Below are 72,089 nucleotides of genomic sequence, written 5' to 3' on the forward strand. Positions count from 1 at the left end.
TTCTAATTTTCCACTCATTAACATGCGTGTCCAGTAAGCCACCATAAGCTACCCAAAACCCTTTTGTCCTGTTTCTCCTCTCACTTACACCAGTATAAATTAATGGATTTACACTTGTGTACAAAACAGTGAGAGACTGGAATTAGGATCTTTGACTATGGATAGAGCCAGATATCGCTGGTGTAAGTTAGGAGACACCAATGAAATCAGCATTACATAGTGAAAAACGGCCTGCAACTTTTTCTGATTTGAATAGTCCTTCCTCACACGAACAGTTCCACAGAATTTGATAGCACTGTTCGTGTGAGCGAAGACTTCTCACGTGAAGAAGAAACAGGTCTCAGGCTGGGAATGAAGCTGGTTGAAAAGTTTGACCAAAAGAAGTTTTCTTCAGAAAAGGAGGTTTGTCAAAAGTCAAAATATTTTGGAGGAATGTGTTGATTTTGATTGAAAATTGAATGGGAAAGTCAAGCCATTTCATTTCAACTTTCTCATTCTCATTAATTTTGTTTTGACTTCTGTTTTAATATCATACGATAGCCATATAATATGATGCTATGGAAATATTTAATAGATGATAAAGTTGAAATGAAGTGTTTTGATTGCCCTAAATTGAATTTGTAGTTTGTGGGAATTTCAAAGTGTTGACTTTTAGTTCCAATTTGGAATTATCTTTTCAAGATGCCAGAATTTCACCTGAGGCAGAATTTTCAATTCCTGACCTGCTCTCGCTGAGAATGTTGTGACAAATGGTTGGAGAGACAATGTGGGTGAGGTATATTGGGTCTCTAATATCCTGGAATTGACACAGCTACAACACCGTATGTGACAAATGGTTGGCAGGTTGATTTTCTGGTACTTCCTGCTTCTGATCAGGCCAGATATGTTGCAATAATTCCTGTTATATTTTGTTTCTTCTGTTTCTTTTCCTACCCAGAAGCTGGGAGTGCAGAAGTGCCCAAACATGAACAAACACACAGACTTTTAAACCTATGCTCAGAAAAATTTTCTTCCTGTAGAGTTTGAAGTTAAGTAATAATTTGGGTTAGTTTTAAATCCTATCCAAACCTGTTCACCCAACATAAGCCATGACCCCTCCAACCAGGTCAACCCCCATGGGGAGCGAGGGGAGGGGGGAAATCAATGCTTCTCCCACTCTTTCCACAATAAATAAGAGAAGTAAAATAATCAGATACTGGAATGTATCTTGGCATGAATAACCATACAGGCAACTAGCTTTATTAGCTGTTTCCCTGGAAGAAAACTCTAGAAGCCAAATATCTATTTGCTAATATGGTAGCACTATGGATGACCTCAGATCTGCCAGTCCAGTACAGGGTGGATTTTTTCCCCATTTCATGCTCACCCTTGCCCCTCTGATCCAAGCCTGATTAAATAGTAATAGTGCATGAATCACTCCAACTTAAAAACCAGAAACTGACATTAATAATCAAGGACCAGCTGTGGACTTAGGAAAGTTTCAGGGCAAAAGGTTCATGCTACACCTTTTGGGGATTTCCATTCTTATTACAGTTTTTTTTTTTAAAAAAAGGTCCAGTGTACACTTTGAACCTTTGTTCCTGGATTGCTAAATCCAGACTTTCCAGTGGCGGAAGCTTTAATGTCAGAGATACCAGTGTCAACAGCTCCCTTGCCACATCACAGAGGGGACTGTGATGGTGAATTTAATAGAAGGCAAGTGCAGGAGGAGAGCATTATCAAAATTAGCAGCTCCATTCTCAGCTATTGCCGCACCCAATTTGACTGTGCCCTGGAGCAGCTTGGAGAGAGACTGAGGGCAAGTCTACACTTGAAATGATGCAGCGCTTTAATGAGGATGCTCTACACCGATGGGAGCTCTCCCATCAGCATACTTAATCCACCTGCCCAAGAAGCAGTAGCTATGTCAACAGGAGAAGCTTTCCTGCCAACATAGCACTGTCCATTGTGGCAAATTGCCGGCACTATTTTGATGGGTCTCGCGCTTTCTTTTCTTGGGGAGGGTTCAGGGTACCATTTCTCACCCCTGAACTGGGGTATTAATTGCCCCACTAGTGTCCTAGAGGAGGGGAGTGGAGAGGGAGGGACCCGGGCCCGCCCTCTACTCCGGGTCCCAGCCCAGGGGCCCTAGGGATAAGCGGCAAACCACTAGAACTAGCAGCTCCTCCCCCTGGGCTACTTCCCTCTCCTGCCCTTCAGCTCGTGGGGCTTCCTGCTCTCCCTCTGCACAAACCAGGTGTCCCTTTACCTAGGGTCTTGGTCTTCTTAGCCCACCGCAGCACTTCTCCAAACTTCTCCTCTTTCACACCCCTGAATGATGTTGTTATACCTATATAGGTCTGTAGTGTAGACCTGACCTGTGTCTGCTGGAGGAGGCCTTTGTGAGGAGCAAAATCTGTTCCTTTCTAAATCAGTCAAATCCTGAACAGGGTGAATCTATTCAGATCAGCCACGGTTTTACATCTATCTGACCAGACAGAGCTAAAATATCAAGAGGAAAAAAGCAGCAAAATACAAGAAAGATGTAAATTTGCGTATGGTAGATATAGATAGTGGAATGTAAAGGGGAAGAGATAGGCAGATACAGAGGCTAATAAAATAACTCTATGGGCTAGCAGACAGATCAATACACAGATGGAGTAACAAAAAAATAAAATAAAAAAAGAGAAAGAAGTTCTAGAGACACAGCATGGGATTTTCAGAAGAACTCGGGGTACTCCTGACTCTGCTTCCATCTAACACTAGGTCGACCCTGCAATCTGAGGTCTGACTGCAGCTCAGCTCAGCTCGACCTAGTCCAAGTACAGCAGGGTAGCTGAGGCTGGGTTTCAGAGTGGGCTAGACAAGCACGCCAGGGATCCTGGGGTCCTTGTTATTGTATGAGCTCCTGCCATCGCATTTACACTGCTAGTCTTAGCCAGCCAGCACAGACATCTCCCCGAGCTGCAGTCACATGCCAGCTTGCAATGTAAGACGTACCCTAAGTCGATCCAGTTGACTTCAGTGGGCGCAGTGTTAGGCCAACGTGAAGCACTTTTAGAAATCCCCCTGGTGCTCTGCAGGAATAGGCATGAAGGTGTTCCTGAAACTCCACTCACCTCTGGGACTGTTCTTCACCTGCATTAGAATTTTCTGGGTTCTAGAGCAGCACTATATATCCCAATGGGGATAGTACCACTAATTAATAATTATCCATATTTTCTTTCTTTCAGACCCATTGTCTCTTTTCCGCACTCACTCCCAGCATGCTGGCTGGGCTTGAAGGGGACCCTTGTCCAAAAGGAGACGTGACAATACCAGTGGATTTATATGCCACTGAAGGTCTCTGATGGATGAGACTATGTTGCGGTAGCAGTCATCTTGGGAGCATCCAAACAGCTGACAAGCTTATACAGATGTAAGGAGGCACTGCTTCCTTATAATAAGGGTAAGAGCTAGGTATTATGCAGCACTTTTCATGTGTATCTCTGGAAGTCCTTTCCCAAAGGAGGTCAGTGTCATTATCCCCATTTTACAGATGGGGAAACCGAAGCACAAAGAGGTGAAGTGACTTGCCCAAGGTCACCCAGCAGACCACTGGCAGAGTTGGAAATAGAAGCCAGAGCTCCTGAGTCCCCAGGCAGTGCTCTATCCATTAGATCATGCTGCATCTTATCTTCTTGTAGAGCAGGCAACCCTTGCTACTTCTGGAGTCTGGGTAGGTGTTCCTGGTGCCTGTGAATCCAGTGTGTTGCTTTGCTACAGTCAGTAGGGGACTGGACCAGATTACCTCTCCAGGTCCCTTGGAGTCCTACAATTCTATGATTCCATGCAGCTAAAAGCAAGTTTGAAAGCTTCTCCAAACCTCTTGGGCATGCTGGGGAGACTGTCCCGACAGAAGCGGAGTGGTCTGTGCTCCCTGAAAGAAGAGTCTGCTCTTCAGCAGCATTTTAAGACATACTGAAAAGCTGTCACATTTGGGAAATACAAGGGGTAAGGGTCTAATATCAAGAGATTACCCCAGAGTTATTTCACAGTATAGACATGGTTAGCAATAAGTGTGAGCTCGTGACTAGGGCAATGGACAGTCAGGAGATTTGGCTTCTCCTGACTTTTCTTATTTGTACTGTGCTCGCACCTAAGATACCTAGTCATGGACCAGGATCCTAGGGTGCTAGGTGCTGTACATACACAGAACAAAAAGACAATCCCTGGCCCAAAGAGCTTACGATATAAATGAATCCCAGCTCTGCCACTGATTTGCTGTGTGATCTTGGGCAAGTCACTTCACTGCTGTTTTCCCCTCCAGCTTGGGGTCTATTTAGATTGTAAGCACGTTGGGGCAGGGACTATAAGATGGAAAACCAATGAATTACGAAGCATATTTACCAAGGAATGCTGCTCCTGTGGCTGGCAATCACATGGTCCCCAGATGCTTTGGTGGCGCAATAAGGTCACCAGTGATGGACAAACTGAATATCCAGCCAGACCATCTTAAGGACCTACTTAGAGATGGATCGAGATGGTGCTTGGTCAGCAAGGAGGTTACATTTCTTTGGGATTTGCCATGACAATGCTAGCACAATGAGGCTCAAACCTTGGCTGGAGCCTGAAGGTATACAAGTTTCTCCACCAATAACTCCATTGACTTCAGCAGAAACATTCCCAAATGATATCAGAAGTAAGAAGAGAAGCAGGCCTAGAGTCTATAGGGTGGTCTAAGGTATCCTATTTGAACAACAGAAATCCTGTACAAAGAAGATTTTCACCTAGCTCCAAGCTGATGGGTGCATGCATACACAACACTTGCATAAAGAAAAGCATAAATGGCATCCTGCATTCTCTCCCACACCCCATTCTCCCTTCTTCGCTCTTCATCACTGTTTGTTCAACAGGGTTTTGGCTTGGCTGTGAGGCACACCAAGCCATCTGTCAAAAACATGGAAACAGTTACACACACACACAGGAATGACATGTTGCAGAGCCTATTTAAGGCCAGAATTATAAGCTGTGCTCTGGAAGAGTGATCTAGGCCCCAAAGCTGTATCTGCTTAGGCCCAATTATCCTTTTTAAAAAAACAAACAAAAGCAGCACGTTACTTCAGTAGTAGCTCATCTGGGACATGTAGAAGATGGTGCTGAAGACAAAGCATGTTGGAAAGCAAGAGAAGACCCAACAGAGTCTGTGGTAGCACTTGGAGATGGGCATAAAAGGGGATGACCTGGGAATTTTAGACCCCCAGAAATAAGGTCATTTATTTTACATATATACTAGAGATAGTTAGGAAAAAAAATCCAGGGACATTGCTGGAAATGTTTCCATACACCTGTATCCATTTTCTCTTTGAATTTCAAATTTTGAAATTCTGCTGACATTTTGAAGGTCAACATTTTTTTGAGCAGCTATAATAGATCTATTAAAATAATAGCCTAGAACAATGGTTTGGGTGCCCCCTTGTCTATGAATGTTAGGGGTCTCTAACAGATTTATTTCTACCTCTGGTTCCATTTTGCCTGCAGGAGTGGTTTAAATCCAGAGAGTAGGAGTCAGGAAAGCTGGACAGGACAGGAAAGTTGCTCAATGCATAGCAACTCTAGACAGCCCTGAATTCAATACTCTGGATCTCAGCCCCACAGTTGTTTGAAACAATTTAGATGGAAATTTTTTTCAAGATAATATGGCTTTTTGATGGTTTTCACTGAAATTCTATTAATAAAAAAAATCTGAAACCCTCCTCCAAAATTTGTTTTTTTAAAACCAAAACATTACGTTTTTTGGGTTTTGATGCAATGTCCAAAAATTCCAGGGCGGCAGGGGGGTGGGGAAATCAGCGAAAACTAAAGATTTTTGGTTTCTTTGAAATTTTTCACAAAAAATAAAACACTTTGCCACCAGCTTTACCCAGCACTTCTATATTTAGAAGACATTCTGATCTTGCTTCCAATAAATGTAAGTAAAACAGAACTTTGGACCTAAGCATGAGATGAAAGACTTCACTTGACTCTGCCAGCAGACAAAACAGAAAGGAAGAGTAGGAGAGTGTCAACCACAGTAGGTGGACAATATCACAGTGCTGAAGAAAATTAGTAGCAGGTCTCCTCAGTATGGCTTTAGGGACTTCCATAAGCCAATTGATAATCGTGCAGATGTTAAGTTTATCTCTATTTAAGTTCTAAACAAGTTTTATAAGATTTGTGATAAAAGAATGGGTCTATTTATAAATAAAACCAAACCAAAACATTGTGACTGGCCTCTTTTCCAAACAATGGGTTGACCCAAAACCCAATCCAATCTGAATGCCTTGAAACTTTGTGAAAGCTCTTATATTAATCAGCATTTGAACCCTGATCCAAACTTTATGGCTGGGGCTCATTTTATGTAATTGCATTACTATAATAACACAGTAGGAAAGGCCACAATGAATTTCTATGTGACTAGTATGATCTACACTTGATGAATCTGATAGTGTTGGTGGCTTTGTCCTTTGCTGGTTCTGACTTACTTTCTTCTCCTGCCTGCCTTTGTTTTTGGTTGAGATGATGCTTCAAGACTTCCAAATCTTGGTTTGCTAAATCCATGAATTATTATCCTTTTCATTTATTTTTTCCCTTTCCCCCCAAAGGATGGCAGAATTCATGGGACCCTCATTTGTCATTTTTGTCATTTGTTTTTTCTCTCTGATGGCTGCCCTGTCTATCTAATCAGGGGGATGCTTCCTGTCTTTGTTCAACCATTCATCCTGCAAGAGCGATTATTATCATCAAACAGCATTAAAATAGAACCCTTGGAGCCAGCAGCCAATCAGCATAGGGTAAGGAGGGAACAGCGGAAGATGAACTATGGGAAGTACATATAGCAGGGGTAGGCACCATCTTGTTTGCTATCTATGCATCATTGCCTCATCTGTAAAATTAAATCCAATGTTCCAAAAATAGATGGGCTAGATCTAAAATTAAACCGTGGGTCAACATCCGCTTCCTACATCATCCAATAGGCCTGAAAGATTATGGCAGCTCAGTTCCATCCAGCACTTTGTACTGTATGCTGGCCATGAGTAACAATCAATCCCCCTCCATGTTTCCAACATAACATGCAGCGTTGCTCATGCTTCCTTCGTAGGTCAAATTTCTGATGTCAGAATGGCTCTGGTGGCACAGTCAAATGATCGGCAATTTCTAGATGTGCCAAGGTTACCGCTCACTTGAAGCTGTGGATTGAAACTGAAAAAACCCACTTCTGCCTCGTGCCGGCTAAGGATGTCAAAATCTCTCTGACCTTTCTCCAAAAAAAAAAATTCACTCGGCTTCCTAAACATCAGGAGATTAGCTCACACCACTCATCCAAAGTCCACAGACTCCCATTGACTCCAAATGGGATCTAGGCATTCTTGAAGCAGAGAAGTATCACCCTAGACAGGCTGAAGTTCCCACCCACCCCCCGCCAAAAAAGGTCTTTCTTTGAAGAAGAAATTGTCATGAAAAATTATTAAAATTATTTAAATAAAGTTGTTTGCACTGAAATGACATTTTTAGTTAAAACACTGTAGAAACATTACTGACGTTTCAGAGGCAGCCGTGTTAGTCTGTATCCGCAAAAAGAAAAGGAGGACTTGTGGCACCTTAGAGACTGACAAATTTATTTGAGCATAAGCTTTCGTGAGCTACAGCATCCAATGAAGTGGGCTGTAGCTCACGAAAGCTTAGGCTCAAATAAATTTGTTAGTCTCTAAGGTGCCACAAGTCCTCCCTTTCTTATTACTGACATGGTTATCAACATTTTTGTTTACCAGAAGCCTGGTGTTTTCCAACTGCCAGAAACTGGAACTGGATGACAGTAGATGATCACTCGATAAATTGCCCTGTTCTGTTCATTTCCATTGAAGCATCTAGCACTGGCCACTGTCAGAAGACAGGATACTGGGCAGATGGACCATTGGTCTGACCCAGTACAGCCATTCTTATGTTCACTGCTGTTGATTCACTGTATGTCTTGGGCAAATCAGTAAGTGTCTCTGTGCCTCACTTAACTGATTTGTAAAATGAAGAAAACAACCTACCCTAAGGGGTGGGGGTTAATATGATAACAAGTACTACTTAGTACGACAGAATTAGTATTAATAGTAAATATTTTTACAGAGCTTTGTGCTGGGTATTAAAAAGTATAGTTAGCAAACTAATGTAGCTGGTCTACCTAGAAGCAGTTTTGATACCACATCTTCCCTTGGCATCCAAAGAGTTCTCCATACAGCTTTCTGAGAAGCCTGGGTTTCAGTCTTGCAAACTCAATCCCAAACCCAGATGCAACTATTTTATCTGAGCCACCAAAATTCAGAGATGGGGCAAGCAAAAGAAAAGATCTATTTTGGGCCCATTTTAATGTATTTGTTTCTAAGGCTGTGGCTACACTGGAGCGGGAAGGGTAGCCCAGGTAGACATACTTGTGTTAGCCCTGACTGAGTTAGTGCTCTAAAAATAGCAGCATACTTGGTTCAGGCCCATCTCTCTTCTGCCAGCTGGAGCAATGGAAGATTAAACAACTTTTAAAGAGTAGAACTGTTCTTTTTATTTTATTTTAATCCACTCACCTGCTTTTCAAGAAGGGGAAGACTTATGGACCAGAATGTATGCAGGCTAGCCTAGTGGTCAGAGCAGGCATCCTGCCTGGCGGATAGAGCAGGCATCCAGGTTGGGGAACAAAGCCAAGGATCAGCCCTGGAGTCAACTGCCAATTATGAGAGCTGGGGTCAAACCAGAGTCAGGAATCAAAGCTGAGGGTCAGAGCCAGGGTCAGATACCAAATGCCAAAGTCAAGGGTCAAGCCATAGTCAGAGGCCCAGGTCAGAGCCAGGACTGGGAAATGATGGTTGGAACTGCGGTGCAAGGGCAGGAATTACAGAGTAGGTGCACAGCAGGAACAGGATTGGGTGCAGCCACAAGAAATCACCTCACTACTCAGACAATTTCCTGGCCCTCCTTGTGGCTTAAATAGTGTGGTTGGACCAATCAGTAAAGTCAGGCCATCCTCCAGGCAGAGTTTCCATGCGTGGAGGCCTTGTCTTAGACTCTAGTCCTACTAGCTTCGCAGCATAGTAGGGTTCCCTATATGTAGGGTGGAGGCTGGAATGCAACAGCTACTTAAGCACTCCTAGGCCTGGGTTCAAGACCTCAGACATGCCAAGGACTAATGCAACTAACAGAGCACAAAAGTTTAAACAGAGTGAAATGATAAAGGTCAACAGTGGCCATTGAATTTGGGTGCTTCAGATTTTGACACACCTGGGTCCAGATACTCAGCTGATGTAAATCATTGACTTAAAAGGAGCTTCCCCAATTTACACCCAATGAGAATCTGGCCTCTGGTGTTTCATGACCTCAGGCTTGGTGGCGCACAAAGGCACACTTCTTGCCTAGAAGAGTGTAACATCTAACTGAAGACAAGATTGCAATGAGCTAGAGTAGAAAACAAGAGGGAAGTGTGAAGACAGAATAAGGATATCAGCAATAAGATCAGATGGCTACAAACTCTGGCAATGAAAACGTACCCTTTTAAAAAACCAATGAGGAAACAAAAAGGTTAAATTTAATCCACTGTCCATCTAAAAAAGACACATGGAGCATCATGCTGTGCTAAACCTCAAAAATATCCCCACCCTTCTGCCAAACTTCCTGCCTTACTCTTCAGGACCGCTCCATTCAGGGCTTTCAGTTACACGTGCAAGAAAAATGTAGCCTGGTGCAAGTCTAGAAATTCACATTCAAAGAGCCCATCTACAGACAAAGGGCACCCATCCAAACCAATGAGATGCCACCTGCCAGGCTGAACAGCAGAGAGGGGATAACACCAAAGACCCGAGTACTCCCCTTCCACTGCACTAAATTGCTCAAAACCATGCCAAAGAGCTGTTGTCATAGCTATTCTAAGGAAGCCTAAAGGACCATGCAACTAGCCTGCCCAACCAGCGGCAACAAATTGTAGAAACATCTGTCAGCAAAGCTGCATATGGGGGTAAGCTGTGAATGTAGCAGACCAGGTCCAAGGACTGAGTCTATGATGAGAGTGGACATAATATTGTCACTAAAGCCAATCAATGAATGTTCCCATCTTTCTGCAAAAGAATTGTCAGGGCTTCCCCTTGAAGTGTCTGGCTGCCTGCTGAAACATCTGTGTGCCAGACACAGTCAGCTCTTTATGTATCGTTTGTCTTCCATTGGCATTATGCGTTGATGTCAGTTTCTTTCTATAACTCGAGTATAGGCTTAGAAATTACATCAGAGCAAGAAAGTCCACAACCCAAAGGGCATTATATATGCTGCATTTTGCACGTCCATAGGACCATATGGGTGCAATTTTAGGGCTTGATACAGCCACCCAGAAGGTTACATTGTGTGAGGGTTGATTAGCGTATATGTGAAATAGGAATGCCTGTTTATGGATGTTCCAAAACTACTGTAGGCCAGGATGTTACAAGAGTGCCTATTCATATATCCCTAGGTCCATGTGGACATCACTTCATTGACGTACTTTAATGGGGCCTGATTTTCAGATGGACTGAGTGCCCACAACTCCCATTGATTTCAAGTGACGTTTTGGTGCCCAGAATTTCTGAAAACCAGGCTTTACAGCTGCCACTCTCACAGGGTTCGAAGTGCTATTTAAACCAAACCTGATTCTTTTGGACTAGAAGGATCAAAATCCTGGGTTTCAGTCCAACTTCCAAAGCTTTCTATTGAATCCAGTGATCTCACAGCTGCTAGGTGGCTGTGGTACAGATGGATGTTCCTGGACAATAAGAAGCAGTTACCTGGCGGAGGAGCCAGCCATTTATGTATATTTTTTTATTTATTTGTGTATGATTTACAACCCAATAGACACTTCTGTCATGATGCCAGTTTGCAGCAGCACCGCACCCACCCACCAACCAAGACCCCGGGCTGAACTCAGACAAGAGTCCACACAAGCGTTGGTCAGCGTAACTTCAGCCAGGTCAGAAAGTCAACCGGGGACAGGTGGGAGCAGTGCAAAGTGGCCACAACATCCATCCACCAGTGAAACATAGACAGTGCTGGCAGGGCGGGAGGCATAGCAAAGGCAGCTGGGGGTGGTCTGAATCCTCCCAGAACCTATGAAGGAAGAATTAAAGTGCTTGCTCCCAGTGGATAATCCAACGGAGGGCCTTCAGGTATGTCTGCCAGGGGGTGTGGTAGGTAGGCTGGTGCAACAAAGTATAAATTATACCTTCCTAGGCCTGCAAGAGTAAAGCCATCTCTGCATGATTAGATAGATAGATAGATAGATAGATAGATAGATAGATAGATAGATAGATAGATAGATAGATGGGGCTGCATGGGGAACTGGGAGGGAGAGAGAGAGATAGGTAAGGGGGATAGATAGGTATAGACAGGTTGCTGGGGGAGTGCACATAGGGCTAGCCAGAGAGAGAATTAGATGCAAACATTATGCATGTGGGGAAACCAAAAGATCTGTAACATCTGTATATATGTATTCTCTCTCTCTTTCACACACACACACTCTCTTTCAAGTACGGGAGCAGCAAGAGCTGTGAGAAACATTGCTCCCTCTTCGACTTCAGGCTCCCTATAAATAGTGCTGCATTGTTTTGTATCAGTTTCGGCTTTTCCAGCCCGGCTGTATGTAAGAAACAAAGGAGTCTTCATGCAGGACAATAGGGGCCTGTTCTACCTAATGAGGAACAGTTGAGAGGCATGGAGACAGCACCCTCTCAGGGTGAGACGGCGGGCGGTGACCAAGCAGTGACATACTTCAGCTAATGAAGACCAGTTGAGAGGTGTGGGCAGCACACGAACAGGAACCTTTCATTGTAAAAGGGGGCCGATCTCCAGAGACGCCAGCTTAGCTTCTTTACAAGGGAGAGCGACAGAGACGGGAACATGTTGAGGTTCATCTGTCACCATGATGGCTCCTGACCCGACAACCTCTCAAGCCTTGGTCTTTGCCCTCCAGCTTTGACCTCTCCAATGAGCTGCTGGTGCTCAGCCAGAAGTTCTCTATTGACTACCTGTCAGAGGGCACCTGCTTAAGGGACCCCTGAGAAATTAAGGTCACACAATGGGTCACTGGGGACTCTTTTAGCCGGGAAGCTAGCATTTAGTCCCTGGCTGGTAAACCAATCTCCCTAATTATCTGTCAGAAGAATATCCCTTCTTTGTATTTTCTTTTATTTTCCCCTCCCCTTCCCACCCCCACCCCTCTCTCCTCTTTGACTCATTATCTTAATTTCACTTTAACTGTAGGGAGCAAAAGCACCTTGGGAGAGAGAGGCAGAGACTGAGAAGAGAAAGAGACTTCAGGGCTTCCTTTTGGAGTCTTTGTGGGAGATCACGCAAGCAGAACAGAAATTCTATGAGCCACAAAGTTCAATCTGACCCATTTAGCCCTTTGCTGAAAATCTGGCTTAGCTGTAAACTCCTGACTCAGAGAATGCATGTGCTGTCTTTTGGTGAGACAGAGAGATGTTTTGTGGTGTCACTGCAAGCTGGCTGGCTTGGGTCACATTATTTTATACAGACCAGATTGCCAAGGACCAATCTAGTAAAAACTAACCTGATTAGCATAAATTGTGTCCTGTCCAAAGGAGAATATGTGGCTGTTGTTCATTCCCCCCAACCCCCCTCTGCGGTGTAATTTCATACAGATGCAGCAGGGGCTCACTGCAGTTTCCTGGTGTTTCTTTTCTCTGATCACATCCAAAAGACTGGCAGTGAATCCCTGGGTGGGGCTGTGTCGGAGGACTGAGAAGGAGAACTGGTCCCAGCTGCCCCACTCGATGTAGTACGCTGTATTATGGCTGCAAAGGCAAAGGCATCAGTTCCCTTCTCTAGCCACACTACTGTGAGTGTAGGGCGGTGCCTACCATTTGGCTGAATTCAAATGTGTGCTGTTTTTTAATGAGGGAGGAGAGGGGAGGCTTTTTGATTGACTGCTGCTCTGGATCTTCTCCTCCTCTACCAACTCTCATGGTGATGGGAGAACAGAGGAGCATTCTCTGGCTGCAACCTGCTACATGTGGGTGGGGGAACAGATCGCTCTCCTTTACTTCCCTGGACAGCGTATAGCTGGGGGATAACCAGAAACTAAGCAGTCTTGTTCCCATACCAGGCAGAGGGACCGCTGTAGGCAGAGAAGCTGAGTGCCATGCTTTTCTCCAATACCGCTCCACAGACAGTGACCTGGGCACAATTTTCTCTCCTCTACCCTGGCACTCTGATTGCCTCTGGGACTTCTGGCAGATGTGGGAACACACGAGCAGGGAGCCACTGAGCATCTTCAGCAGCTGGCAAACCCCTGTATGAGCTATGTTAGTTGGAGTTTGGTGCAAAAATTAAACTGGCATATTCAGGAAATATGGTTGGTCTAGTTCCCTTCCCTAAAGTGGACAGAGCACTGGACTGGGACTCAGGAGATCTGGGTTCTATTTCCATCCTTATCACCAGCCTGCTGGGCAAGTCACTTCACTGTGCCTCAGTTTCCCGATCTGTAAAGAATGTGGATCATGACACTCCCCTCCTTTGTAAAGTACTTTGTAATTTACCACTGAAAAGTGTTATATAAGAGCTGGGAATTAGTACTGGAGGTGATCAGTTGCTAAACCATAGATGGCCTGGAGGAATGAGTATAGGATTGGGACTACAATGGTGCTGAATTTCAGTTCTGGCTCTCCCACTGACCTGAGCAAATATTTCTATATTTCTGCCTCACTTTTCATAGCAGCAAAAAATAATGGGGATAACATTTGCCCACCTATCTCATAGGGAAGTAATGTCAATGTCTGTCCAATGGTTTGAACTCATACAGCAATAGGCAACACAAAGGAGACCAGGACTTGCTTTGGGCCTCAGGCTACCACTAATAATCATCATAGACTTTGCTCCAAAAATCTATTAAGTTTCATAGAGAATGAGATCCTGTCTGTAGTATTATTTTTTAAAAGATCCTATAGAATTCAATAGCAGGATATAATTCCTTATTGAATTCTTCAGCTTGTTTATAAGGAGCTATAGAATGGTGATCATTTTCTATTCTGTAGAACTTTGTCAAACAACAATCTAAAAAAAAAAGTACCAAACTGGCTCAAAAGTTGACCCAGTGAATTCAAAATTGGACCCAGGTTGGTTCTCAAACCTGTAAGAAACATGCTCTCAATTTTGGTTTCATAACAAAGCCAGGTGAATTTTGCATGGATTTGGGTTTCAGAGATGTGATTTCAATTTTGTCAGTGTATCTGGTTGAAGCCCATTATTCTGTTAAAAGGATATAGCTCCACAATTGGTCGCACTGGATTCATAAGAACGGCCGTAGTGGGTCAGACCAATGGTCCATCTAGTCCAGTATCCTGTCTTCCAACAATGACCAGTGTCAGATGCTTCAGAACACGGCAATTCTCAAGTGGTCCATCCCCTGTCATCCAGTCCCAGCTTCTGGCAGTCAGAGACCTAGGGACACCCAGAGCACCCTGACCGTCTTGGCTAATAGCCATTGATGGACCTATCATCTATGAATCTATCTAAATCTTTTTGAACCCGGTTATACTTTTGGCCTTCACAACATCCCCTTGCAACGAGTTTCATAGGTTGCCTGTACTGCATGAAGAAGTACTTTCTTAGGCCTGTTTTAAACCTACTGCCTATTAATTTCATTGGATGACCCCTGGTTCTTGTGAAGAGATAAATAACACAGCCCTATTCATTTTATCCGTATTCATGATTTTATAGACCTCTATCATATCCCCCCTTAGTGATCTCTGGCATTCAATGGCATTACTTGTGCAGTCAGGTACTAGGATTCACTGTGACATCAGAATATGGCCCTAAATGTCAGGGATTCATTGATAGAACTCTTAGAAGAGAGGAATCTACAATATGGTCTCAGACCTGTGCACTGGGGCACGCAGTCTGTTGTGATATAGTTAGCAATACTCAAAATAAACAAAGGGGGAGGATGTGTGGGAAGGTATTGGGGGCAAGATGGTCTCTTGTTCTGTAAGTCAATGCTGGGGATTTATGGGCTGTAAGACACCTCTGCACTCCCCTTGGTAGTCTACCCACATCATGAGTTGCAATGTAAGAGGACGGAGTCGCTGCTCTCCCTCCTTCTCAAGTTGGTCGGGAGTCTGTGTGCAGAGAAAAAGTGTAGATGGAGCCTTGACTCTGCCCCCATCATGCACTGGCCAGCAGTTCTGTGCTAGTGTGCAGTGGGAAGCAATCGGATATTGGTATAGACAAGGAGCAGATTACTTCTTCCTGGGAGCAAACGTGGGAAACAGAGAATTCTGACTCTCAGTCACAATTTGCTTCCTGGCCTGCTTCTGGAGCAGCTCTTACTGATGGGCAGGTCTAGTCCAACACCTAGTTGGCTCTGTCCAGCCCAGACACCCACAGACAGCTGCTGGATCACTCACCCTCAGATGAATCCACTAGGCTTTCTTTTTTGAAGTGAAAACCAGGTCTCGTGATCCGATGACACAGAAGTTTGACAAAACATGCTATTCTCAGGGGAATGGTGAGAAAGTCCCGGTGAAGGTGTTAAAAAAATTAACATATTTTCTTTTGCTTTTCAGGAAACTGACAAAATGGGTTTCTGCTGCTAAAAGCGCAATATACTTCATCTGAATCAGAATAGCATAGGCAAAACCCATCCTGCCTACCCAAAGACTACAGCCCTTGCATGCTTAATAGCCCTCAGCCATCAGATGCAACTATAAACAAAATAGAGAAGAAAGCAGATTAATCCCAGCTGTCCTTTGTCAACACCACAATGGTGAGACAGAGATAAGACTTGCTGGAGAGACAAACTACGTGCTGAGATTCAAAGGCCTGTGACTTTATTAGAGGCACTTTCTAGTTTCTCAAATGCGGCCACCATGGCCACATGTGGCCACCAGGGACTTTTCTTGTGGCCACAGCATCCTGGGTGGTGAATGGGCAGGGGGGAATGGGCGGGGGAGGGGTGGAGACAGACACAAAGCAGTGGTTCCTCTCCTTCGGGGCCACCAGCAGTGGTTGGGCCCTGCCCACCTCTGGAGACACAAAAGCTGGAGGAGCACGCAGCCAGTTTGTTCCCCAGCTTCCCAGGGCTGGTGCGGTCAGGCTTCAGCCCTTGGGTGGCGGGTGGCAGGCTCAGCCATGGGGCTTCAGACTCCGTTCCCTGGCTGCACAGTGGCAGGTTCTGGCCCCAAGCTTACGCCCCTGTCCCCCACTGCTTCCATATCTACCTCCCTTAAGTATTTTAGGAAAAATTGTCAGAGTGGCCACCAGCAAGAGCTTCTGAGGCCACCAAAAAAATTGTAGTGAGAACCCCTGTTCTAAGCAATGCTGTAAATGCACTAAAGGGGTGTTAGAAGAGGCTATATGGCGGGTGGTAGGGGAGCGCCACACTGTCCCAGGAAAGGTGGGCACAAAGGAAAAACAACATACCCAAATGCAGCAAGGAAAACTGGTCCGATGCCTGGGAAAGCCAAGCCTGGATTCCTAGGGAATGATTCCGTCATTGCCATGAAATCTAATCAAACAAAAGAGAAAATCTGAGCAGATGTTCTCACTTTCTTCTAGAAATTTACAAGCAATTCAGAACACAAGAGAGAAAAATCACCCTTTGAGCATTGTTTATAGACTCTCCAAAGGCTCTGGAAACAGCAAAGACAATTCATCCTGGAACAACAGACCCCAACTTTTTAATGCCCACATAGCTCCATTTTAGACCCTTGGGTATATCTTTGACCCTCATAAGTGAGAAATAGGATTTTTAATTTTTTCTCCCTCGGGCAAAACTGCTTAGGTATAGAAGGAACATCACTGCAGACAGGCCTGTAGCAATCGGTTCTTGTAGGCCTTCTATCTGCCAAGCAGATCTACTCAAAGAAAAGGCTGGAAATCTACCAAGAATGGAAATCTACCAAGCAGAGAATGGGGTTATACATCCCAGAGAGATGGAGCCTGTTGTGCTTCTTCACAGGGTGAAGGTATCTCTGTTCAAAAATCAGCAGAAAATTATTTTTAAAATTCCCTTTGCCTTAATCAATAGCAGGCTTTTTCCAGGGTCATTTCCAAGATTTTAAACTCTCGGTCTATTCTTGGGTACGAGAGTTGGTCAGAAACTGGAATTTCTGTTCTGGGGGAAATTCTAATATTTTGAAATTAGTTTTCATTCTGAACAGGAATGAAAAAACGGATACCTTTATTTCCTGTGAAATAAACATTTGGAGAAATTTCAATTTGGAAAGAATGTTTAATCGTTTCATTTCGATAATGTGGAAATGTTTTGTTTGGAAACATCATATCCTAACCAAATAGGGACTATAATATAAATGGGATAACATTAAATACAATATAAAAGGTGAACCAAAATGAGAAAGCTGAAATGAAATGTTTTTATCTTACCTAAAATGCAACACTTGGACATTAAAACAGTCAGGATGTCGGCTATTAGTTATGAATTCCTATGTCATATTTACCCCTCTGTAGTCTCCAGTCATCTTACCTGCTAATTCTTGCTAAGCTGGAACAGTGGTAGCATTGGCCCAAGGGCTCATATTGCACCGTAGAAATCAATGGAAGTTTTGTTACTGACATCAATGGGGGCCACAAAGCTCGGATATACTTTGATGTCAACAGACAGTAACACGCCCTGACACTAGCTAGTGTGGGTAGCCCTGCCTGTGATTTTAAAATGAAGTGTCTATCCATTCCTTTTAACTTGTCCCTATCCCATGTCCTAGATGTGAGGCAACAATTGATAGGTTGGGAACTAGGGGGCCATAACTGTCTCTCGTTTGGATAATAATGATACCTGAATGCAAAAACTATGGTTAATATAAAGGTAAGGTTGAGAAATCAAGTATTCAAAGGCCAGGCAGTTCTACAAATAAAGGTTTCTACTGCACTTTTAACTCAGCCAGTTGGCACCTTTTTGGTACAGCTTAAATGTCATAAAGTGGAAAGTGTTAAGGTTTATATGTAACAAGGAAAGCATGTCATTCATGCCATGTGTACAACGTAGCCAAGTTCGTGCTGTCTCAATCTATTCACATTGCCAAACTTCCGGGCGGAGTGCTTGATTTCTCAGCCTAGATGCTATGTTTAAACCACGTGTAAAAAAAAATGTAACGGGCCAGAGACATCCCTGTATCAGTTGCGTAATATGCATCCCTCTGTGCACCTGAGCCCCAGTGGATGTGGGTCTGTAACAGGCTCCAGCCTCAGAGCTTGCCTCGCTCGCTCAAACTGTAGAGGATGTCCACACAGCCTGTGGAAGCGAGCCTTCCAGCCCAGGGTGACGGACTCTGGCCAGAAGGGCTCATGCTGGCACACTAAAGATAGCAGTGTAGCAGTACTTCGGAGTTGCAGCTCCGAGCCCAAGTTACAGCATCAAAGTACGGTCTACACAGCTATCTTTAGAGCTCTAGCCTGAGTCTGTTGACCCGGGCTGGGAGGCTTGCCCACTCAGGCTCCAGAATGCTGCACTGACATAGCTAGGGAGAGAGATGCCTTTAGCTCTGGAGAGTCTCTTGTAAATCCCTGGTGTGAGGGCCAAGATGGCAGTAATCATGGAAATGGGAATTTATCCAGGATTTGAACTGCTTGGGTTGAGCTGCTTCTGTCCAGAAGGTGTGTGTAACTCACGGGTGAGCGTGTTGTGTATCCCGCTGTGTGTCTGATCTGCAGAGGATGTGAGTCTGTTACAGAGCCTGGCTTTTTAGCTCAAGCTGTCAAGACACATGCATTTAGTCCTGTAGGTTCCTGGTTCAATCCTTGGTGTGCTGACCAAAATGGCAGCTCCCACACTGACGTATGTAGGAGACATTCAGGAGCTACATAAACTTACAGCCCTGTTGCAGTGGCCCCAGTGGGGTTCTGCAGATGCACAGAATCATCATCAGGACTTATGTCCACATTGGCCACACACCCTTTCTCTCTTCTGGGCTGCTCTTCTCCACATCTGTGACCCATCCCAGAACGCCACCTTACCTGGGGCTGCTGTCGAAGTGTCACAGAGCTAGTGGACCTGGCTCTGTGCTTAGAAGAACCCCATCCACTGCAGGTTTTCCCCAGATACTTTATGTAAGTGCATCATGGCCAGTTTTGGGCAGCCTAGGTGGTGCAGAGGTGCTCAGGACAATGAGGAAATGGACCCAGGCTATCTGAGTTCTGTTCAAGAAAGAAAAAAGCCTGCTTAATCATTTTGAGGCTGTCTTCTAGTTGCTAAAGCACTTTGGCTCAAATACTGCTGTCCACAAAATTTGGCCCTTGAGATGTTCCTCAGCACCGTTCACTCTTCTCAGAGCATCCTCAGGTATCTAAACAGCAGTATGAACCATTAACATTCAACCACTGAAACAAATTTGAAACTAACTTGCATTTCAAGGAATTCTTCTTCATTTCCTGGCTTATTGCATAGTGCTGGGTGATGTTGCTATGTGCTACTAAACAGCTGCTGTGTTTATCTTGGTAGTAGCTCAGTGGTGGGTAAAGTGTTTCTTATGCAGGCTATGAACCATCAAAGCTCTGATGCACATGCTTAACTTTAAGCATGTGCTTAAATCTCACTGAAATCAGTGGGACTTAAGCAAGTGCTTCATTAAATTGAGGCCACATAGTGCCCCTTCTCTACCTCATAGATGTGCTGTGAAGTTAGGTAATGAATACACATGAAGTGCTATGAGATCCTCATTGGAAAGATGCTGGAGAAGCGTCAAGTTTTCTTATTCATAGAAAGTAAATGGTTAAATGATGCCATTTTGTATTTTTCAGCACAGTGCTGAGCTCTGTAACAAAAAGCGACTAAAAAAAATCACATTTGCAATCAGACTTGTTCCAAACAAACTACAGAGAAGGGCAAACAAACTGAACTGCACAGCATCCCTCCCACACACACTATAAATAGCAGGAAACAATATACCTAGACCACAGAGAGAAAGGGCTAGATTCACAGAGGCATTTAGGTATGACACCTGTGAGCATCACCACACCTGACTTTTAGGTGCCTAGAAAATCACTGAGGCTCTGAGCTCATCTTCACACACAGCACTACAGTGGCATAGTGAAGTGTGCTCCTACGCCAACAGGAGAGCTTCTCCCGTCAGTGTAGTTAATCCACCTCCCTGAAAGGCAGTAGCTCTGTCAGCGGGAGAAGCCCTCCCTTTGACACAGCACTGTCTCCACAGGGGCATTAGGTCAGTATATCTCCATCACTCAGGGGGTGTTGATTTTTCACATCCCTGAATGACGTAGTTATACCGATATAGGTCTGTAGTGGAGACCTGGCTTATATCCACACTTAAAATGCTACAGCGGCAAAGCTTAGTGTAGACGCTCACTACAGTGCTAGGAGAGGTTCTTCCATCTCTGTATTTACTCCACCTCCCAGAGAGGAGGTAGTTAGGTCAATGGACGAATTCTTCCATTGACCGAGCGCTGTCTACACCGGGGGTTAGGTTGGCTTAATTGCAGCTCTCATGGCTGTGGATTTTTCACACTCCTGAGAGATGTAACTATGCTGATGTGAAATTTTAGTGTAGACCAGCCCTGAGATTCACAAAGCCTGAGTTGAGAGCCTAGGTTCCCTATACAATGAATGGGGAGAGACCGGTGCCTCAGAATGGGATGCACCAAAGCCAGCAAGCTAGGCAGGAAACCACTGAAGGTAGGGAGATGCCAAGGAGAGGGGTGTGTCCTAAGACCCACCCTGCTCAGGGGGAGAAGGGAATTGAAGAGGGATCTGCCATCTCTCCAGTGGGTGCTCTAGCCTTTAGGCTATGGGACATTCTGATGGGATGCTCCCTCAGGCTCTCCTGTTGAAGATGTCCCACTGTGGCTAAATCAGTAAAATATTCATTGGAGCAGGGGGACTAGCTCCTGGGTCTTCACCTCCTAGGGGAGTGCTCTAACCTCGAGGCTAGCGTCATTCTCATGCTTGTGCTTTCTCTCTCTGGCCAAGTGACGCTTCCTTATTTATTCTGTGTGGAACAACTTCAACAGGAGAGATCAAGGAAGCCCCATATCAGAATATCACACAGCACAGTGACTAGGCCACCCACCTGTGAGGTGGCAGACGAACTGGAGTGTGGAGGTCGCATATCCTGCATAAGTACTTCATAACTGCTGGGCTGAAAGTTACGAGGAAGGTCATTCTACTCTGAACATACTTCCTGGATCAGGCCCGGCAGTCAAGTTAGGCAGAGGAATGTCTGTCTTTCCCTGCTTTCTGCCTCACTCTGAGGCTTAGGTGTTCAGATGCTCAGAGGCAGAAATAGATGCAGCTAGGAAAATGTACTGCAAAAATTTAGACAACTGAGCAAGTTTAGGCACCTACAGAGTTTGGCGGCAGCTGAGTGGGGGTTTTATGAAGCCCAGTGGGGCCTGACTCTAGGATTTAGGCACCTAAGTCATTTTATGAATCTAACCCCAAGGGAACAGGGAGCATCCTTGTCTTGAACCTCATTCTGAAGGATGCCACAGATCGATTGATCTAATCGATGTCTGTTTCTCTCTCTGTCTACAAGGCAGGTGGCATTAGCCAGATTTTTAGAGATGCCTTTTATCTGTTCACCCTACACAAGTCAATCTTGCCAGCGACTGAGCAGAAGAGACACACGCTGGCTGTACAGAGTCAGGACTCCGGAGTCTTGCGGTGAACATCCCACTCCGTATCTGAGGTGGAGTAGGGTGAAGGAGCAGGCCTGTAAAACTTACCGCCCACTCCTTTCCCCTCCAGACTTGTCTTTATTTGCTACCTGAGGTAACTGTGGGAAATTGGAGTGGGAGTCAGTGTCTCTCCTTGGGGCCCTAATACCACATGCATTGTGGTAGGTCCCAGCCTATGCCCTAGTTTGTGGAGTTTCCATTTTATTCTTTTTCCAGGGGGGAAGAAAAAGCCTAATAAGAAGAATTAGAAGCTGTTGTGCGGTGAGACACCTGGCACAAAATGGCTACCACATGCTACCTCCAAGGCAACAATGCAGCGACAGAGCTGTGGGCTGTTTTCTAAAGTGCTTTGAGATCCTAGGGGGCATGCAGTATTGATTTGCTCATCCTTGCACCCGGCCAGATGAGAGGAATGCCTTGGTGTGCCTGGGGATTGCCAGCCACCAATTCCAGTTTCAGCTTGAACCAGGTAGCTCAGCAGCGAACACAGAGGGTGGTATAATCGATCCCACCCCCACAGCCCTTCCAAACGGTTGCTCTTTTCTGATGACAGTTGCCTACCCACTCTTTCCTGGAAGCTGGTTGTCTTTGAGGCTTTGTTCTGTTCGCTAGGTAGGAGGGAACTGTTAGATCTGTACACAGAGATGGAGAGAGAGAACATGACGTCCACTCTAAAACCCAAACCCTGGGAGTCATCTGCATTGGCCAGGGATCAAAGGATCTGTTCCATTTTTAACTGCTGCCCTGCCCCACCTTACTATAGCAGTGCATCCAAGCATGTTTTCCCATCATTTCATTGTGTTCCAAAGGATAAACAAAAGCCACCCCCTCAGTCTGAGGGAAGGATGCATTCTTGAGAACTGCAAACCATCCCATACAGATAACTGCCTTTCCCACTGAGGGCTGCGACAGCTACTGTAAACCTTGCCTGAGCCAGCTTTCCTGAGCTCACATGACATAACTGCATCCCAAAGGAGATGGATGGCTTTATTTTTGTTAAGAACAAACCTACAGATGTTGGCTTTAACCAAAAAAAAAAAAAAGAAAGAAAGTCGGTGTGTGTGATTGAAAGGAGCGGGGAGAACAGGCCAGAGATTCATACAGAGAAGTAATGTATACAGGCAGCTTAAAATAACGCCAGTGGAAGCTGACATCATCTGCTTACTAAGAGCCAGATTGTGCCTGGCTCTGCATAACTATGGAAAGGCCTGCAGGCTGAAAGGGGTCCTGCCTCATCACCACTTTGGCCCTTGTGTAGGTCTCTGGTACCACACAGGGGTCTGCCCTCCCTAAGAACAAGGACTTGGGTCTACAGTGTTGGCGACAGGGTTAGAAATCCCAATGGGGGACAAAGGCAAGTCCTGGATCTACCCCCCATCCATGAGTGAGGGGAGATCTAAGGGCATAGCATGTTCCAGGCAGCAGTTTAGCCTTCAATGGGGATGAGCAAAGCATTGCTATCAAGGGCAAATGCAAGAACACAATCTTATTATTACCCCAGAATCTTTAATCATAGATACAGTTCCTTTTCCTCTCCCTTCCGCATCCCAGTGCAAATTCTGCCCTGGTGGGGCCACTTCTTAAAGCTTCCATAGCCATCCCATTGCTACAACTGTGTGATGGGGACCAGCCAAAGCAGAACCTGCTCCTGTCAGCTGTTCACCAGTTTCACCAAAATCCCCAGAACACCTTCTCCTCTGGTGGGGGGCTCGCCACTGAAGTTCAGCTTCTGCTGCTTGGAACCCCTTCCCACAATGTGGCCATGTGGACCTTACAGTCCGGGGTGCTGGAGATGCTGCCTGGCATGCACCCTTCACCAGGGAGGGAAACTGTTAAACTGGGATGAAGAGAAGTTTATTTTATTGTGATGTTAGTTTCAGAATGGGGCAGAGCCCCAGGGCACAGCCATCACTGTTTGAGTTTTGGGAGGAGGAGGTGAAGGGCCAGATGTGCACAGTTCTGCACGCATTCCAGAAGGCAAGATGCCTCTTCGCATTGTCAACTCCAGGGAGCACACCCAGTGCAATGTGCTCTCCTCTTCGGGACTGGCCCTGAATCTGCTTGCTACCATCACCACCTATGCAAAGGCAAGGCAAAAATCTAGCTGTGAGCAACCTGGTCAAGGCCAAACAGCAAGTCCAAGGCAGAACCAGAATCAGAACCTCAGTCCCTTGCCTCCCAGTCTTACGTTCTAACCACAAAACCTCCCTGCCACCTAGAGAATTCAAAGCCAAATGAGAGAACCTGCAGCAGCAAGTGGAATTTCTAGTGTTAAATATTCCCAGTTTGACCAATCTTGCTCAGATTCACCAAGGAAGAAATTTGGACAGATGTCCTGAGGAGACAAAGAGTTGATGCCAAAGAGTGATCTGGTCTAATATCGGTCTCAGCAGAAGGATAGGAGCTCGGAGCTCCCGAGTTTTAATCCTGGGACACTGACTCCTTCTGGAGCCTTGGGGAAATCATTTGGGCTTGGATTTAGGAGCCTAAATCTCATTTTCAAAGTGAATTAGGCACTTAGGAGCTTAATTCCCATTAACAGTCAATGGGATTCTGGCTCCTAAGAGCAAATGTGGGGCCAATGCCCCATCATGAGGTGAATGTATAGTTCATGCTCTTAGACCCATCCAGCCCTTGGTCCATCTGCTGCGGCTTCCAATGAGGATAGTGAACATCCAGTTTTTATGATGCGTTTGTTATGCATGGGATGCAGCTCCCCAACTACCAGGAAATGGAGTAAGACCTTCAGCTCCTTATCTATAAGCCATCAGATGGTCACAACTTTCAGCCGCTGGCATTGCCTTGAGCTGGAGTCGAAAGATGAACGGCTCCGTATCTCAGAGCTACCCAGTCCCTCAAGTTTTGGGGAAGTTTTAAGTTTCACCATGAAATGGTCAACAAATGTGCATTTCATTTGGTGCCAGCTGATTACCGTCTGAGCAGTTCTGTAAATCCCCTCCCCGGGAAGCATTTGCAGCAAGGACCTCTCATAACAGGCCCCTGATAGGAAACTGCTGCTCATTGCATTTCCTTCCCACAAAGTGCTGGTGTTATCTCCTGGGTGATTGGTGGGGTGCTGTCCAGACCAGGGTCACACAGAGGTGCTTCTACGAATATTAAGGAATGACACAAAGATCCTCAAAGATATGGAGGTGCCTGATTAATGGGATTCCAGTGCCTAATAACGCTGAGGATCCGGGCCAAAATCTCCCACTATCCACTGAAGAACGTCTTCCTTTTACAGATGGAGACACATAAAGGCCACATTCAGTCCTGCCGTGTGGCCAGTAGAATTGAGTTCACTTACGCCAGGATTGAATTTGGGCTGGAGATGTGTGAGAGGGATTCAGGGCCCTTCATGGTATGTCTCCACTGCAAATAACACCCTCTCAGCTGCAAGTCTGAGCGCTCAGGTCAGCTGACCTAGGCTCATGGGGATCACACTGGAAGGGCTATAGCAGTATAGACATTGGGGCTTGGGCGGAGCCCAGACTCAAACCCAGCAAGAGGTGTGGGTCCCAGAGGCCCCGCTCCAGCCCTAGCCTTAATGTCTACACTGCTATTTTTAGCCCCATAGCTTGATGCCGAGTCAGATGACGTGGGCTCTGAGACTCGCTGCCATGGGTATTTTTTTTGCTATGTAGACACATCCTTATGTATTGGCTTCTATGGGATAGGGTGGAATCACATCAGCCCCACAGAGAACTCCAGGAGGGATTAGACCTCAGGAGACCCATTCCTTCTCTCTGCTCCCCAGTGCACAGAGGGGCAGGGGTTTGGGTTATCTAGTGTAACACCCTCCTCTGGTGACCAGGCAGCTTTGCAGGCAGATTTGGAGGGGATGGAAGGCTATGACTGAGTCTCCTCCCCACCTCTAGGAATGGTCTTTGGGAAATTTGCACCCCGTGGATGTCAGGAGAAGTCTCTGCACTACTGTGCTTGGCCTTTGTAAAGAAAACATAAGAGGAGTGAGAGCTCCTGGTGCCCTCCTGGCCCTATGTGCACTTCCGCTAGGCTGAGGCATAATCTGCTGCTATGTGGTCCAACAAAGCTCCATGAACGTAAAAATTCCCATCCTGAGACCAGAAGAAGAGCGCTGTGTAGCTTGACAGCTTACGTCTTCCACCGATAGCAGGTTGGTCTAATAAAAGATACGACCTCCCTCACCGTGTCTCTCTAGAATGATCAACGTTCACAGGACCAGGATTTGGCCCCAGGTCTGTGGAATCAGATCCTTCCACAAGTCTCTAGACACCCAAGCCCAAGCTTAACCCCAACACCATCCTTCCCTGTCTGTTGAGATCAGTTAACTCTAATTCAGCAAACCCTATTTACCCCCACAGCTCATTTCCAGCTGCCCCCTTCTGCTCTGGAGCTGCCTATTAGCCTTGTGTGTGTGTTCCTCATTTTGGGAGCTCTGTCTCACACTATAAAGGCCTGTGTCACACAGCTGGACTTTGGCAGCAGTCTGAGAGCTGTGTAACAGACACAAAGCTTGTTTTTTACAGAACCATTCCACTCCCTCTAGATGGCCTTTTATTCATCTCGAAGAAGAAAGGAAACACAGTGACCATTAGCAGCAGGGAAACCCTTCATGGATTAACTCAAGCTAGAGACAAGGGGCTTGATTCTCAATTACACTATAGCTCCTTTACACCATTCAGGCAAAGTAAAGGGCTTTAACATTCACAGCAGCAGTAGCAATAGTAACAGGACAAAATGGACATCATTATGTTAGACTAGCATCCTGTTTGGCAGTTTAGTATCTTCCCTTAAGACCTGGGAGAAATGTCCAGATTTTTGTTTGCAAAATGTTCTGGTCATTTTGTGAACTTATCCATATGCTTTAGCAGTGGGTCATTTTATTCTAACACACACACACACTTCTCAAGTTCAGCCTCATTTTGCAAATTTGTGGTCATTTGAATGGAAGCTTGCCCACATTAATGAAAAACTTGATGTTCACATAAAACAAAATTCCCTTTAAAAAAAAAATAAAAACCTTAAACTGCTTAAGGCTACATTTGTGTCACAGTTTTCATGGGAGTCATGGATTCATGGTTAAAATAATAATAATGATATCCATGACTTTTGACATTTGGGGATTATGGCATGCGAGTGGGTGGATGTGATGGTAATGTTGCGCTAAATTTACCGAGAACCTTGAGTGCTGCCAAGTTAACCTCTGGGCTTCAGAGAGAGAGAGAGAGAGAGAGAGAGAGAGTAGTACCGTACTCTATGGCTTTTCTTCTTCACCTTGTCCTGTCTGTCGAGGTTGGTGACTCTTATTCTTTGCCTCCTAGAGTTTTTGTCAAGTGCATTTTCCAAGTTGACACCAAACTTCTTCGGCTCTTCCTTTAGCATCTAGAACCATCTTTTTCTAGGTCTACTTTGGGGTCTTTGTCCCATGACTACTAGCTCTTGTACTCCTGGCCAACATATCTTCCTTCTTGTCATCCCATGTGGCCCAGCCATTTCTGTCAATACTATCTCATATTTTTCGTGATGGGGGCTACCTGTACCATGGATTGTACCATTTCATTGCATAGCCTGTCAGCTCTCTTCTTACCCAGCATCTACCTGAGCAGTCTCATTTTGGTGGTGTGAAGTAGTAGTTCTTCTCTCTTCCTCCCTGGACAGCATTCTGACCCACATGTCCTGACTTGCCCAATCATGATTTTAAGCATTTTACTTTTTAGTTTACTTGACATATTCTTACCACAGAAAATTTGCATCAACTTCCTCCCTTTACACCAAGGGATCTTCATGAGGCTTCTAACATCTGCATCCGCATTCCCATCATGCCTCAACACTGAACTGAGGTATTTAAATTGTTCACAGATTTTAACTCTGTACCATCTAGTTTTACTGGCTTCTCATTGTCCCTTTCAATGAAGCATCATATGCATTATGGTTTTATCAGCTGATTCATAAGCCAAGCCATCTTCTTCCAATGCAGTCTTCCATAGTTTTAGATAGCTTTCCAGTTCATATTGCTCTTCTCAGATGAGCAGCATGCCACCAGCAAAAAGCATGCTCCATGGAGCTTCTTCCCTAATCTCCTGCATCAAGGGGTACATTACAGTCAGAAACAGGAATGGGTTTAAGGCTGATCCTTGATGTAGATCTACTCTCACAGTGAATGACTCACTGCAGTTGCAGCTCCTTCTCACTATTGCGGTACTACCCTCATACATGTCCATGCTAGTTTGAACATATGCCTCTGGCAGATTGCGTGACCACATGGACCACCATAACAATTCTCTGGGAACTTTGTCATAAGACTTTTCTAAATCCACAGACACTAAGTGCAATTCCCTGAGTTTCTTGCTGTACATCTCCTGCAATATTCGGACGGCAAACACTGCATCCATTGTTGACCTTCCCAGCACAAACCCAAATTACTTGATATTCCAGCTCCTCCCAAAGTCTTTTCTCACTAATTCTCTCCAGCCATTTCACTGTTTGACTCATGAACTTGGTTGGTAATTACTACATTCTTGCACATCTACTTTATGCTTGACGATAGGGACCAATGTAATTTTCCTCCACTTGTTGGGCATTTTTCCAGTATGAAGAGTTGAGAAAGTTCATCCTCATCACCACACCCCTTTAAATGTCTCAGTTGGTACACCATTCAGTCCCACTGCCTTCCTACATTTCTCCATCTTTAACACTGTCTGAGTCTCCACCATGGTGATAGGTCTTGGAAGGTTGTTGCTTGCGCATATTTCCCTGAGCAGTTTCTTCACATTCTCTTCATTGAGCAGTTTCTCTTAAAACACTGCCACCTCCTAATGATTTCATTGTCTTGGACCAGTACCAGGACCGGCTCCAGGCACCAGCAAAGCAAGCACGTGCTTGGGGAGGCACAATTCCAGGGGCGGCATTCTGGCCACCTTTTTTTTTTTTTTTTGCTTGGGCAGTTGCACTCTTGGAGCTTGGGGTGGCAAAGTTTTTGCTTGGGGCGACAAAAAACCTAGAGCCAGCCCTGACCAATACTCTTCTGTTTTCATCTTTGACACACTTCACAGCTCCCAAGTCCTCTGTGCTTCTTTGCCTAATCTTGACTAATCTGTTAGTAGTCCTACAAATAAGGCTTTAAATGCCTCCCCTTTCGCTTCCGCAACTGCTCTTTTCACCATTCTCGTTACCAGCTTGTATTCCTTATAACTTTCCACCATTCTTACTTTCTGTCATCGCTTAAACCTTTCCTTCATCGTCTTCTTCTTCACGGCCTCCTGCACATTGTTGGAACACCACCAGGTTGTTTTACCATGAAATTCCCCTCCTTTTGTTTGACCACAGGCAACGCATGCACTTTCTGTAATATCTTTGGATATCCCCCCCCCCCCCCCCCAAACCTCATTGGTATCATCTTGGTCAGTTTGGTCATTGTCCAGCCTCTGTAGAACTTCATTCTTAAATCTGAGGCTAACTTCCCTATCTGTGAGCCTCCACCATTTAATACTTTGTTCCACAACTCATCTATTGTCCTCCAGTAGCCTTTTCACCCAGAAGTCCATTACAAACAAACAATCTATGTTGCTCCACAATCTGTTCTCCCAGGGTGACTTTACAATCTCACGTTTTTTAGATTTCTTCCTCTTGTCAGGAATTAATTGATCTGGGACCTGTTGGTACAGCACGTGCATGATATTAAGTGCTCTTCCCTTTTTACAAAGTATGCATTGACAACAATCAGGCCATGGGCTCTGGCTAACTCTAAGATATCCTCACCAACTTCATTTGTGGTTCCAAAGCCTGGTTGTCCATGACAATCTTCGTAGCCCTCACTGTGTTCTCCCACGTGTCCACTGAGATCCACTCTGATAATCAAGTACTCAGCATGAGGTATTCCATATAATCACATGTACCAGAGCTATCTGCAATTTCTCCTTCTCCTCAGTCATACAGATAACCTGCAGCATGTATCAGCACATAACATCAAATATTTGTTCTCTGCTCAGTGCTATGTTCATCTGCATCAGCTGGTCACTCTTCCTTTGGATGTCCACTATCTTATCCTGGAATATTTCTGTTGCGATTATTCCTACTCCATTCCTCCTGGCTACTGAGCCATGATATGTTAGCTTGTAACTCTCCCCGAGGTCCATGGATTTTGACCCCTTCCTTTTCATCTCTTACCTACACGCAATATGCACTCTCCTTTTCAACATCTTGGCTACTTCTCTAGATTTGCCAGTCATTGTTCCCCCCATTCAGGAAAGCCAAATGTAGTTGTTGGGGGCTTGTTTCTTTAGCTGCATGCAATAGCCTTTTCCCATTTTCCACAGTCATTAGAAAAAGCATTCATGTATTACTTACAGGGGATGCCCTAGCACTGTACTCATATACTGCCTGAAGTCGAAGATCCATAGAGTATGTGTGATGGGCACAACTTTTACAAACTGTCTGGCCGGGCCTGATATTCTTGGTTTAAAATCGGAGTCCGTTCTCCTAGGTGGACTGCTTACCATGGTGAATGAGCCCGCTCTGCCAGAAGCAATCTGGTTATAAGGTGCCAGACATTTGCCTTTCACACCCCTCCCTTCAATTAAGAACACCTCTACCACGAGAAGGCAAGTAGCAGAAGTGATAGAACGAGCCTCCTAAAGAGTTGTCACTTACATTGCTCTGTGAACAGACCCTTTTAAATCAATGGGACTGCTTACCGAGTAAAGCCCTGATTCAGCAAAGACTTATGCACATGCTTAACGTTTTACACTGTAGGCCTGATCCAGCTCCATTGAAGTCAATGGCAGTTCTTTCCATTGAGTTCAGTGGGCTTGGATCAGATTCTGTGAATAATCCAAAGGAGTTAAATGGGAGTACTGCCCAATGAACTTCAGTGGTACTACTCACAGTCCATATGTCTTTGCAGGATCAGGGCCTAAGATATGACTCACTGTAAGCAATAAGGGTTGACATACTGGGTTAGACCAATGGTCTGTCTAGCCCAGTGTCCTCTCTCTGACAGTGGCCAGTACCAGAGCATCAGGGAGAAGGTACAGAACAGTGACATTTTTGAGTGATCCACCCTTGTCCTCCACTCCCAGCTTCTGGCAGTCAGAGGTATAGAGTCACTCCAAGCATAGAGTTGCATCCTTGACCATCTTGGCTAACAGCCATTGAGGGACCTATCCTCCATTAACTTAGCTAGTTCTTTTTTGAACCCAGTCATTCTTTTGGCCATCACAACATCCCATGACAATGAGTTCCACAGGTTAATTGACAGGTTTCAGAGTAACAGCCGTGTTAGTCTGTATTCGCAAAAAGAAAAGGAGTACTTGTGGCACCTTAGAGACTAACCAATTTATTGGTTAGTCTCTAAGGTGCCACAAGTACTCCTTTTCTTTTTACAGGTTAATTGTGCATTGTATGAAGAAGTACTTCCTCTTGTTTGTACTAAACCTGTTGCCTATTAACTTCATTGGGTGACCTCTGGTTTTTGTATTGTGGGAACAGATAAATAAGACTTCTCAATTCATGTTTTCCACACCGTTCATGATTTTATGGCTCTCTATCATATCTCCCCTTAGTCATCTCTTTTTAAGTTGAAAATCTTTAATCTTTTTCGTCTCTCCTCATAAGGAAGCCATTCCATTCCCTTGATCACCTTTGTTGCCCTTCTCTGAACTTTTTCCATTTCTGCTATATCCTTTTTGAGATGGGAAACCAGAACTGGACACAGTATTCAAGGTGTGGGCGTACCATGGATTTATGTAGTGGCATTATTATATTTTCTGTCTTATTTTCTATCCCTTTCCTAACAGTTCCTAACATTGTTAGCTTTTTTTTTTTACTGCTGCTGCACACTGAGCTGAAATTTTCAGAGAACTATCCACTCCAAGATCTCTTTAAGTGGTAACCGCCAATTTAGAACCCATCATTATATATGTATAGTTGGGATTATTTTTTCCAATGTGCATTACTTTGCATTTATAAATGTTGAATTTCTGAGGTTGTTTTGTTGCTGAAATCAGAATCTGGCCCTTAAAGTGAAGCTGAATTCCTCCAGTGGGGGTGAAGTTTCTTCCTTTCTCCAGTGTAGTAACAGACATTTCAGTCCAGATTCTGCTATTATTACCCACATTGGATAGTATCTACCATTGGTTTTAGTGTCCTCTTACAGAGTAAGGTGCTACTCAGTATAAGTAAGTGTGACAGAACAGGGCCTTTTAAAGCAAACAGTCTGGTAAACTGGGCTTTGAAAGGTTAGATTTGGTATTGCATCTAGTATCCTCACATCTGTTTACTGTTAACATAGCACAAGCAAGGTTCCAGTTATTGGCACTACAGTGAGACACAGCCGTGTCCTGACATTTGACTTTTCAATTACTATTAGAGCTGCTCTACATTTTTTGAATTTCAGTTTTTCTATAAACTTTTTCTGGCAAAATTTCAAAATAAAAAGAGAGAGAGAAAAGGGGGTGGAATTTCCACAAAATCTCTGTGACTCCAGTTACTCTCATTCCAGGCTTTTCATCATGATCACCTCATGAGTTTTGCTATTTAAAAAAACACCACAATGGAAAAATCCCACAGTTTTAATAAAACATGCAACACTGTCTCACCATAGGCAGATAAGAGAAGAGTTAAACTTCTTGAGGCTTTTAGCTAAATACCAAATACGCCAGTTTCACTTAACGTGGAAACAGGTGGCACTGAGGTGCCCCACCTTTTCCCCTTTCTCCTCTCATGACCAGAATCTTTCTTCAGTTGTGACAATTATATTCAAGAAGCAAAGGGAACAGAAGGCAAAGAAAAACAAAAATTATCCAAGCAAAATTGGGTTTGTTTAGTCTGGAGAAGAGAAGACTGGGGGGATGGGGGGCATGATAACAGTTTTCAAGTATATAAAAGGTTGTTACAAAGAGAAGGGTGAAAATTTGTTCTCCTTAACCTCTGAGGATAGGACAAGAAGCAATGGGCTTAAATTGTAACAAGGGAGGTTTAGGTTGGACATTAGGAAAGCTTCCTAACTAATCAGGGTGGTTAAGCACTGGAACAAATTGCCTAGGGAGGTTGTGGAATCTCCATCATTGGAGGTATTTAAGAACAGGATAGATAAACATGTGTCAGGCATGGTCTAGTTATTACGTTCTGTTTGCCAGAAGCTGGGAACGAGCAACAGGGGATGGATCACTTGATGATTACCTGTTCTGTTCATTCCCTCTGGGGCACCCGGCACTGGCCACTGTTGGAAGACAGGATACTGGGCTAGGTGGACCTTTGGTCTGACCCAGTAGGGCCATTCTTATGTTCTTATCTTCAGAACCCTACCTTGAGTGCAGGGGACTGGACAAGATGACCTCTTGAGGTCCCTTCCAGTCCTACATTTCTATGATTGCATTTTAGGGGATAAAAAGTTCTTGAGTGGCTACAGAGCCAACAGCATCATTAATGATGGCTCATCACCTGAACAAGTCCCATTCAATGGAACTATGTGCAGCCCAGTTAATGGTGGGCATATTTTCCCTCTATTTGTAGTCGGCCAGAAGAAGCTGATTGCAGAGGGTGGGAAGTGGAATGGAGGAAGGAGTGAGTTTCTGTATTGCGGGAGCATTTCAGTTAACTCAGTTTGATCTCCAAATTTTAGTGGAACAAGATCTTGTTTGAGTTTCACAAATAACTAGGAGGGAAAACTTGACTGTTCTTTTTCCGAGCTCTAAGGGTTTACCCAGGAAATCTGCTGCTTTAGTACAAACATCAAAGAGTCAGAGCAAAGGATTGTGCTGAAAAATACCACCACATATTATTCATTGCAACAAATGACGGTGAACAAGAAACCACAATAGGAGACAAGGAGCAGCAACAGTCTCCAACGTTACATGATAACCAAAAATCAGAACCCAAAAGACACACAATGACCATGACAACAAAGGAGCTGAAGACTCAAGAAGCACAGGAAACAAGCCACCAACACACACCACGTGCTGAAACAACTGCTGCAGCCCGCAAATATCTACATCAGTTACAACCACACCAAGCAACTGCCAGATATAACCACAATGCATTCTGAGGACAAGCCTTCAGTAAGTCCCAACTGCTCTAAGAAATGGCTATATGAGCAATAACCCTGTTGAAACCAAAAAAGAAACCCCAAGACATTGATAGCCACTAGCCTTCCCGGGAGGGGGTGGGGAACTGACACAATTGACTATAACAAACTGTGCAACCAGAGTGGTGTGAAACTGTGTGTGACCATGTGTCTTTCTAAAGTGCCCATTGTCATAGTACCTGCAAAATTAAAGACAAAACGGACGTCCTCTGGATAGAAGAATTCTCTTCCCCCTCATTTATAGGGGATTTCTAGGAGAGCCATATGACAGGGTTATTTGGGGAAACTCCTGATTACAGAGCAGTATCTAATAGCGCTCCCTAAAGTTGGCGAGAGCAGGCCTCAGTCTATTGTTCAGTGAAAACTGTCCTCAGTCATGGACTCTCCATTGAGAACACCATACCCATGAATGCCTATCAGCTGAAGAAACCCCATGCTGCCTCTGTATACCAATGAGATTGAGGCCTGTTGCATTTCATGGACTCTTCTCATGGCCAGCGACCACTGTAGTAAATGGGAATTTTCCTTGACTTCAGCAGGAGTTGGAATGGGCCTATAAGTGTAACCCCAAGATGACAACCTAGGTTCCTCAGGCTCTGTGTGCTGGCAGCTCAGGGAGAGGCACAGTGTCCCTGGTAGGGAGGGGGAGCCAAGACAAACTCAGAGTCTGCCCGGGAACTAGTAAGGAGTGAGATGCCTCTCCCAGGGAGCTCAGGAAAGGGGAGAAGCCATTTTTGAGTCAGTTTGGAGCCAGCCAGGGCAAGGGCAGGACTGGCTGTGTGGGGAGCTGGTGAGTCCCAGGCCTCTAGGGACCTGACAGCAAGATCCCTCAGCTGGGCTTTTTCTTCTCCACTGATTACTTCCAGTTTGTAGAGCTTTGCTGGGAAACTTCCCCAGCCAGGCTGAGTTCGCCTTCCAGCTCCCTAGGTGAGACCAGTCACCACATGGTCAGCTCTGCTCTGTCTGCTAGTTCAGGGTTGCTGCCTGCTGTGAGTGTGTCTGGACACTGGGCTAGGAGACTACAGTTTGAATTTTAGTACAGTTGTGTAATCTGCACTTTGAGCCCTGCACCCCTTTGTGGTGAGGGGAAATCCTGGGACCGAAGCAGCCTGATTCCTGCTTGAAGAGGATACCTGCCAGCAGAGATCAGCCCCTCTGCAGTGACTGAGGAGTCCAGAGTCATCTCTGAACCTGAGGATCATTCATGAAGTTTGTGAGTGCACCATCTTTTAGTTAGTCAGACAGGGAATTCGTTTTGGGGACCTCCTATTCCCTGAACTGTGTCCTCAAGACAGGGAGTAAGAGTTTGGGGATTTTATAACTTGCTGCATATTAAACCTGTGGAGGGATTCACCACCTTCTCCCACTTGTGAGTCCTTTGGGCTGTACTGAACCCAGTCAGCCACACTGCTAAACCACTGCGGAGAAGAATTTTGTGGTCATAGGTCATCAAGGGCCCCAACAAAGTACACATACCAACGGGACACTAATCTTACATTTGCTACATCAGGTCCTGTGACTGGGGAAAGTCATGGGTATTATCAGCGTGGGCACCGGTGACCTCAGAAATAGTGTTTTACCCCGTTACGTATATATGTCTCCTGTGTAATATACTTATTGTGTTGAATATATTGTATGTGTTTGTGTTATTTCTTGGAAGTCTCCAACTATCTGGCAAGTAAGTGGGGATTACCCTGTGGTTAGAGTTTTCCTCCCAAGCTGCCCTGCTGACCCTGCCAGGAAGGAGCAAGAGGGTGGAGCCACCTCCAAATAAATTCATAGGAAAAAATAAAGAAGATACACCCTGCTGAATGGCAGGTTTCAGAGTAGCAGCCGTGTTAGTCTGTATTCGCAAAAAGAAAAGGAGTACTTGTGGCACCTTAGAGACTAACCGATGAAGTGAGCTGTAGCTCACGAAAGCTTATGCTCAAATAAATTGGTTAGTCTCTAAGTTGCCACAAGGACTCCTGCTGAATGGGTGGCAGGATCCAGAAGAACCCAGACCTGTCCATCAAAACCTGTAAGCAGATTGGCATTAAAGAAGGTAACTGGGTGGAGAGGGGGCGCTACGTAAGTAAAGCGCCTTCAACTCCCAGTAAAGTCAATGTGAAGTGAGGGTACTCAGCACCTTGCAGGGCCAGGCCCTAAAAGAGGTGTCAAGATAGACTCCAACAAGGCTCAGCAGGCAAAAATCCTCAGGAGAGAAGAGATCTGTAGCTGCCCCTCACCATCCTCAGTGGCCTGTCTAAAAAAAGAACAAATGGAGCCAGCTGAAACCAGTTCTCTTCACATCTGCCGGGTCCTGTAGATGAGAGAACAGAACTGCATAATCTAAGGCATCAGAGGCCTACCAAAAGGCCAGACAAAATCAGCAAACCCATTTGCCCTCTGCCAGGAGGAGACAATCCATTGGTGCTGTGAGTGCCCTCAGGAGCGCTGGATTCAGACATGAAGAGGTCCAATATGTCAGAGGAAGGGAGGTTTTCTGGTTGGCATTTTGCCACTGCTTGTGAGGGAACTAACGAATGGTTTTCTTGTGCCATGACTGTGTGGCTGCACCCAGTTGTCCAACTGGCCATCATTGTGCAAACTATTTTAATATGGTTTCACAATGTTGCCCCATTTTTAGCTGGGGCAGAGGAAATTGGACCCTGTAGCATGAGCCTGGGTCTAGGAACCAGGCGCTCGAGTTCTAATCCGAGTTTTGCCACTGATTCATTGGGTAGAACTGGGCAAGTCACATCTGTCCCTGTTTCCCCATGCGTACACAGAAACTAGCTAACGACACTTATCTGTGTCACAGGGGGCTGTGAAAATTAACTAGTCAAGCTTTCTATTATTATTATTATTATGACTTTTGCCAAGAACTCCCAGCCCCCACCCTGACGTAAATTCTGGCCCCACCCACAACAATGACTCCTTCCCCTTGGCCTTTCATAAAGCTGACAAAAGGTCAGAATGTGCCAGTATCCCATGCAAACGTTTCCCAAGTAGCTCCAAGTAGCCATTTGTGTTAGAAACCAGGCAGCCCTCTCTAAGCCAGCCCCCAGCAGCTTCAGGAACAAAGGAGAAAAGCAAGTTGGGACTTCTTCAGTTAAACCAATTTTCTGTTGGAAAATGCTTGTTTGTCAGAAACTGAAATGGGTTTCTCCAGTCCAGGATGAAACTTACACTCAAAACCGGTGTGAGAAATAGGGTGCCCACCTCAGTAGTTAGGACACTCACCTGGCGAGATTCAGGTTCCTGCTTTGGGCCTTAACTTGACTATTCCGCAGTGGCCCCCCTCAACTCTACAAAGGACTGTGATGAGCTTAGATTCTGATCCCATGCACTGCACTGTCAGGAGGTCAATGGACTGGCTTGTACCAAAATATTGCAAGCTTTGGATTGTGTTAGAAAGCCAGGAATTGGCTACCTCGTCTCACTCTCCACATTTGTCTAGCACGCTGTTACTTGTCTCCCTCTCTTATTCACGCCCACGCCACTTTCCTTCTTGCCCTCTGCTCCATCCTCATTGTGGAGTGAGGAACTGGAACTGTGAAGGTGGGAGAGGGAACTTAATGGGAGAGGGAACTTTCGTTAAAATTTTCAGTGCTTCATACAGGTCACGCCCCTGAGTAGATGCAGAGACTTACTCTGAGACCAGGGTCTCCATCTCTGCTGAATCATTTAAGGCACATGAGAGAAGTACTTTTCCTTTGACATCAAGGTCTCTTAACCCAAAGGTTAGCAAGAGCAGCTCAGCTCTATTGTCTTCTGCAGCAGAAGCTATTTCCCTGCTAAGGGAAAGGAGCTGGCACCTTTACCACTTCGGGGCTGTACTTGGAATTTGTGCATCCTTTCAGGAGAGGAGCCAGGAAAGTTCTCGGCTCAGCTGCTCGTGGACAGTAGCTCAACTCACAGAATTATCTTTGCTGCATGACATTTAAAGCAGTCTAGAGACATAGAACTGAAGTCATGTGAGGATAGTTTTATAATGGGACCCGCTAGGCCTTATTAGTATAGATGAACATTAGTTGATGTTTATTTTAGGAGCCCTGTTTTTAGGGATGGCCTATACCAGAGACACCTGCTGAAAATACTGAGCCTGCGGGTTAACATCTGCAACACATATAAAGAGCTAAGAAACAACAATGGAGCTTGCGTTTCAGAGAGGAAAGATGGGCATGTGGTTAAGGCACTAAACAAACTCATGAGACTTACATTCAATTTCTTACTTTGGCATCGATTTCCCTTGTGCCAGCTAATCCCTCCATGTCTCACTTTTCCCATCAGTAAAGTGAGGACAATAATACTTCTTGTCTATTTAAACTGCCAGCCTGCTGGGGCAGAGGACTGTCTCTTAGTGTGTGTTTGTACAGCACCTAACACCATGAGGTCCAATCCTCATTGGATCTCTAGGCACAATTGTAATAATAATAATTATAATAAATAACTAACCCCATTCTGGAATTTTACTCCCAGCCAGGTGAAAATCTGCACAGAGGGTCTCAGCTCCCGAGAAAATGTTTTATCAAGTGTAGTGGTGAGGAAACAGTTTGATCATTTTCCTTTTATTTAAAAAAGAATTCAGTGTTGATGAAAGCAGTGGGACTAGAAGCCTTGAAGAACAAGACCTCTATCCAAATGACAGGGACAACTGAAACTTCTCTCATTGTATACCAGCCCCATCAGAGTACCAAGTGGGACTAGCTCCAGTGGTGAGGGAGAAATTCATTCTCCATCTTCATGGCACATTTAAAACCTTGGTCTTGCTGGGGTTTCAAGAAAAGTACCAATTGCCTGCATGGCTTTTGTGATCTGTGATCTTCTGTCCACAAGGAATTGATCTGACAAGACCCACCAGCTCATTTCAGAGAGGCCATGCGACAGTTGCCGGACGCATAAAGTTTTGTAGTGAAACCCCAATGACAGGAAAACGTTACTACAAGCCCCACAGCTGGGTCAAGGTAGATGGGATTCCTGCACGTCTTAGCAAACCTGGGATGAATTCTGAGCAGACTCGTGCCAAGCATTTTGAGAACCTAGAATTTCAAGGGAAGTTTATCAGGTGGCAGGGAGGGAGCTTGGTGGAAACCAGCCAGAACTCAGAGGCTCAGGCTGAGTTTCACTTTAAGCTTTGATCTCATTCAAACCCAAAAAATTCAAATCAAAACTCAAACCCCTGTGAATCAAAGCAAGTAGAGTGGTCTTCATACAGCTCCTGAGCCCCAAAGTGACTGAGTCACAAGCCTACAGGTGCTGAGCATTCTCATTTTCCAACAGGCAAAATGATGGAGTCCAATTCCTATTTAATGGGAGTTTAGGCCTCAGGCTTTGGCCCAACGAGAAAGGTACTCAGCACTTCTCAGGATATGGCCCAATGACGTTTGCTTGACATTGACAAAGGCTGGATTCAAACTGGTAACTTACTAGTAATGGTGTACAGATGCACAACACATTGAACCAAAAACCCCAGATACCTTCGAAGGACAGGCAATAACCATGAATATGAATATGGGAAAAACATCCCTTTCCAGTGCCTTTCTTTGAGCTCCTAGAATGTGCTATTATTAGAATTTTTCCTGCCACTCACAGCTGATTGCTCTGGATATCTTGGAGAAAACCAAATTAATTTTGTAAGGAAAAGGTGGTTCCCAGTGACTCAGGACCAGCATTTGACAGTTGACAGTTTGACAATTGAGGGCTCCAAGTCCCTAAGTGCGCATTGACACAGAAGTCAGTGCTGACTCTGAAAGCCTGAGAACTCTGAAAGGCCCACAACATAGTAAAAACATGTTTTTTCAAACCAAATAAATTACATCCTGTAGCATTAAACAAAACAACCCCTCCCCGCAAATAGCTTTAAAGTTCGTACATATTTTCCACATCCCCACTTGCACTGTTTCTTCCAGGATCCATTTATTTCACTCTTTGGTCTCAGGCGATCCTGTTCACTGTGTCTCTTGTTTGAACATGTGCATAGGTTGGTGGGATAGGAGGGACAGGAGGGATAGTGAAACTGGATGTCTTGATAACCATGCGCTTAGTGCGTTCAACAAAGAGAAGGGGGTGGGGGAGGGAAATATTTCCTGAACTGCAGATGCGAGGCCTGATTCACCCTGTACCTGCTACAGTCATTTGCACCAATGCAGCTCAGAGTGGTTGCCTTTTACAGCTGCCTTGTATTGATATAACTGACTACACAAGATGTAGGGCAATAGTTAGTCAGGCCTTTCCCTCAAACAATGATGTCTGTGCTGATGCACAGCTGACGGAGGAATGAGTCCACTATAGGGGAGTGTAAGGTGAGGGAAACACTGATGGCATTGCTGTGATAAGCTCCTTTGTATATGGTTGCAGCCAACAACTACTCTGTCCCTCCAGCCCAAGAAAGCCCGGCGAGTTAGTTCTATGGATCAAGGGGAAAAACCCAGCAGGGAGCAGTAAGAGGTGACCAATAGTATTGGGGGTGTATATTGGTGACACCCAAAGACCAGCATGTATATCCAAGAAGTGGGAATTGCCAAGCACCCAGCAGGAATGGAGGCCCAGCATTCGGAGATGGGTCACAGTGAAAAGGACAACTGACACAATGAAAGGATGCCCACCAAGGCCAGAGTCCAGCTGTGGGATGTGAAAAACCAGGCATTGCCAGGAAGGATTTTTTTGTCAGTACTGATGATGAACAGCTCCATGACAACTCGTACAGAAGACATCGGCTCGTGCATGTCACAGTGATGGAGGACAGAGGTCACAACAAGCACACCAGTCAACTGCACAGCAGCGCCTCCCCACCAAGTCGCAGAAATGGAGACAATAAGCACATCTCCCATGGGCTCTCACGCAGACTTGAAGGTCAGCATGGAGTGCCAGCAGAAGTGCCTGTGAGCTAGCCGTGCTACACATCACAGCTGTGCATGCCTTTCTGCCAGCTTTGGCAGCTACAGGTCGCATTCTTATAGCCTCTCGCTGCTGTCTCACTACTTCTAACCCACAGGCGTTGGAGGACGAACATGCCACACTAGGCTCCGTCCTTTGGCCATGCTTTCTCTTCCGCTTTCTATGCTCACTTTCTCAAAAAGACACCACTTGCATTTCCAGCTGCCATGCTCCCCTCTCCGCACCTAATTATGCCCTGTGGCAACAAAACAACGTCAAAAAATTAATCGCTTTTCCTTCTTTGCTGACTACTTTGCAGTAAGCCAGGTCTATGCTACTGACTTCTGCAGGTACCGCTACATTGGTCGGGGGCGTGAAGAGGTGTGATCCCTGACTGACAGAGCTGTGCCAGCAAAAACCCCTAGTGTAAAGTAAGTTATGCTGGGCAGACTACACTTTTATAGGTCTGGCTTGTTTTTTTCATGTGTGTGCAAAACTATGCTGGTTTAAGCTGTGTCCACACAAGTAGCAGGATAATATACTGGTATACTTAAACTGATAAAGTGCTCCTAGTGTAGATATGGCCTAAGATGCACTTTTCCCCTTGTTTTCACACTGTATCTCCAAAAGGATAATCTTTTACCCTTTCATAAGGAAATCAGGGTGAGTCTTGAAATGTGACCCTCTTGATTGCTGGAGGCAATATTGTGTCTCTTCCACATTTGCAGCCTGATCGAAAGTCAATGCGAATCTCCCCATTAACTTAAACGGACATTGGATCTGGACCTCGGGGCTTTGAAGATCTCCAGAGTTGTATGTTGAGCTGTGTGAGGAAATAAAAAGGGGGTGGGAATCATGAACATTTTTCCTGATTATGTTTTGATTTTTTTGCTATGTAAATAACAAACTATGTTCAAAATTCACAACAGTCAAAATTTGAGAAATTAAACCCAGCTCCACAGTTGGCCAAAAAATGGGCAGGGGAGCAAATTCATGAAAATGTCGTTGTCAAAAAGCCTGTTCTCCACTGAACTTCCAAACGTTGACAAAATTTTAAAATTCAAAACCCGGCAGCTAGTTCTAGCCCTAGCTACCTGTGATCTAATGGTCCCTTCTGACCTGAAAAAACAAACAAACCAAAGCCCACTATGAATCCATATCTATCTATTTTCTGTCAGAGTAACATTAATGTGCATGTGTTATGTACAGATGCTATATCTGTCACACACATATATATGTGCACACGAGTCCAGCAACATGTAATCCTCTCTTTTTCTTTCACTGAAAGATAAATATCTAGGCAGACAGAGATGTAGAATATTGAATGTATTTACTGTAACTTTATCTTATAAGTTTAATTTAAATCTTGACTCACAGCCTTTCATTCTAAATTGCAAAGTAGTTGCATCTTTAATTTGCAAAATGTGGGATTGTGGAGAAGAACCCTGACATTTGGCTCAAGAGCTAAACAGCGGGGCTGTCAGCTCCAAGACGCCTTGTAGCTAAAACCACAGACGACGAAGAAGAAGCTGTCTGTCCCCGGGAATCCAGAGGAGAATAAAAGAGGTAGAAAGGAGAAGCAGCAGCTTGGGACAAAACATGAAGTTTTAGATCTCACAAGAGGAATCCTGCTGAAAATGAGAACCATTCGAAAGCTCTGGGGGTTCTAAAGTGGAATTCCCACTTGTACAGTACACAAGAGTTATTAAGTGTGTATACGAGACTCCTGTTTTACTTCATGTACATGATTATTTTATACAGGGAAGTTTGGGAAGAATTATAGACCGAGCCTGAGGCCAAGCCGAGAAGCAAGTTCAGCAGCAGCTAAAGGAGAAAGGTTGAGCTGCCAGTGGAGGAGCAGTGGGGCCAGACAGGGGTTATTTATAGTGCCTGGAGCCTGGGAATGTTAATTGAAATCAATCAATGGCCACTAGGACACCAAGTTACATCATCAAATTAAACCAATTAAAAAGCCCATCTCAAAAGGGACAAAAGTGCCCTGACATTTTCTTAAAGGGATGGAGATAAAGCAGCTATTTGCATAGGAGTGAGGAAGAAAAAAAGGGGGCTGGAGCCCATTTGTCTGAATGAGAAGCCACATCAAACCTGCTGTCCTTGCCCAAAGCTGTCCAGTGCTACCAGCTCTGCAGCTAGTATAAACAGGCATAGCTCTATTAAATAGACGGCTGATCCATTTAGTGCTGTATCCTGCCTCTGGTTTGACTAATGCACAATGCAAGAAGACAGCAATTCATTTTCTTTTCAGACAGCAGGTCTGATTCTCCTCTCATGTAAAGCAGGTGTAAATCAGAAGTAGCTTCAGTGAATGTGTACTGGTTTAAACCAGTGCACGTGAGAGATATTACTATATATTTTAATTGCATTGTTTGAATTGTTGACAGCACACTTCCAATGTCTTCACCTTGTGTGGGGGAAGGTGAGTGCTCTGTTTGTTTTGAGATAGGGAATGTGTGTGTGTGTGTGTTCCTTTTATTTATCAGGGAGATAAGCCCTGACTGACCAACTTACAAATATTGGGAAATCCACAGAGTTGTATTTTTTGGCCTTCGGTAGTGGTCAAGGATTGGCTACGTTATGGGCTATTTGCAAAGAGAATGGAGGGGGGGAAAGTGCTCTCTTGACATCTCCATCTGGCAGTCTTTCATGAGATGTCTTCTGAAAACTGACTCCATTCCATATTTATTAGAAAAATGTTAGGTCCCGCCAGTTAAAAAAGGGTTTTAAAAATGTGTGTGTGTGTGTATATTTAAAAATCAACTGTTCACTCACATTTTAAAAAGTTAGAAATGTAAAATGCACTGTCATTATTCCCAGCAATTATGACAGTCCCTTAACTTGGTCTGGGATTTTTATAGAGTTTGGCCATCTGAAAGAGGCAATTTCAAACCCTTCCTGGTGCTGAAACCTATATTAAAATTGAACTAGTTTCTATACTAGTTTCTTTACTGAAAACTCCAATCTTCTACATGAGAAGGCCTCTTTCTTTGAGTTTGGACCTCCTGCAGAAAGAAAATCCTGTTCTGAATCTTCTGCAGAATTAGCTCCCCTTTCTATTGACTTCACTAAAGTTTCACCAGGATGAACTTGGCCCAGTGTGCTTAATAGGGTGCTAGCTTTGGATACAATGGCTACTGCTACATTGCCTTACTAGCACAGCTGCACTGTAGGGTACAAAACACTGCACTAGCCAGCATTTTGTACCTATTTAATCCAACTTTGTCGTATTCATTCTGGTAATAGGACACCCAGAATCCGTTGTCACTAAATTAAGCAATGGAGGAAGCTTGCTGATCTCCGGTCCTGAAACAAAGGTCCTGGTTCTTCTCTCACTCCAGTTTTGCACTTGTACGATTCCACTGAGCTCAGCAAAGTTAATTCTGTGTCTTCTCTCACCCCAATGTTAATCAGACTAGGACTGTCCACTTGGATGCCTTTACTGAACCAATAGGTGCACTGGCCACTTCAACAAACCAACAACAAAAAATCAAATGAAGAAGTTAGTTTAGGATCTTGGGAGGTCCAGAAACCTGAGTTCCAAGTGAGCATTCTGCCAAGGAGCTGACAGAATGGCACAATCAAGGAGGTCTTTCTCGATATATACCCATCAGTAATCACACAAAACTCACCGAGTTACACCAGCAGCGTTACTAAGCTAGCCAGGAGAGTCAAGAGTCTCTCTCAGCCCTACATTCCTTCCAAAACAACCCAATTAAATTAAAGGTAAAACTGTAGGTAGGACAATAAGAAGGGGGTCTAAAGTTATGACTACCACTATTGTACTCAGCCTTGGGGAAAAGATACTTTGCTTGTCAATAACCTAAGAGAAAGACAGACAGACTCTGCCAATACTCCTTTACAAATGTCTCTGTAATTAAGTGGGGGTTGATTTCACAGTTGCACTTCCAATTACTCATTATGTTTGACTAGCCAAGCTGTTTGTTGCTTTTGTTTACTTTGGGTGTTTCCACTTTTTCATAAGCAGACTAAATTGCAGAGGAATTTTCATACAAAAAAAAAATCTTTCATTTGAGGAGGTTTCCAGTACCACAGGGCTAGTGTAAATCAGTGTTTATTGGTAGTGGGGGTGTGCACATAAGTATATGAGAAGGGAGCGCAAAGGGAGAAAAGCAGCATATGGACAATGCTTATAAAAGACAGAAAATTGCCTGGCTCTGGTTGGGAACAGTAAGATCACGACCTTGCTAATTTCATACCAATTTACTTTTCCAATTTCTTTGTGTCTTATTTGTTTTACACAAAAGCTCAGCTGGGCAGAGCTCTGGGGAAAACAGCGCGCGCTCTGTATTGTCTCTTGAAAAGTATCGTGGCCTACGGTGGGGATTTCATTAACATGGCACCACCCGTCTGCAGCATACCGCGCTCTCTGGCTGGCATTAGTAGATGGCACAAGGAGAAGGACACACCCGCATCATTTCTGGTGTCTGGTTTCAGACATGAGAGTCAGACCCAGTGATGGGCTCCACCATCAAACCAGAAAAAGGGTTAAGGGGATTCCTCTCCCCCTACTAGAATTCATCCCTCCTTGGCTTATGCTTAACCATTCCTGTTAGGGGTGACTTAATGCAGAGGACCAGATAATGTCTGGAGTGCAATTTTTTTTATTTTTAATTTACTTAGGAATTCACCAGGTGCTAGGTGTTTTCAAAAACTTTTCCAGAGAAAGAAGATCATTGGATACCTCTTCAAGATCCACACACACACCCTTTCTGATTGCACAAGTTGAACTCTGCACAATGCTATCAATGCACTCTGTGTATTTTTTCAGGAACAAAGTATAAACATTTCCAGCAAAGTGCCCTTAATGTTTTAGTTTGCTTGCTAAGTGGCACTCTCACTCTCCAGGCTTATGGTTATGAGAAAATGGTTGTGTTTAAATGCGAGGACATAGGAACCGATTTGCCCGTGCCTCACTCCTTTGTCTCAGAGCACATGTACCCCCTGGTTACTTAGGATTTAACCTAGTTTAAGGGGAGGAGAGAAATGATAGGAGCCCTTGTAAAAATATTGGCAGCACATCACTGTTTTTCTATCCATAAAAAGATGCTAGAAGCAGTTGTCCTAGCTCTGTCTAGGAGAGTTACTTGTGTCTGTATTTCTTCCCTCTATTTTGCAGCTTTGCAACTGTGCCAAAATAGACCTGTTCAGGGACCTTTTCTATCCTGCACTGAACAAAGAACATAGGTGTTTGCATCAATTTAACCTATGCAAGTTTGTGTGTGAGCAAGCCCTTTATCTGTGAAGCCCATTCTTGCTCATTGCTAAACAGTGTCTTGCAGACCACAAGGTTTCTGAATTCCATAACCATCTGCCTGAACAAATATCCACACTGTTATGACCCTCTTTATTTAATTGCATTCCTCTAGGGAGATGTGACACCCTCACAAAACATGGGATGTTTCAGAACTGTGTAAGTCACCAAGTTTTTGGTTCAGGAGCTAAACTGATTGTAGGTGGACCCAAAAATGTTTTGAATTTTTTGGGAGACTGAAAGAGTTTGGGAACCAAAACATTTTGGGTTGTACAAAATCTAAGCTCTTTCATGCAATCTGAACGTTTGGGGGGAGGGAGGGAGAGAAGCCTCCAAAACTTTAATTAAAAAAATTGAAATTAAATTCTAAATGAAAAATTGTTTAGATTTCAGAGGAGTGAGGATTGGCTGAAATAATTAGGTGAATTTGACACAAATTTGAAAATCGTTTTAGCTGACCTGAATCTGTTTTTTTCCCCCCACCAAAAGTTTTTCTGAAAAATTTTACCCAGTTCTACTGTCAACATTAATTTTCCCCCGGTGTGTCCTAATTTTCCCTGTAGAGTAGCAACTGTCTGGAGTTACCCACTCAAAAGGGAGAGTGCTGATAGCATAGGCAGCTGTTAAGCAACCCAACCTCAACTGTGGCATGCTGCCCGCATTCATGGCATCTCTCTGTATTACAGCTGCCAGCTTTCACACGGTAAATAAGCTCCCTGACTTTCACAATAAGCCAAAAACCAAACGAATCCCATTTCAAAACAAGGCCAAAACAAGCCAATCCCTAAGAACCTCAACACTCTAGGTGACTAGATCCCCCGGCGTGCAGTCTGGGACTGTGGTGGGCCCACTGTGTACCCCTGACTCTCCCCACCTTACTCGTGCTTGCCGGGAGCCGATCAAAAAAAAAAAAAAAGCAGCAACAAGCCAAAAACTAGCCAACAAGCAACTCACAAGCCAATTAAGCCAAAACCAAGCCCAATTTCTGCGGTTTTTTTTCTGGGTTTGGCATGTCTGCTCTGTATGATCGCCATACCAAGAACGGCAGGATGCCTAGCACACGTACATAGGGCCCATAGCAGCACTACCTTTAAGGAAGTACTTCACGTATCTGAAGACACTAAATAAAGTTGAACAGTATTGTGGGTGTGGCTGACGCCAGAGGTTTAGGGGAAGTGTCATTCCGCCAGGAGAAGCATCTGGGTTTGGATCGTGAGCTCAGTCCATAGCTCATAGGAGTTGGAAGGGCATGTGTCAATTACTCCCAAATTCTGCTGGCAGACACACAGCACAGCCCTGACAAACTTCAGCAGGAACTCCCGTTAGCTTTCCCATCTCTGCATGAGGGGCATAGTGATGTAATGCTTTAGAAGGTGGTAAGGGGAGGTGGGATACAGAATAATCTGCCTCTAACCATAACAAATAAACGAAGGATCATAGATTAGAAGGGCCTTCCCCATTAAGGAGGACTGTTCCTTCTGTAACACCATCTAATGGGGAGCGAGAAGGAAGTGATGTGCGGACAATAGGGAGTCAGACAGAGCAGACCCCTGGGGAAGCTTTGTTCTCTATTGGGTTTGAGACCAGCTTGGACCCCAAAGGCTCCATGAGAGTTGAGATTCTTGAGGGGTGTGTGGGGGCGGGGGTTAGAATGTTGCTAGACCTATTTAACCCGTATATGTAGCAATTTTCATTTGTTCACCACGGGGGGATGAGAAGCCCTGATCTGTAGAGCTAAGAGCATGAGACTCTACAGCTTATGCTAAGAGAGCAGACTCATATCTTCTGTGGAGCAGGCACAGAAGGGCAACTGTAAAACATACTGAATAGTCCATGGAACCCAGTGAACTGAAGCCAACATCTTGTGTTCGCCTTGCTGGAGCCATCACCAGTGGACACAAGGTCAGTAGTAGAATCCACTTGAAGAGGTCAGCATATTGATCCCGACAAAGGGAGCTTCATTTCAGAATAGACTGAGAAGACCTATATCTGCCTAGGAATGAAGCATTTTCATGGACAGCATTTCTCACCAGAGATGCGACTGAATGATATTCAACAGTGGGTGAGAATTGTTCGGTCATTGTCCTGAAGTTACATAATGGGCAATATTGTGCCAGTCACACATAGCCCTGCGCTGGGGGCACCATGCCGGCTGGTAGCTCCAGGAGGGAGGCACAATAGCTCCTAGATTTTCCCAGGATATTAGGGAGCAGGCCCACAGCCCTAATTCTTTGGATCTTGGCTACTCTTGCTAGGTGCTCAGCAGGGCCTATAATTCCAGTCAAGTCAGTGGGTCTAATCTTGAAGTCTTTACTCAGTTTCAGCTGACATTTTTGCCTGAGTTACAGCCGAGTAAAAACTGCATAAAAGTTTCAGGACTTGACTGTCAACTTCCGTGGGACAGTTGCAATGCATAAGAGCCCGCAAGGTCAGGTCCTATCTTTGGGCCCGTTCCCGTGCTCACTTTGAAGTCCACGGCAACACTTCCATTGATTTCACTGCAAGGGGACAGTAGGATGAGCTCTATGTTATGAAAATGACGAATGACCCTCAGGAGGGATAAATCCATGAAACATCACAGTTTTAAGCCTGGAAGGTGGGTTTCATCCCAGATCAAAAACACAGGAACTGAATACCCCCATGACTGCTCATGGAGAAAGAATGGGTTTTGCATGCAAATATCATCCAAGCAGAGTGGAAATGAGTCATTTCACAGCAGCTCTGGCTCTAGGCAGAGAGAGAGAGAGAGAGAGACAGACTTCTCCTCTGTGACTCCTACACTTGTCTGTGTCCTCTTATTCCTCTGGTCAGTCCTTGTCATCGCCAGTTCCCTTGATTTTCTAGGCTGTTTGACTATTTAGACTCTGGTCATTTTACATCAGATATTAGGCAGTGGCTGGGGTGGTTTCTTTGCTGTTTGATTTGTTTTACACTCAGATTTTGATAACTTTGAGGTTTTCACTTGCTGCTTTCAGTGTCAGTTTCAGTGCTTCATGTTGACTCCTGGTAGCTGGAGAAGCCAGTAGAATTTCCAGAGCACAGCTGTGATATTTGTATTGGCTTATGGACTTGCTTAGGTATTAACGTGGCTTGGCTTGCAGTCCCACATGCATTAGCTGTTTTCTTTTATCATTATCGTTATTGTTTGCCTCTGTGATCCGTATGTGGGGCAAACCCATTTTACAATGGGAACAGCAACAACAAAAAACACCAAGAACAAAAGTTCATTGACAGGGTTGTCCTCAGCTGGTTGTATGAGCTTGGAGATTAAGGGACAAAATTAATCCAGAGCACTCCTGATCTCCTCCAGAGCAAGAGGGAAAGCTGGAGGTTTTTTGGCTGCCTTGATGGAAAAAACAAATACCCACCCACAAATGAGCTGTTCTCACAGCCTCGACTTAGTGCTGGCAGAAACACTTACGGCTGCATTGCTCAAGGTAGCATTTCTGAAAAGACTGGGGTAAATCTCAGGCCTTGAGGAAGATCCTGTGTGATTCATCAAAGGGTTGACATGGTTGCTGTGAGAAGACAAATGAAAAAAAATGGGAGGGAGCATAAAGGAGGAAAAAAGAAACCCAACCCCCCCACCCCAAAAAGTGTTGAAGTAAAAGGGCATATGTGCTTGGTTTCAAAAAAGCAGGACTCCTCAGGTTTGATCCAGCCACTTAAGCACTGGCTTGCAGAGCCAGTGAACTGCAGAAAGAATAAAAACCAACATGGGTATCTAACAAGGGTACATATTGCTGAACTGAATGCACAAGGGAATTTAGAACAACAGAGCAACTGTCAAATTGCACAAAGAAGCCGCAAGTTGTTCTCGGTTTTCTCCCCCTCTCTCCCAGAACTGACCTCCTCCGCCTGCCCTCCTCGCTAGTCAGCAAAGCCTGCCAGCATAGGGGTTATAGCATGACATAATTGCAACATGTATAAACAGCATTTGCCATTAAGGGATACTTTTAATGAGAAACAGAGCTGCGAAGGGGAAGCATCAAAGTGGCTCACGGAAGGAAACCGCCTGGAACAAAATCCTACTTGATGCCCCAATTAATATGTCTCCTAATTCTATTTCCTGCACTTGTGGTCCCACAGCCTCCTTGCTTTAATTTCTTCAGGAGGATAGAGAGGAAGGAACCTGGAAATGCAGAGTCTTCATGGCTGACTGGATATGCAGGCACTGCACATATTAGAACAAATTAGAGAATTAAAAAATAACCGACGACAGACTGAGGAAATGTCATCCCAGGATAATAGTCTTAATTGAGACCTGGGTTTTGCAGAGCAGGCCACTTTTAGAAGAACAAAGTTGAAAGCTGGAGCAAAGCAACTGAACTAATTAATACGGGGAGATTCCGTATTGCATCCCACAATCTACCCACCTTTCCCTCTTAACTCAAAAATTAGGGTGCAAATCTTAGCACTCTCCCTCTCAAAGAAACATAGGCCAAGTATTTGATCTCAGTCATGAACATGGCAGACCAATAGCCCACATGGATCGAGTGATGAAATACAAGCACAGCAACCAAACGTACACACATGTATAATACGCACCTTCATTCTGCTGTTAACGACCACTTGAATACCCCCTTGTTCGCCTATCCAAATCTCTCATGTATTGAGTGCCGTCTGTGAGGTCCTACTAGCTTCAGCTCCTGTAGCCTTCACGTTTGGTCCCAAAGTAGAGTTTAATTTCCATTGCAGACAGCTGAAAGACACTTATGGTCAGGGGTGAAAGTAACTTAAGGGACTTACTGGTACTCAGGGCTGGGGTCCTAAGCAAGGCGGGAGGGGGGCCCCTCAAGCAGAAGGGGCGGGGCCTTTAAATCCCCGGGCCCTTTAAAAAGCTGGGGCTCCCGGCCACTGCCACTACCCCAGGGCTCCAGCAATGGGGCTCCGGTGGTGATTTAAAGGGTCTGGGGCTTCGGCCACTGCCGGGAGCCCAGGGTCCTTTTAAATTGCCGGCCTGGGGAAACTGCCCCCTGCTGGTACGGTCAGCTGTGTACTGGCTCTTGCTGGTACGCCGTACTGGACCGGACCAGCTTACTTTCACTTCTGCTTATGATTTACAAGAGACCAGCTTGGTTTACATGTTTGACACCTCTATAGGAAGAATTTAAATGTCAATGATACTCTAGGCTTTACTGGAACCATAGAAAAATATCCCTGTGTACAAAAAATGGCTTTTCTACAATTAAATACTTGAGAGAGGCAGAAGAGACAAAAACGAGAGAGAGAAAGAGAGAGAGAGAGAGAGATGCCTTGGTAATGAATGGTCAGACTAAATAATTTGTGGAGATGAGCAGTCTGGTAACCACCTCTCCTCTTCAACTTTCAGCCACACTGTGAAATTAACTACAGCAGAACCTCACAGTTACCAACACCACAGTTATGAACCACACACCTCATTTGGAGTACACACAAACCCCCCACCCCCTCCCACCAAACACATACACAGAAATACTGTGCAGGGCTGTGTTACATGTAAACTACCAAAAAAATAAAAGAAAAGGGAAAGCAGCATTTTTCTTCTGCATTGTAAAGTTTCAAAGCTGTTTTAAGTCAATGTTCAGTTGTAAACTTTTGAAAGAACAACCATAACTTTATGTTTGGAGTTACGAACGTTTCAGAGCTAAGAACAACTTCCATTCAAGGTGTTTGTAGCTCCGAGGTTCTATTGTAAAGGATATATTCAAAAATCATTGAACTTTAAAAAAAATGCATTTTGTATCTCCATCCTTTTCTGTACTTCCAGGCTGTAACTGGGACCAGAAGTGAGAGTACCAAAAAGATGGTCACCGTCCCATAATGTCTAGCACAAATGGGTCTAGGAAATCCCAGAGAAATCTCACAAGGAAGCATATTCTCCTTGATTTTCAGCCCAGATTTAGATACACAAGAGTTTCAGGTAGCTGGAATAAACTTCAGATAAACTTCATAATTTAGGATGGGAACCTGAACTGGCCTCAATCAATCATCATCATCCAGTTTTATCTGAGATTCTCTGTAGGAGTGACAGCAGCCTGTAGGTGATCCCTGAAATCTCTTAATTTTTTGACAATAAAGAGGAAAACAACAGGACACAGATATCTACATCTATGCAGAATGCACTCTGGGTGCAGTTCCCAAGAAGAGGAGAACCGGAAATAGATGATTTCCACATTTACCTGGACTCTGGGCTTTGACAGAAGAGAATGAGTGTTCGGAGCCTGCCTAGTGTCCAGATATATTACATATCAAGTAGAGAGAGCTTTTAGGACCTGAAAGCCCCATGGCCCAGGGAGGGGGGTCTATTCCATAGGGCTGCCGGTTTGTGATCAGCCCCAGATTTAATGTGTAATCTCCTGCTCACCCTGCGTATTGACTGGTGTTCAAATTGGCTGTAGATATCTTTTATAGCTGGTGGAATGTAGATCAGTGTGCTTTCTTCTGGTTAGGTATGGAAAAAACACCTGGCTCTCTGGTTTCCTCCATCATCTTCCTCGCTCTCTTTCTAGAATTCCTGTTACTGAAGTATCTAAGCACTGGTGATGATAATTCCCCAGCTGACTTTCCTATTGTTTTTTCTCAGTAAGATAGACTTAGAGCCTATGCATTCCCATTGAAACCAATGGAAGTAAAGGACACTCAGCAAATCCCAGGACGTTCTAAGCACTTCAGAGAATCCGATCCAGAATCAGCCCAAAAGGCCCTGGCTGTTGGTTGGCCAATGCATTACATGTCTGTTGTTCTTGCTTATTATAACTTTAATTTTAGTTATTTCTGTTAAAAAGACCAACAGCCTTTATTCATGGGCACATATTAAAACTAGAGCTGGTAGACATTTTTTGCATGCAAAGTTATGTAAAACAAAGTCTTTTTACAAGAACAAACTTTTCACCAAAACATTCCAACTTCATCTAAATTCTGATTTTTATGAAATGTTTCACATTTAATACTTTTAGCAATGGTTTTAATCATGATTATTTTCAAAGTTGGTATTGAATTCTTTTATTTACCAGAAAGAAAAATGTGATTTCTTGTAAACAAAAGTTTTGGATAATGATTTCTAAAATAATTTTGACAAAAAATATCAATTAAAAACATCTCAAAGTGTCTCAGAAAATAGGTCCACTTCAAACCTTTGAAATGTCACTTTTTTCCACAACAATTTCACAATTTTTCACCAGCTCTAATTGAAATTTATTTTTACCATACAAAATAAAGTTGTTGACACTATGGAGCCACTGAGTCTTACAGAGGGTTCTCTGAATAGTTTCCCCCTACACTCAATCATTTATGTCCAGTCCAAGGCCCCTTTATGCAGAATGATGTAAATAAAAATTAGGCCCTATGCAAATAGCTACAATTCAGATCTCATTGTATTAAACATATAAAATGAGAAACCACCCACTCACTCGAGTGCTGGAAATGTTTCATGATGAAACGGGAGGCGGAGCGGGGGGAAGCAGCAGCTGAGTTTTACTTTGTCTGGGGCTAGGCCATTTGAAACTTGGACCGAGTTTCAAGTGAACTTGGGCTGAGTTTTCAGAGATCTGGGACAACTTTTAGAGGACCTGAGCCAATTCAAGGTTTTAGAGGAACACCAAACCATGAACAATTGAGCTTTTCATGTTTTTGACCTAAAGCCAGGCAAAACTCAGTAGTTTAAAGTGAGTTTTGTAAAACACCACTCTCAAATTGTGGTTTGCAGTGTTGTTGCAGCCGTGTTGGCCCCAGGAATGAGAGAGAGAAGGTGGGTGAGGCAGTATCTTTTATTTTCACCAATAGAAGTTGGTGCAAGCAACAAGCTTTCAATCTGAAGAAGGAGATCTAAGAAGAGCTTTGTGTGAGCTTTCAGGTTTCTCTTTCACCAATAGTGAAAACTTAACAGTGAAATAGATGCACATGAAACCCTGCAAACAAAGCCTGCTGAAACCTCAGCAGGTAAAAGGCTCTGCACATGGAAAACAAGGCTACGGGGGAGAATAAAAATGTAGATGCTAAGTTGGCCCAACTTTTGTGGTCGGTTCTCCTGCTGCCTCATCAGCCTTTTCCTCAGGAGATTTTCCTGTGCTTCACCTTCCATTTAACACATCATTACCTTCTAATAGGTCTCAGCTCTTGGTGGGAACGGGAGCTGGAGGATAAGTTGCTGAGGAACAAAAGGATCATGGCAATCCGTATGCTTAATAAACACTGAGCTGCATGGCTGGGAAAGGTATGGCAGGAATACAGAATTGCAAAAGAGGCCCTCACTCACATGACCTGGGGCTCAGTCCTGCAAGATGTTGAATGTCTTCTGCCATCAGTGGGAGCTGAGGATGTTCAGCAGCACCTTGCTGGCTTGGTCCATCATTTATAACGCGACTCCTTGTTTTACTATACCTTTTAATGGACTCAGTTGCCTCTTTGGTCCTGGCACATTGTCAATGGATTGGACACTCACATACACTGACTTCCAACCCCCAAACAGTCCATAGAATTGCATGGAATTCCATTGCAGCTGTAATCCATAACTCCTCTTTGCAGAGGTTGTGCTTTGTGCTGTCTATTGCTAAGAGGATGTAGTTAGGCCTATTTAGTCCCCATGTACATGATGGATCCCCAAAGGAGATCCATTTAGTGAACCAGAAGGGCCTCCCCCTGCTTCAGACAGAAAGGACCAGGAATAAAAACCCAACAACATGGGGATCCACTAATTCCAGAGGACAACAAATGAAAACACAGGAATGGGGTGTGAGGGTCATAGGTTTACAATCAGGGTTCCAGAGGGGGACACAGAGCAGAGGATCCCAGAGATGCAGATAGGATGGTCCTGTTCCTGGGCTAGATTTCCCCAGTATCAGCACAAACGGAACTGGTTGAAAAATGGCTTGTTTTGCAAAAACACACCCAAATGTTGGGGTTTTTTTTGGGGGGGTATATTTAGGGGCCCCATTTCCTCTCCCTTCCCCCCCCCTTTTTCAGTGGCTAAGGAAAGAAAAAAAGAGGAGAGAGAAAAGGGAAAACTCACTCCCCCCCCCCCCCCACAAAACCTAAAGGCAAAAGTATTTTTGTTTTTCATTTTCAGAAACAGATTGTTGATTTTTCACTTCTTGCATTATGAAGTTTTGTTTTTTTCCTAAATGAAGCCCTCCCCCCACTCCCCAAAAAAGCAAAGTTTAGAATGAAAAATTTCAGCTGGCTGTAGTTGTGAGCAAGACAGAGGAAACTGTTCCCTCCCCACCCCCTCTAAAAAAAGCAAACAATGTAGGCTAACATTTTCCAAGCCACCAAGGGATTTTGGTTGCCTACCTACTATCAGGCCTAGGTTCTGGTCATTGGTTAGAACCAGAGTGAGTAGGCCAGAAACCAGAGCCAAGGGCTGAAGCCAGAGTCAGGAACAGGGCTGGAGCAGGACAAGAGAAGGGCAGGAGGAAGCCTGGAGCTGATGCAGGACAGGAGCAAGAACAATCACACCTGTGGACTAAAACATTGAATAGACAATGACCTCCTACTGCTGCTGACCTTAAAAGCAGGCTTGCTTGCTCCCCATAGCAAATCCAGTGGTCTGCCCAATCAAGCAGTCCTACCATCACCCAGCTGAGCTCATTAATCTGATGGGAGGCTGAGATGGCTAGTCCTCAGGCTCAGATGAAGGTGCTCAGACCTGAGGCCTCCCATTAAATGGACTGGCAAATGGGAATCCCAAGATCCTAACAAGCTTTGAAAATCGCTGCCTTATTGAAGTAATTATTGAAAAGATTCCAGGGATAAAACTCCTATCCTGTATGGGGAGAAAGAGGTTGTAGGGGCCTGATGCCTCCATATCCTGTACAACAGCCAGGTGGAATTCCATCCGTGCAACGCTCAGGAAAAGAGCTGTGTCAATAACAGATTTTTGGGGCTTGCTGGCAATTTCAAAAAGTAGAAAAAAATGATTTCGAGTTGGGCCAAAACCAAAAGTTTCTGAAAATTTTGGCAAATCGAAAAGTAAAAAATGGTTTCATTTTGGATCAAACAAAGCATTTTATTTCAACCAAATCAAAATATTTCATTTTGAATGTGACCATTTTTTCATACTTCTGAATTACAAAAAAAATAGAATTAAAAGCCATTTTGAAACAAAAAATCGTTTTGGAGCTATCAGAGCCTATTGAGTCTGAAGAACTAGGCTGTGTACCTCATGAGGCCAGCAAGTCCACTTCAGAGCTCATTGGCACTTGGGGAGTGCAGAGGCCACACAAAAATAAAGCCCAGTGGAGAGGAAAGTTAACCACATTTTTCAAACTGCCAAATGATTTTTTTCAGTTTGATTTATATTTATGGCAAAAGTTTGGGTCAGTCTTATTTTCTATAAACCCGTTCACCCTCAGCTAATTCGTTTTTTTCCCTAGGATTTCTGCAAGAATCAAAAGTCGGAATTCAAGAAGTTGGGCAGAAGCAGTAATTTGACACACTCAAACTACTTCATGTAGAATCTTCACTGCTTTGACGTAGCCTAGTTTACACATAGAATCATAGAATCATAGAATATCAGGGTTGGAAGGGACCTCAGGAGGTCATCTAGTCCCACCCCCTGCTCAAAGCAGGACCAATCCCCAACTAAATCATCCCAGCCAGGGCTTTGTCAAGCCTGACCTTAAAAACTTCTAAGGAAGGAGATTCCACCACCTCCCTAGGTAACACATTCCAGTGCTTCACCACCCTCCTAGTGAAAAAGTTTTTCCTCATATCCAACCTAACCCTCCCCCACTGCAACTTGAGACTATTACTCCTTGTTCTGTCATCTGCTACCACTGAGCACAGTCTAGATCCATCCTCCTTGGAACCCCCTTTCAGGTAGTTGAAAGCAGCTATCAAATCCCCCCTCATTCTTCTCTTCCGCAGACTAAACAATCCCAGTTCCCTCAGCCCCTCCTCATAAGTCATGTGTTCCAGTCCCCTAATCATTTTTGCTGCCCTCCGCTGGACTCTTTCCAATTTTTCTACACCTTCTTGTAGTGTGAGGCCCAAAATTGGACACAGTACTCCAGATAAGGCCTCACCAATGTTGAATAGAGGGGAACGATCATGTCCCTCGATCTGCTGGCAATGCCCCTACATATACATCCCAAAATGCCATTGGCCTTCTTGGCAACAAGGGCACACTGTTGACTCATATCCAGCTTCTTGTCCATTGTAACCCCTAGGTCCTTTTCTGCAGAACTTTTCTGCCCAGCCATTCTGCCCTTTTCTGCCCAGCCATTCGGTCCCTAGTCTGTTGCCGTGCATGGGATTCTTCCGTCCTAAGTGCAGGACTCTGCATTTGTCCTTGTTGAGCCTCATCAGATTTCTTTTGGCCCAATCCTCTAATTTGTCTAGGGCCCTCTGTACCCTATCCCTACCCTCCAGAGTATCTACCTCTCCTCCCAGAATCTTCTCCTATTCAAATAAGACCTGCTAGCAACTGAGGACTTTTAATTAAAGTTGGAATTTCGGCCCTTCCAAACGCTATCTTTCTTCTGGATGTCTTTTCTCCCTCCTCTTGTCTGACTCGAGTATTCAGATTGTAAGCCCTTTGGGGCAGAGACTGTTATTTTTGAGTGTGTGTCCAGTGCTTAGAGGAAAGGAGATCTGATCTCACTTGAGGCAGCTAAAGTCCTCTGTAAATAATAAGATAAAATAATAAGAAGATAGGAAATAATTAAAAAAAAATCAGTCCTAAGATTTTGCCCAAGTCTCAATTTTTCAGTTATCTCCTGCAGGTCAGTTAATTTCTCTTTTACCCTTTCCTGCTTCTCATTACAATACACATGTGGGGGCAGTGAGCACAGGATGTGCGCCTTTGTGCATCTTTTTTTACTATCACTCCAGTGTGTCACAGAGTGATAAGGTGACCATATTTCCCAAAGGGAAAATGGGATACTGCGCAGGGCTGGCCCCATCCGCTCCCCAAGCCACTCCCCCCACCCTTCCCCCTGCCGGATCCCTGCTGGCCCCTCCTCCCCACCCCGCACAGGACTAGCATCTCCACTCACCCCCCAGATATTCCTCCGCACCAGACCCCACTTTTTTGACAAACGTAGGCATTTGTCCTATTTGCTCTTGCCAACTGATCAAGTTGGCGAGAGCAAACGTGACCAATGGCTACTTTTGCAAAAAATAGTCAGGATGGCCAGGACAAGGCTTAAAAAAGGGACTATCCCAGCCAAAACAAGACGTATGGCCACCCTACGGAGTGAAAGATCCTGGAAGGCAGCCATGTAAATCAAAATCCCCCAGTGGACGCCACCTCTCTCTCTCTCTCTCTCTCTCAAGCACACATACTGCACAGAATGTCAGGCCAGTGCCCTGGTAGAGTATATTTTCATCCAAGGCAGCCAGTCAATGGTTGGGGATCTGCTTCAGTCCAGGCCTCTCAATAACTCAGGAACTTGGCTTAGAATCATTTCATTAACTGTGAATGGATTTTGCATTACCAGATATCAGGCCTGCTTCTTAAACACACACACACACACACACATACCCCATGCACCACCCCGTAACTTCCTGCAAGCAGCAGCAATTCAAGGCCTCATTTTAAGCCTACAACTTGTCTGCTTAGTGTCTTCATAAAGGGGGAGAAAAAAAGACGGGGGAATAAGGGCTAAATAAGTAGTTTGTCTCTTTACTTTTTTTTTTTTTTTATTATTTTGCCAGATCTCCCCTGGGGGCACTGGCTGCAAAGGGAGCAACACATATTTACTAATTCTATTAACAAGATACAAATCGTTTGCAGTGTAGCATCCACCACACAAATTCATTTCAGCTACCCCTTGATCGCTGTTACAACCACCCCCCCAGCCCACTCTCACACACACGTACATACAGTACATAGTCAATTCTTCCTCCCTCCACCCCAGTTTTTCCGAAGTTCAAGACAAGTTGAAGGGTCAAAAAGGCAAAGGGTGTTTCAGAAGTTTAGCAGACAGCATTTGGTGAAGGATAAAGAGAGCAGGAGAGGAGGGGGGAAAAAGAGAGAGCGAGACAGAGAGAGAGAAGGAATCTGGCATGCATTAGGCTGAACAGTTCCAAGCCTCCGTCCTCCATGGACATGTCACTTTCTTTCTCTCTTTTAAATCTGTGGTTTATTCATGACTTTTTTTTCATATCAGCCAACAATTGTATTTTTGCCCCTTCCCACCTCCCCTCTCTCTGCCTCCCTGCCTGCTTCCTAAAGAGTAGATTCACTTATGATTTTCTAATGATTATTTTATGTATCCCCCCCCCAAGTGTGTCTTACTTGCTTCATCAAAGAGCTGCTGGAAAGAGTTTGTAATGGAGGCTGTAAACATGTATTGATAGATACAATTCTCTTCTCCAGGTGGGATCTGCAGCAGGGAGGGTCCCAGAGCCCAGTCTCCAGCCCAAGCCCGAATATCTACACTGCAATTAAACAGCCCAGTAGCCTGATCCCTGCAAGCCCAAATCAGCTGACATGGGCCAGCCACAGGTGTTTAATTGCAGTATAGACATGCCCATAATATCTTCTAGGATGGAAGTTTGAAAGTGTTCAGTGTTGGTCTAATTCCCATTGTCTTCAATGGATCGGTGCTGAGTATTGTATGATTTACCCCACCGGCCCCACAAAATGTCCCCTGTGTTCTATGTATCTAAATTTTTGAAGCTGCCTATCACAACGGTAACTATGTGCCATTTTGGGGGTCTCTTCACACCACGTCAGATGAAAGCAATGTAATATAAGATTCATTCCGAATGTCTGATAATGACATTACGAAGCAAATTGGTGCAGCCAGTGATGCCTTTGGAAAGCTTTAGGATCATCGCTGGACTGAACATGATGTCAGACTGCAAACAAAAATGTATGTTTACTGGCTATCATCATCACCACCTCCCTCTATCATTGTGATATGTGAACTACTTATCAACGCCACATAAAACGCTTGGACCAACTCCATCTACAATGGCTATGGCAGATGATGGGAATTAAATGGCAAGATTTGGTTCCAAACACTGAGGTCCTTGCGTGCTACACAATCACGGGCTTGAAGTTTTTATAGGGTGAGTGCAGCTGGGATGGTGCCGTCCTGGGCTCCATGTCTGACAGTAGAATGGTGAAGGCCGTCTTTTACAGAGAATTGCAGACTAGAACTCGTTTTAGGGGCAGACCAAGAAAACGTTACAGAGACAATCTTAAGGCCAACCTCCAATCTTACAATGACTTCAACACCTGGGAGCCTTTAGCACAAGACAAGAGCCAATGGCCTCAGCTCTGCCACCTAGACTGTAGCTCATCCGTCAAACTTGACGGGAGACTCTATCATCAACGTATGATATAAAAGGACATTTCAAATGGGCCACGGGGCTGATTCAGGCACTTAATTCTCAAGAATACTAGGAGCCTCACTTAGAAAATATAATACCTTGGATGGGATGAAGGGAAGATAACTGATCTGAAGTTAAACCGTCCCCCTTCCATCTGTCTGTAGCGTGACATGTTCTGTGATATTCCCAACCCGCCTCACTAACATGAACGCGAGGGGAGGAGAAGGCTGTATGTGTTTGTTGTTTGTTTGTTTATACACACCTTATTGGGGATATCAAACCTTTTCTTTCCTGTTTTTGGGGGGCCCTGTATGGAGGACCCTAGACCTGGAGTGGGATATTTCTCAGCCCTTGACTGAAGAGGTGGAACTGTTGAATCTCTAACAATAAGAGCGTTTTTTCTGGGCTGTCAGAAGTTTGAGTTGAACAGGGGGGTTAACAAAAACAAGCTGACTAAAATGCCTTCTCATTTCAGATCTCTCTTCCCTGTTCTTCTGACGACATAGTCCTGCCAGGTCTCCAATCATCCATAGAATCTTCCAGGAAAGCAGGGGAGACAAACTCCTTTCAGGCTTTCTTTATACATCAGAAAAAATCAAAAAGGAGCACAAACCGGGCCACCTTCAACTGGTATATGTGGAGTACATGGGTTTTAAAGCCCTTTTTACATGTGCTGAGAACTGGAAGGGATTATTCATGAGGTGGCCTACATGCCCATGCAGGAGAATCAGGAAGCCAGCTTCTTATTCCCCTACATTGGCTACCTGCATCACAGGTCATAATATGGGAGTAAAGCAGCCACTGCTGGCTCAGTACATCCCATCCCACAAAGGTGGGGGTGCCGTGGGTGGGTAGGAGGGGCAAAATTAGCCATAGCTCCTCCTCCTCAGCACACTAGCCAGCACAGATGAGCCAACATGGCGGGTTACGTAAGCTGCACCAGAAAAAGGGCTGGCACAGCTTACTTGCCCCATAGAGCAAAGGAGAGTGGGGACTGAGCTGTGATGCCGAGTGACAATTTGGGCCATGCTCTGCTCCTTGGGCAGCACTATTATGCAATGCCCCTCACTTAGGGCAGATTGCAAGGTACCTGCCTAAGCCTAAATATGGCCCATTATCTCTTACTGTTAGTGCTTTGGGTAACATCTATCTGCTAATGCACACATTTCTGTAGTGAGCAGCTTTCAAAATACAGTTGAAGTTGGAAAAAAAACAAACTCACCTGCCCCCCCCCATTTAAATGATAGTTTTCAAATGTTCAGAATGTAAAATCTCCTGGCAATGCCGGTGCGTGGCACATGGACCTTGGGTCTTTGGAGTCATTATTGCATCTACTTGCGTAATCTGAAGGAGAATAGAAGGATGTGGCCTTGGAAATACTCTAAGTGCATAAACAGCTGTGGCCACATTTCCATGTCTGACATCTCAAGGTTCCTGCTGGGAGTGGAGAATGAGGGTGAACAACAAGTGTCTTTCAGGCTCTCCAAAAAAACAGGGCAAAATATTCCTCATGTATTAGCTATTCTTAAAAGATATCAGTATTTAATTAGTAAAAAGAGATTTAGCTTGCTTTCTGGTGGTTGCTTTAATTTCTTTTGCAATAGTATCTATCTATTGCTCTATGTCAATTAACATAGTAGCTGAATTCATATCAATATTGCAATAGATTAAATAGTAAATATAGTCAAATAGAATACTGCAAATATGCACATACTTGTGATTGGGTCCAAAAAGACGGTGTACTTCTGATTACAATATCAATATAACATACCATTTTGCAACATGCCTGGCTGAAAGAGGAAGGCAAATTATTCCCAATAAGAGAGCGGAATTTTGAACCAAATGACCAAGCAGCACTATGCCCTTCTTGTCTGGGACAACTCTGGTGAACTGGGGCTGCCTAGACAGCCTCCGTGTGGACAGAAGTGCTTGGTGCAATGGGTGCTGTGAGATGCCCTGGGGAAGGGATGCAGGACATTCAGACATGTACATAAGGTTCTCAATCTGTGGTGGTCCATGGACCACTAGGTCTAAGGAGTCCGTGAAAGCCTTAAACTGCAAACTGACTGAACAGAATTCAACTATATATATACAGGCAATAGATTTCCAAGGGGGTCTGCACCTCTATTTGAAATGTCCAAAGGGGTCTGCCCATGAAAAAAGGTTGAGAACCACTGGTGTACAACACTCCATGTGGAGTGTTCCAAACGGAGAAGAAGGCAAAGACCACAGGTGGAAGCCCCTGTCCAATCAGCAGGTGACCACCAAGGGCCCAGGCAGAGGGAACATCACCCTGAGGAAACAGTATTCTCCAACTGAGTGTGCTAGGTGTGTGCTCTCTGGATGCTGGTGGTGCTCACAGCTCCTGTGAAATGTATTATCTTCCCCCGGGTGCTCCACGCTGTCCCAGAGAGCATTAATGGAGGGCCTATCATAAATGCAGGTCCTCATGGGTCCCAGTTTTCAGCTCCATAGCTGGCAGATGGAGCATTCCCGTCTGTTCATATTACCTTCCATCCCCGTTGTGAGGGCAAAGACACATGGCATGCCCTCTGGCCAGGTTGCATGCATGCAGCATGTAGATGAAGTCTCTGAGTTTGTTTGTATTGAATCCAAATGTATGTTTGCGTAGAAGGGACTGTCCAGACAGGAGCCGTCCACCTGAGCAAAAGTCAGCTGCCTTCAGCCACGACCACCTGCAGCAAGCACTGCCTAGCCCTGGAGGGAACTTGGTCCCTGTGGGAATAAAGAGACAGGTAGGCATGGGTATACAATGGAGCAGATCTGAGCCCCTGTCCTACCCAAGCACCCTGCTTCTGGAGCCATAATCCTCCCTCCCTCTGAGGCTGACTGGGTTGGAGATATGAGACCAAGCCCACCCACAGGCAATGCCCACAACATCCACTCGCACAGGTGCCACCATCCTTCTCCCAATTCATGGGCTATGTGGCAAACCAGTCTCTTGGCACAAATTAGAACAGCATGTAGGATGCTTTAGATTACAGTGTCCCCAGGGGGCCAAGGCAGCGATCAGGAACTGCTGAAGTGCAGGAAAGTCCCTGTGCTGACTGTGGGAGAGACCGTGGGCAAGCAAGTAGCTACATCATCTCTACACCACCAGAGCTGGCTCTCCTACACCAACAAGAGGGGGAGCGGCCAGGTTTAGGGCAACCATGTTGCATCTGGCACAGCCCTAACAGATTGGGGAATATGGCCCTGCCGTTCTGTCCAGGGATCAGAGCCCCATCTCTTTCATGTTATGCTTTGGAATTTCCCGCGTGTTGCATGATTTGGTCGGTATGCGGCACTCCCCGTATCATCAGGCTACAGAAATAAAGCAGAATCTATTAAGTGTCTTGTAGTCATAAATATGAATAAACTCTTTACAACAGATGTCTCAGCCTAGAGTGTTCCTTCAAATACGCTGCACTGAGCGTTTCAGCAGAGAGCAGAAGAGCTGCTGGGGCTGAGGCAGATAAAACCAGCTGCTGCGGGAAACAAGCGCAGAAGGGCCGAGGGAAAGACTGAATCCAAGTCTAGCCCCACAGCTGGGCACAGCTGTCTGTAATCCCTAGGAAGGGAAAGATTTGAGGGCATCATTTTTCAACTTGTTTTGGTGCCCACATGGGTAGAATAGCACATACTCCAATGAGATGTTGCTGTAATTAAGGGTCAGTGGAGCTGGGACAGCTTGTTAGAACAAAGAGCCTTATAACGGAGGTGGAATGCAATTTACTACCCACCACGACCCTCGCAATACTTCTGCAATATTTATTGGAAAGAGGGAGAAATGTGATCGCAAATTCCATAGGCCAAGACAAATGAACACGCTGCAAGGCAAGGCTTTCTTCTGTTCCTCTTGGCCAGTTACTGTTGGGCCTTGCACTGATGGTAACATTTTGTACTGCTACCCATTCCAAAAGATCTCAAAGCACCTTGCAAGTTGTATGCACAGAGCACCACTGAAATGCAGCTACTTCTGGGGAGTGAAATGGCCACCGATACACAGTACTCTAAGGAGGAAGTGTTTGCTTTGGCTAGAACAGATGGCCAATCTTGTATTCTCAAACTATAAGCCACAGCATAGTCTGAACACAAACACATAGGGCCAGACTCTGAACTGGTGTGATTTGGCACAGCTACAGTGAAGTCAAGCTGACTTACAGCAGCTCAGGATCCAACCCACAGTTTTTAAGTTCTCTCTTGACACTTGTCTGCAGGCAGTAAGCTGCATGACGCTCATTTTATTGTCCTCAGCTGGCTGGAAGGCTGAGCTGACTGCTTGGACTGGAGCCTGTTGTCCCCAAGAAGGCTAGGCATTACAAACCCAATGCTTTAGACCTTTAAATTACCCTCTTCTGCCCTGGAGAGGGGCACTGGGGACCATCTTTTGGACTGGCCTTTTCTTAGGGCACTGAGAGGCAGAAGCAGTAAATGGGTTAGATGGAGAAGACGAAGAAGACGAAGTGCAGAGCCAGAGGTGATCCTTTATATCGGTCTAACAGTACAGGAATGGGTGAGATTCCCTTTGGCAGGAGAGTATGGAGACAGCTTGAAAGGCAGCTGCTTGGGGCTGCACCTGTTCTGAGGCTAATGAGAGGCCTTCGGTCTTTGCAGCTCTCTGTCCATCACCCTTCACTAGCAGTGGATTCACTTCTAAAGAAAATATTTTTCTTTTTAAAAAAATCAAGGGCTAAAAAAAATTAGAGCAACTAGAAAAAAATGACAGGGCCAAATCCTGGCTGGTGCTGGAGTCAGTAGGAGTTCCAAAGGCCCAGCTTTTCCAGCAAGATTCAGCCTGTTGTTTCCTAAGTGTCTTAGGGACATTCACTCTCTCTGAACCATGCCTGAGCAAAACAACTGGAAGGTGGCATGTCCTGCCTGTGAATCGGCTGTAGCAGATGGACAGCTGTGCAGAATGGGCAAGCTAGGGTTTCACGTCTTTCATTTCCTTGTGAGCTCACTGGGTTTTGGAGCTTCACCAACATTCGTGTGTGTGTCACAAAGTGAGGGAGCAAGCGAATGACCATGAGTATTCCAGTGATATTCATCCCCCACCACAACAGGCTCAGAGCCAGCCTTGGCTCAGCCATGCCAGCGTAAATACAGAGTTAACTCCATTGGTTTCAATGGGATTTACTCCAACGTAACTGACAGCAAAACTTGACCCAGTTGGTGCATATGCCAGCAGAAAAGCTCTCACTGTCTCTCCTTGACTTTCAGTTTCTGTAATGGATTCTCTACCCTTCTCCGCAACTAACAACTCTGGGGACCTCAATTTTACACCACTGCACAAGAGTGATTCCCACTGAAAGCTCTGGGGAAGAGATGGCATTGGCGGGGAGTCAGCAGTGTGCCCTTGTTGCCAAGAAGGCCAATGACATTTTGGGATGTATAAGTAGGGGCATAGCGAGCAGATCGAGGGACATGATCGTTCCCCTCTATTCAACATTGGTGAGGCCTCATCTGGAGTACTGTGTCCAGTTTTGGGCCCCACACTACAAGAAGGATGTGGATAAATTGGAGAGAGTCCAGCGAAGGGCAACAAAAATGATTAGGGGTCTAGAACACATGACTTATGAGGAGAGGCTGAGGGAGCTGGGATTGTTTAGCCTGCAGAAGAGAAGAATGAGGGGGATTTGATAGCTGCTTTCAACTACCTGAAAGGGGGTTCCAAAGAGGATGGCTCTAGACTGTTCTCAATGGTAGCAGATGACAGAACGAGGAGTAATGGTCTCAAGTTGCAGTGGGGGAGGTTTAGATTGGATATTAGGAAAAACTTTTTCACTAAGAGGGTGGTGAAACACTGGAATGCGTTACCTAGGGAGGTGGTAGAATCTCCTTCCTTAGAGGTTTTTAAGGTCAGGCTTGACAAAGCCCTGGCTGGGATGATTTAACTGGGAATTGGTCCTGCTTTGAGCAGGGGGTTGGACTAGATGACCTTCAGGGGTCCCTTCCAACCCTGATATTCTATGATTCTATGATTCTATGAAATGGCACACCTGGTACCATCTGCTGCAATTTCATGTTGACTTCAGCTCTGTGCTCCTCTTTAGTTGGAGGACTAGGTGTCAGGGACAGGAGGTCCAATAACACACAGACTCTGGCACTGTTTCGAGGAGATGCCTAAGTGCATTGTAGATGTGCCAACATGCTAACCTTGGTCGTTATCTGTGGAGGCAAGGTTTCAACAGCTCCGCTCTGCGGTTGACTTCAAAGTTGGAAAAGTTCATCAGCTATTGACTTTGGGAGAAGTCTTGCCACCTGCTGGAAGGACACCGACCCCCTGCAGGAGTTCTGACTTAGCCTTCATCAGGATCACACAGGGATAAGTCAGCACAGAATTTAGTCCCTGGCTCCTAATGAGGCATTACTTTACGAGACAGCTCTTCAGTGCATTGGACAGAACTGCAGCATCAGGAGCAGCACAGAGAGTAGCAGGATCCTCTCTTGGGTGGCAAATGCTCCCAAGCCTGTGGCAATAGCTGGAGCCCTCAGCTTTCATGCTGTAATAGTCGAGTCACTTGTGAGTGAATGAACTTTGCTCCAGACTCAGCATCAAAGGTTTTTTTCTTTGTCCTCTCCGCAGGTGCATTCAGATAGAGCAGATGTCCACAGGCCAAATTCTGGCTGGTACACTGCATTGGTACTGCTCAGAGGGGGCGATGGGAGCACTTCAATCCCTAGTGCCTTGATGCAGGATGTAGCTATAATTTGGGAACTAGTGCTAGGGAACACTAGGGTATGGGGGTGGGCCCTCTAGGGTGTGGGAAGAGTTAACTAGCCTCAGAGGGGGCATGACTGGGGCAGGTTCAAAGCCTTGCTTCCTGTGTGCACACAAAAGGACCACCAGGAGCGCATGGGGAAAGAGGGTGTACCTTTCCTATAGCCAGACCCACTCTCCGAAACAAAAAGTTCTGGTTTTGGGGTCAAAACAAATTTTCACTTAGAGATTTAAGTTAATTTATAGGTTTTTTTTTTTAATAAAAGGTCTCAATCAAAACAGCACAGATCAACTGAGCCAATCTGATATTTTTTTCAGATTTTTGGTGTGTGAAACTTTCGTGATTTTGTCTTTTTGTCCTGATTTGGGATTGGGGAAAAAAAATTCCAGATTTGAAAAATTCTGACAGGATGGGAAAAACATTCCAAGCCAGCTCTCCTTCAGTCCCTTGTGCCACTGCTCTCTGACTGGCATGGGGCCTGAAACCAAGCTTTATCCCTTGGCCCAGTGTCTGAGAGAGGGGGTCACCCTGTATCCTTGCAGCCTCCATCCCAGTGCTGGATGGTCTAAGTTTGTGACCTAGTCTCCTTCAAACCTCCATCCAAGTGCTGGTCTGTGTGGGATCTAGGGCTATTTTTCTTCAAACCAACCCCTTCCCTGGAGCCCTCACGCCAGTGTCTGTGGGTAATCATCCTGAAACACATTTCTGCTTTTAGCTAGCTCAGTCGCTGACTGAAGGCACAGAAGCCATCCCTCTTCCTGAAGGCATCTGCCATGCACTACATGTGCTGCCTAAACACAGCGAGGATTTTGTTGTTGGGCTTGGTTTTTTCTTTTTCCTTCTCGCTGCCTACAGAGCCAAAGGGCCTGTTTGCTTTCCTGTTACTCATCAGGAGGGTTTATCTGCGATTGCATGAGAGAGGGAAAAACTCCATCGCCACAGGCAGACAGGCTCAGTGATCACGCATGTAATGGCTGCGGCCCGCAGCCCCATATGCTAGCCATCCCAAGAGGTGGAAGGCCAGCTCTGATCACATCCAGCTGCTCAGGATACAATTGATCAGGTATGGCTGGATGTCAGAAAATGGGGTCGGGGTGAGTAGGGGCTGGGGGAGGGGAATGATATAGAGGAGCTATTTAAAGTGTGTCACAGAAATGAGAATTTTCCTGTACAAACGTCAGGGGTGGGGGGAAACACTAAAGACAGGAAGGGAGGGAGGTTACATTTCCCTTGGAGCTCTGAGGATGCTACAGCAGCTGACATGAGAAAAGGGACTAAACTTTCATGTTGCACTGAATAATTTCTGCATTTTCAGGTTCTTGTCATTCCCTTTTCCCCCACCGCCCCCAGATAAGACCTAGGAATTCAACTTGTTTATTGTTGCTTTTGTTACTGAATATCCGTGAAATGCTAAATGGGCCCATGAACTAATTAGGTATTAACCTTGCATTACTGCCGCATATCAACCGCGGACACAGGCCATTTGTAACCAGGGATATTTCAAGGAAATTTATGAAATATTCAAGGATCAGGTGGGCTGGCTAGAAAACTGGGAGTATTCCAAAGGACAAGGAGAGAGAGAGAGAGAGAGAGAGAGAGAGACATTTACAATTGGAGTAACTGTAAGATCCTTGTCTATAGTTCCTATCAGAGGCAAAATAAAGACACAGAGTAGGAAATGTCGAGTTCACAGGGTAAGAACTAAGGGATCCTGATTGCCATTTGCACCTTTGAAAATCACTCCCTACAGCCTCTGGGAATCAGAGGCAAGAGACATTTGTGGGTGACAGGAAGACATGTAAGGTTCTATTTTAGCCTATCCCGAAATTCCTTGCTTGTTCTGTAATCAACATCTCATTACCCACAATGCCTCCTTGAAAGGTAGTTTTGGAAGGTCACCATAACCTAATTAGGTTTTCGTTGATCTGAAACTTGATCTGTGCACTCAGAAAGGTAGGATTTCTTGGGGTTTCGTGTTCACTTTTACTTCTTGGGTCCCCCTTACCTCTCCTTACCCCACCCCCTTCTGAAAGCAAAAAGCACTGAAAGCAAAGTAACACAGAGAGGTGTAAACTTTGAGTACCATGATATACTCGTATTTTATTACTATCAGTCAAGCTGTTAGGGCTGTGCTGAAATTCAGCTTCGAATAGTTATTCAACAGCTTCCAGCCAAAATTCTCACATTTAACTTTGCACTAATAATTGTGGGCCATAGTGTGATCCTCTTACTCACACATAAGAAATGTCATAGGGCCAGATTTTTAAAGTGATTTAGATACTTGAAGATGCAAATCGTTGCCTAATGAGATTTTCAAAAGTGTCTAGTGAACTCAGTTGGACTATTCATGGTGCAAATTACTATGCAGCATGAGTAAGAGTTATCTCCATCTGGTCATTAGCAAATACCTATAGTATTAGAAGCCAAACATATAGGAAATGGTGCTGCTCTCTGCCAGTGGTACCCATGGGCTAGACAGCTGAGTTGCTTCCTCCTGGCTCTTCCTCCTGGCCAGTTCATTGGAGATGTAGTCCAGTCAGGGAGCCTGGCCCATAGGGGCCAATGGGGACATAAGATTTCCGAACTACAGCTTCCATGAGGCCCAGTGTCAGCTCAGGCGACAGCGCTGAATGTCAAACTGACTGGAAATGAAGCGTTTCAATTTGGTACAACAATCTGAAATGCTTCAACTTGGGTTGACTTGTCCCAGACTGAGAGTCTTTGTTGGAATTTTCCAGAGGGAAAGTCAAAACAAAATTGAAATTTTCCCACAGAAAATTTTGATTTTGCAGAAACTGCCTTTTCTGTCCATAAAAGCAAACAAACAAAAAATCTGAAAACCGAACCACAACAAACCCTTTTTGAGGGAAAATGCCTGACCAGTTCCAAGTTGGATTGATTTCAGTCCATGTGCTTCACATACCCCCCGAATTTCACTCCAGGGGCTCAAATGAACTAGGAAACTCAATGCAAAATTCCCGCACTACAGCCAAATTTAATAAGAATCATATTAAAATCATGTCAACTGAAAATTCCACATGCTCCAGATGGACAACCATAAATCAATCCAGTTTTGCATGATACATTTGGCAGGATAGGCCAGGGCCTAAGGGGAAATGAAGTCTAGGCAGTAGTGGCTCATGCTGAGTTCACTGACCACCATTATTGCCTCTACAGTAAAAAGGGGGTGAGTTGTCTTTTCTCCCTTCAAATAAAGAGGCTGGTGGCAGGATTTCTATGCAGCTTCATGCCATGCTTCTCTGGTGGGCCCAGCTGCCTCAGCACTTGGCTTGCCACATATGCTATTCTTTTGATGCCTGCTCCTTCTTGTGTTTGAATTTAACATGCTACTGGGCTAGGAGTGACAGGGTGTTTCAGATCATATTCACAAGACATACCAAGGGAGCACGCTAAATTCAAACACAAGAGGCAGCAAAGGGCAGCTGCTGCCCAAACTTGGACTCCTAATGGCCCCCTGTTTTTCAGTGGTAGGGGTCCCACAATGGATCTGTGGTGCCAAGTTTGGTTAGGCACTGAGTCCCCTTGCCAGCCAGAACCCAGAGCCACAGATCAGTGGGTTCTGTGCTTAATCTGTCACTGCATGGTGGGATCTTTTGGGTGGAAGTGTCCTAGGGCCTTCTGGGAAATTTCCCTGTTAGCCAATCTGAGCCTGGAATGGGCCCACATACTCTCCAAGCCTTGCCCAGGCTTGCTCAGTACTTGGCCCAAACATGGCTGATACCCAGCCCCGGTTTGAGCGCTCACTCGAGTGCCCTGGTGATGGGAGGTCTCTTCTCACCACACAAGTAAAACCAGATGGAATGAGGTCAGCGCTGGTTCCCCCAAATCCTGCCCCAAACACTTCTGAAATTCAGTCATGTTTCATTCCCCTCTTGGCCCAGGTTCCCTTGAATCTTGGTTGGGTTGAAAGCCAGGCTAAGTTTTCTTGGACTGGATGCAGGTTCACTCAAAGCCCAGCCTACATTAGCTTGAAAGGAGTGGATTTTTCAGGAAGTACCCTAAGTTTCTAGTTCATAGTGGGATCTGAAAGCACCCCTAATGATCAGGGCACCCGACTGGGAGTGGGGAGATCGGGGTTCTAAAATTCCTAGCTCAGCCACTGTCCTTCTGGGTGACCTCAAGCATGTCACTTCCCCTCTTTCCTCTCCCACCCGTTGTCTGGTTAGACTATAAGCTCTTCAGGGCAGGGGGTGTCTCTTGCTATGTATTTGTACAGCACCCAGGACAATGGGGCCCTGATCGCAGCTGCGGCTCCTAGGTGTAACTATAATGCAACTAATAACAATTTTGCCTGCTTTCAAATTTTTCTGTGACCCTTTTGCACAGCCCTCTGTGTAAGTACAAATTATCATTACTATTATCAGGAGACTGGTTTACCTGAAGAAGAGCTCCATGCAGCACGAAAGCTCGTCTTTTTCACCAGCAGAAGCTGCTCCACTAAAAGATATTACCTCACCCACCACGTCTATCTGGTTCACAAAACGATGATGCACACGTGAGTTCATGTCTGTGCCCCGTCACAGAATAAAATAATATCTCCTGGTGGGGTAGCTGCCCCCCATCTCCGAGTCCCCCGCCTCAGACAGTCATTTGTGTTCCTGAGGGGAGATCTAGGCTCACAATACAATTCAAACCAAAAGGATCTTCCAAAATGACAGCGTACATTTGGGGTAAACTCTCAGATGTTCCTGCCCAGGCTGCATTGCTGCTTCATGGCTGGGGGGGGGGGGGGCGGGAAGGGGGGAATGAGTTGATCCTGCAAGCAAAGGACTAGGAAAAGACCCCTACCTTTTTCTGAATGACACTGTGTGCTAATGGTGTGCTGAACAGCTGGGAAGAAGGCAGCTTTCTCAGGGTTGAGGAGGAAGCGAGAAAAGGGGCACTGGAAATAACCACTGGATTGTTGCAGTGGGACAGCAGCTAAATAATGGCCCAATTTCCCCCCTGTGGGATATGACTAACTCCTATGGGGGCCCTGGAATAAGGGAAGTCAGCCCCATAAATATAACTGGTTCAGTTAATTATAAAAAAAAATGATCTCTTCACTCCTCCATTTGTGACACTCTCTTTCAGTTTTTTCTCCCCATAACTCTCTTTCATATTTATCTGTTTACATCTGCTTCTACAGTCACACTCAGAAACACACAAGTTCTTACCTCTGTCCTCTGCTGACCCGAAACCATTCTCCTCCATCTGCCCCTAAGCCAGC

The sequence above is a fragment of the Lepidochelys kempii genome, chromosome 15 (assembly GCF_965140285.1).
Source record: "Lepidochelys kempii isolate rLepKem1 chromosome 15, rLepKem1.hap1, whole genome shotgun sequence".
In the NCBI taxonomy this organism is placed as follows: domain Eukaryota; kingdom Metazoa; phylum Chordata; order Testudines; family Cheloniidae; genus Lepidochelys; species Lepidochelys kempii.